Source organism: Falco biarmicus, chromosome 6 (assembly GCF_023638135.1).
Source record: "Falco biarmicus isolate bFalBia1 chromosome 6, bFalBia1.pri, whole genome shotgun sequence".
Lineage (NCBI taxonomy): Eukaryota > Metazoa > Chordata > Aves > Falconiformes > Falconidae > Falco > Falco biarmicus.
Window position 1 is genome coordinate 63,319,407 of NC_079293.1, and position 72,089 is coordinate 63,391,495.

General features: G+C 40.7%; 1 protein-coding gene across 1 annotated transcript; it reads left to right on the forward strand.

Moving 5' to 3' along the window:
* The first annotated feature begins 1,006 nt into the window (after positions 1-1,006).
* On the forward strand, positions 1,007-24,871 carry HDAC2 (histone deacetylase 2). The gene is made up of 14 exons (XM_056343770.1): positions 1,007-1,201; positions 8,455-8,567; positions 9,036-9,153; positions 10,101-10,175; positions 10,470-10,608; positions 12,610-12,751; positions 16,393-16,485; positions 16,591-16,699; positions 18,153-18,293; positions 20,182-20,290; positions 22,353-22,483; positions 23,337-23,492; positions 24,227-24,284; positions 24,491-24,871. Exons 1-14 carry the CDS (start codon positions 1,150-1,152, stop codon positions 24,519-24,521), a joined length of 1,467 nt encoding a protein of 488 aa, XP_056199745.1. The 5' UTR covers positions 1,007-1,149; the 3' UTR covers positions 24,522-24,871.
* Positions 24,872-72,089: the final 47,218 nt, after the last annotated feature.

Here is a 72,089-nt window from a genome sequence, read left to right on the forward strand (position 1 = left end):
TGTTGAGCCCTTGATATAAAACCACAACTACCTTCACCTTCTGTAGCATGCCTTAATTTTGGAAGAAGTAATTCCTATGCACACTGTTAAGGATGCTTTGAACCCCTTCTATGATACAGATACTGAGCAGGAACTGCCAGCCCTGCATCTGCCTAAAGCCTGCTTCCAGCCACCTGTTGCCTCTGGTACCTGGTGGATGGGTGAGCAGCCGAGCTCCCCTCAGACAAGGGCAAAATGGCACCTCTACTGTAACTTTTCAAGATACTCGTTAATAAACAAACAAAAAAGTGTATGTACACCCAATACTCGGGGAAAAAAAACCCAACCAAACATCAAATGCGAAACACCCGCCAACAGAAACCGGTTTCGTGCTGGAAAACAGCTGATGCGTGACCTGTCGCTCAACGGCGGGGGCACACGCTACCGAGGCCGCGACACCGCGGCGTGCTCAGCCCCCGCGCCCCTCCCGGGAGGCGGCCCGAGGGGAAGTGCCGGCCCAGCCGCGGCGGGAAGCGGCCCCGGCCGGTCGCGGGGGGCGGCTGAGGGGAGTCGCCGCGACCCTCAGCGCGGAGCAGGGGAAGGGCCCGCTGGGTCCGGGCACGGCGGCCGGCCGGTGCTGAAGGGTTTCCCGCCCCCTGCCTGGGCCGCCATGCGGTGCCCTGCCGGCACGGCGCCGGACGGGGCGGGCGGCCCCTCCGCGCATGCGCCACCACGGCTCCGCTTGAGGGGCGGGGAGAAAGCCGGACGCCCGCTGCCGGGCCGTACCACTGCCCGGCGAGCGGGTTGGCGATGGAGGCGCTTCCTCCCAGAATTCGCTTATGGGGACTCGTCGCTGGCTCCTTCCCTGACTTTATATGTGCTTAAGCGACAAGGGCGGGGACAATCAGGCGAGACCCCGCGCTCGCCCGCGCACGTCCTCTCCGGCACATTCTCTGCCTTGCCTCCCCCGGCGGCAGCGGATTGGGCGCGCCCCGGTTGCTCCCCCCTCCCACTGCCGATGGTTGGGCCCGCTCGCGCTGCCCGCGGCCCGGCGTCGCGAGTTCCCGCTCTCCCGCGTCCGCCTTCTCCCGCCCCCTCCCTCCCTCCGTGCCGGCTCGGCGCTCGCCTCGGCCTCCCGCTCCCTCCCCTCGGCCCCGGCGCGGCGGCCCTATGGCGTACAGTCAGGGCGGCGGCAAGAAGAAAGTCTGCTACTATTATGACGGTGAGCGCGGCCGGCGCGGGAGCGCGCGTGTGTGTGTGTGTGAGTGGGGGGAGCCCCTGGAACGGGCGCCTGGGGCGGCCTGACCCCGTCCCCCGCCATTGTGGGCGCCCCCTCCCCCGCGGAACGAGCCCCGCTCCCGGCTCCGTGATGGCCCCGACCGGGCGTCCCCGCCGCCTCCACCTGCGCCGCCGCGCCCCGCTCCCGCCATCGGCCCTGCGCAGTCGCCCCCCGCCGTGGGGCTGAGCCCCGCGGGCCGCCGGGCGAGCGGGAAGGGGCGGCGGGAGTTCGGGAGCCGGGGGCTGGAGCCGGGCGAGGTGCGTGAACTGCCTGGCCTGCCGCGGAGCGGCTGCCGGGCCTGGCGGTGAACGCTGGTCTATTGTTTCCCCCCTCTCAAAAAAAAAAAAAAAAAAAAAAAAAAAGAAAAAAGTTGAGACACTCCCCTTTATCCGCTAAGCGTAGAGGCGTTGGAGTCGCTGCCGTGTCTAGCTCCTCCCCTGCAAAAAAAGTCTAGGCCATGTGTAGCTTCGGCACCTGGTGATTCTTGCTCTGAGGCCTTCCCCTGCCTTTCCTGCGGAGACTGGGTGTGCGAAGGGGGCAGGGGACTCTGCCCCCCCCAAGGGAACATGCATCAGGGCGGGGGTTTGGCTTCCGCGAGCCTCTCTTCTAGCAAAACACGAAAGTTGCCTGCGTGGGTGTTTAATAATAGTGAAATTCGAGTTGCTTGCAGGCCTTCTAAGTTTGCAGACTTCTCTGATGAGGACACGGTGACTTGTGATCTACATTGTCAGTCATGTCGAAAAAGTACATGAAGCTTGTGCTGGTTTCTGCTATTTGCAGTAACTTGTTTGTGGTTCTCTCTGGCCACAGCAGTGAGAACTTTTAATTTTCTTCTTGAGTTTGCATTTGTTTTTCCTTTCTTGTACTGAGAGGGTAAACTCGTTGGTCAGGTTAGTTAAGAGATTTTAATTTTTTTTATTTATTCCTTTTTAAAAATTGTCTCCTGTTACAACAATCCTTTAATTTGGTATCTGAGACTGGTATTGGTAGTAGCCAGGAGATGGAGGTTGAGGCTGTTCGGCCGTAGCGCTATGGTGTTTTCACCATTTTGAAAATGAAGACGAATGGCTAAACCCACTAAGATATCAAAGCTGTCTCTTGCTGTAACAAATCTACCATTCTTTGGAAATGGCAGATCTTGTGGGGCCTGTCTTGGTTTCTTTACCACACTAGAGGAGGCAGAGTGGTGGTTGCCGCCCCCTTCTCTTTGTTGCTAGCTCTGGTTCTTTGTTCAGCCTAAAGGGGAAAGGAGGCCCCTGTTAGGGATAATTTTGGTGAGGCTGGGATTTTACTCCTCCTAGGGAAGAGGAATCATTTTTCACCTTGTTGAAAGGAAGACTGCAGTGATAGTTTAGAAGCTTTTTCTCTGCAAACGTTTTCATGGTTTTGTTTCTTTTAATCAGTATGTTGGGTTTTTTGTTTTTTTTTTTTAATAAAATCAAGTGGCTGTAGTTTACTAAACATAGATATCTTCAGTTTTTCTGTTATCCCTGCATTTTGGTACTTTTTGGTGCTAGTATCAGACTCCCTTGACAGCCAAAAAACTGCTAGTGAAGAGAGGGGAGAAGCTGGAGAAGGAGGAAGTTTGGAGGTGTCAGGATAATGGCGACTTAAAGCAGTTGTAGCTCATATCTTGCTTGAATATGTAGACTAGGATAAATGCAGTTAACAATAATGTAGAGAAAAAGAGTATCTGTGGTAAAAGTGTGTTTAGAAGAGTGCTTTCCATGTAACAAATTATTGGAATGTTTTTGATGTCTTATTTATTCTTTATTGCCAAAGCCAACAGTTGTTTTACACTTCTTTTGTAAATAGAGGAGTTAGAAGAAATTTTAGAGTTAATACCCCCAGTGAATATTTCTAATGCTAATGTGTGGTTCATCTGATAATTCTGAGTATTTTGTAACTATGTTGTACCAGCAAAGTCTTGAATCAAAGCAAAGGGAGTGTTCAAAGCCTTAAACAATCCAAAAACAACAAGTAGAGATACCTCAGGCACACAGCTGAGATAGCAGTATATCTCCAAGGATGTCATAACTGAAATAAATGACCATCTTTTAAAAAAGTATACATTAAAAATTGTGGAAAAGTACTAGAAGCATATATACACATCTTCTGAGACACAATAAATTCCCACATGCCTTTTGTGAAACTTGGTGTGATTGTGATCTAAAGTTGCCTTTTTAAATTAGCTTGTCACCCAGATTTCTCAGTGTATGTTGTTGTTGTTTTCTGACAATTAACAGTTTTAATAGCCTTCACACTGTACCTGGAACCAATAAACATTGGGTAGATTTCTTTTTTTGTTTGTAATAGGCTGTCAGCTACATACAGTTTGCAGAATTTGCATTGCTTTTGAGCGTGCTCAGGTCAGGAATTTTGTTTAAATTTGAGCCAGTGTGACAAGGGAAAAATATAAAATGTACAAATTAAAATACTTTAGTTGTCCTATCTGAAATATATAAAGACTAGAAGCATTTATAAAAAATATGTATGGCCACAGCTTAGCGAAGTCTGTTCCTCACTGCTTAGAACCATGTATGGAAGGATATTGTAGCTTTTACTTTTAGCCTCTTGCCATGCATCTTCAGGTTGTTGCTACAGTCTTGCAGCATGTGGCTCAGGTAGTTCAGTGGCCTCTTTGATGTGTTGTAGTTACCCATAGTATGGAGGACAGCACCCATATAGTCTTTCCAGTTCTGTGTTCCTGTACAGCAAAGTACAGTTCTGGAGAATTACACGGCTAGCATGGTTACAATTCATAAGTATATTTATTCCATGCCAGTGCACTAGCAGTATTGTTTAGATTGCTGCTTGTGCATAATTTAATGTGGGTGTTCAAAAGGCTCTACCTTCATCAAAAATTTGAGAGATCTGCATCAGAATGTGGTTGGTTACACCCGTAAAGATGAGACTAAACTTGTTTTGACGGACCAGTATGCTACTATATTCAAACATGGTTTAAGTACATGAGCACTTCTAGTTAAGGCTTACATCTGCAGGTAGAATGGACTTAAACTGTTTCACGGAAACGCCTCTATGCTTTGTGCAGTGGCTTCCAAACACAGTAGTGGTGTCCAACCTATGCTCAGGGCTCAAAAGTCAGACCTTTGCTAGTCTTCTGCTGCCTAATTTTAAAAACTAGACCAAAACCCCCAAGCCTTGAGATGCTAGTGCAGTAATTTTTGGCCTGTTTGAATAACTATTGGACTGTTCAGGCATTGTTCTTTTTTACGTTCACCTTTTACGTGAGTTGACTTGTTAGTATTGCAGAAGTCAATCCAAATGTAACTACTGCCCTTAAGATTTATTTATTTTAAAAAATGTGGTTTCCATTGTAGCGGTTAAGTTTCTGCACTTAGTGCAGTTCTGAAACACCTCATGATTTCATGATAACTGTACTTAAAGTAAGCGGAGATATTTAGTCAATTAACATAATTTATCTGTATCAAAATTACAAAGTAATGTAACTTACAAATTACGAAGTATCAAAAAAGGTAAGTGTCATATCTTGCTTCTTTGTTCAGGCTTTTAAGACTGTTTTGTAATGGGTTAATTTAAAGGTGTTATTTTTCTATGTATCTTAGTAACTAAAGAGATGCACTTTTTTGGAGACATAGCAGCTTTTGTTAGTTGGGTATGTTTGTTAGATGTAATTGAAGTTCCTTTAGGTCCTGTAGCCTCTTGTAATTTTCTGTATATTAGAATATTTAACATCTGTAGACCTTGCTGAAGTCTCAGATAGAGAAGTGTCTAAAACTTATATTCATCAAAGGAATCCTGTGGATTTATTTTTATTTGGTAGCTCTCTTCAGAATGTAGGTGAGTAACTTGTATGAATTAAGAAGTAATATTGTTCTTGTGTGAACCCAGAACATGACAGTGTAACAGCTTAATTTTCATGTAGGTCTTCTGGTCGTTTGTTGGTATTACCACATTTTGCATCACATGCTGAACAGTGCAGGACAGTAAACTAATGCTAGTATTAAATTGGCACTTGGTTCATCCCTTTTTATGTAAGGACTCAATTTTTTGGAGATTATGTTGTTACCTCTCAATGTGAGCTATAAAACACTAAATTTCAGTCTTTGAAGCCTTGCTGTGAACAATTCATAGATTTGCCAACTTTCTGCATATGCTACTTTGCATTTTTTTCCCTCTGCTTCATCTTTCAGTTATGTTTTTTTCTTTTGCACTTTCCATGTGCACCCACACTGGTAAGGGATACCAGATATGCTTGTAACACTTCTGTATGATTTTTGCATTTGTATTTAAAAGTTTAGCATGAAGTATTCATACTATCTGCAATACTAGTCTTGTACACTTGGCCTCGCTGTACCCACTCTGTATATACATGTGCTCTAGTCAGAGTTAGCCTGGCATTACATGCAGAGCTTTTTAGCTCCATCAGTGAGGGAGGTGTCCCATCCCTGCACACACTAGCTCTTGGTACACCTTGCTTTTCTCCCCAAAGTACTCCAGTAAGGCTGTGATATATGAAGGAGTGACACAGGTTTCAGGATCAGTGGTTGAAGTGTTTGTACCAAGAAGGGCACGTTTTCCTTCAATGAATAAAGGAGGAGAGACAGAATTCTGACACTTTTGCCTTCACCACAGGATGATGTCTCCAAGGTGAGTCCCTTTTGTGATGTGATGTTGGCGGCAAATCAAGGTACTAATGAAGAAAGAGGAACCTCTTGTATACCGTTTCCTTCCCTACCTCTGCCAACATACATATCACGACAGTCTCTTGAAACTTAATGGGCTTTTTGTCCCTTCATTTGAATTTTTTTTTTTGAGGCTAATGCCAAAACCCTTTTTTGTTGGTGATGCTAAGACCTGAAAGATGTAAATGGTATTGCCTGTTACTAAAGTATATTATATTGCTATCTATTGTTAGTCATTACTACTGACCTGTAATATGAAAGAATCAATATTCTTCTGCCAGATAGTCACCCACAGATCTTTTGTTGGATTAAATAAGCTTCCATCAAATTTACCAACTTGCCAATTCTTTTAAAAGTTCTCCTTTTTGGTAAAAACTAAAACGAAAGTTAAAAGATATGTTTAATTTATTGATTGATTTATATTTTTAGTTTAAGTGTACACTGCAGTCTATGATATGTAGAATATGCTTCATTTTGAATGTTTAATTGATTAATTGCAGTATATCAAAGGATATGTTGCAAATATATTTTGAAAGCTTGTTAATGGTTGGTTTTTTTACATAAGGGAAAATAACAAATCTTACATTATACGTGCGATAGAAAATCATTCTTAATTGTCTGTTTCCTTGTTCATCAGTATTCTGAGTAAAGTGTCAGTGATGACTATACAAGCTGAGTAGTTTAACATTGAAATGACCTGTTTAAAAAGAAAGCATGAAATACATATTCTTTAAGCCACAAATGCATTTGAAATGAAGTTTCCTTAAAAGCATCACATTACTGAAAGTCACTGTTGTCTTAAAAATTGTAAAATGTTAAACTCTTACTAGCTTGAAGCTTTGTAAATCTGGGACTTAACAGTAACTTCATAAAGCAAATTAGGGCTAATAGATGGTTGGTTTCCATCTTCTGGTCATTATTTGTAAGGCACCATTCTGTAAAACACTTGGAAATGTTTTTGCTGGCAGAAAGGAGTGTGGTCATACTCTTAATAACTTTTGCTCTTGACCTGCATGTGACCAAAACTGCGGGCTTGCAGTAAGTATCTGTAAGTACTCCATAATGACTCCAAGTCTTAGTAACTGAAGGAAATGCTAATCTTCCACTTCAGTACCTAGGGTAGGAGTAGGTCCAAGTTCTTAACACTAAAACTTGGTATTTCAGTTGTTGTGGGATGGCTAAGAGCTAGGTGTTAAGCAATTTTTTTTTTCTTTTCCTAGATAACTCCCATCTTAAATTACATTGTATCTGTTTTCCTAAGTGTCCTTACTCTCCTTGTCACTTTGAAAGCTGGATTTTAGAATGCTTTGAGACTTAGAATCTTAATGTAATGCTTGCTTTTCTTGGTGGTTTGCAATGCTACTGCAAGCTGACGTTTTCCCTTTCTCCTGAGCTGAAGCTCATATTAAAGAGATGAAACTAAAGCTGTTTTGTAGTGGTGCTCCTTGCCTCTGACTAACAACATTTGTAAAATAGTATGACATTGTGAAAATAGCATTTCTTTCATTCCCAGTGAACAAGGCAAAGCATGTTGGAGGATGTGAAAGAAAAGTAAAAAATTCAATAAGGTAAAGTTCACTAATCCTACCAGGAAATTTGGTCAAAAAGAAAAGAGGTGCTACTGCAGATAGTTGTTGTGGAGTTCTCCAGCTGAAAGCCATTGACAACTGGACATACATTATAGGCTTGTCTGTGTTTCCAGAAACACATGGACTGCTAGTTCCGTTTAAAATGGTTTGTGTCTCGGGAATGTCAGTGTTCAAAGTGGAGGCATGTATGTTCTAACAATACCTGAGCTGGGGACAAAGCTTATTAGCCCATGATAGCAGCCATTCTTTTTATGGAAATGACTGTCAAATTTGTTATCTTAGTTGTGTATCTAGTTGCTCTCCAATTTGACAGAGATGGGCTAGTCTGGATTACAGGGTTCTGTTAAGGTACTGTGGACCTCTAGCAGCAAGTGTCTGGGGAATTTTTATGACTGTTTGCAGCAATGGATTTGAAGCTAACTTCTGGAATGTTAACTGCTAGGGTTAGTAGTTAAGGGCAGGCTGAGGGCAGTATCTTAAAATCAGTTTCTGCAAAGCGTTAGGCTTTACTACAGTCTCTGTTGTGGTATAATGTGGCTGTGTCATCAGTAGTTTCTACTCCCTTCTTAATTCTGGTTCTGTTTCCCATTACTTTATTCTTCAGTTCTGGCCCACTGTTTTCTTCACTCTTGATTTGAAACCATGTCTTGTAGGCATCTTTGCTCCCCCACTACTGTCTGCTTGTAGTAAAGTTGTTAGATTCGGCCTCGGTTTTGTCCTTTGCTTTGACATACGTTTTATGGACAATTTGTTTTCCTCATGGCCTTTTTGAAATAAGACAGTAGTCCCTTTATCTGTTGGGGGTTTTTTGTTTTTTTGTTGTTTTGGTTTTTTTTTCTGGAATCATACCTGCTTGCTTACCTTCTCAGAATGATTCTTTTTAAGTAGCAATGAAAAGTTTTGCAATATGAATAGCTATTCATTTGTGCAACATTGACAGGTGATATCGGAAACTATTACTATGGACAAGGGCATCCAATGAAACCTCATAGGATCCGAATGACCCACAACTTGCTGCTAAATTATGGCTTATACAGAAAAATGGAAATTTATGTGAGTATAAGCAATGGAATGTCCACTGCAGTTATTTTTAAAGGGCTTCAAGTGTTGTCGCACAAATAAATGAGTAGAAGTGGAAATAGAAAATACTTAAACAGTGTATTCAGACCTCTCTTAGAAGTGAAGTAGTATTTTATGAGTGGTAAGGACTTCAAATTGCTGTCCATCTCTGGAACAAGTGAGGTAGAGCCCCAGCAGAGAATTTTCATCAGTACTGTTATGACTGGGAGGGTGGGGGTGTTGAGGGACCATCGGGGTGACACTGGAGTAACTGCACAAAAAATTAATCAAGTTGTAGACTAACAATAGAGTAGCTCTTACATTATGTAAAACACCTCTACTATCAGTTTAACTGTTCTCCCTTCGAAGTAGATGAGATTTCTTTAGTTGTCTGTTTTAGCAAATTGTTAGCTAACTTTGCAGAGCACTCTGATTATTTCTATAACTTGTTCTTGTTATCAGAGACCCCACAAAGCTACTGCTGAGGAAATGACCAAGTACCATAGTGATGAATACATCAAATTTCTCCGATCAATAAGGCCTGACAATATGTCTGAGTACAGCAAGCAAATGCAGAGATGTAAGTGTCAACATCAGGCTAAATCTATGTGTACATGCTTTGATGGTTATTAGCATTGTTTAAAGCTAAGTAATCACTAGTACAGAGGTATGAACATGGCTTAATGGTGTGAGTGCGTTAGAGACAGACTATAAAAGAGTAACACGCACCTGCCTTTAGCTACACTAATTTTGGGACTTTTCTATTAAAAGCAGCCATTTTGGCAATACTGTTCTTTAAGCTTATGGAAGGATTTTTGCCTTCCTTATCACAGGTTGTGTTCTAGGTGTGAAATAATACTTTCCGTAGACTTAGTGTATAGAATAAACTTTAGTTGTGAGCTGTTTGCAAAAGTATCTTAAAATCTCTCCTAGTGCAAAATCTTTCTGAAAAAGAATGGCTTTTAGAAGAGTAGAGAAGTAAAAATCAATGTGTGAAAATGTGTTTAAGTCAAGAAAAGGAGTTACTCATGCCTCTTGGAGGGAGATAGTAAAAACTGTACATTATGCACTGTTTATCCTTTCTGTTAACTCATTTATTTAATTATAGGAATAGGCTCAAAGTACTGTTAGGAATGCAATTTGATAGCTATTATATCGATTGAAAAGGCAGTATTGTAACTTATTCTCAGCAAATTATTTTTTCAAGTAATTGTGCATTTCTTAACATGGCCTATGTTAATCAGCACTTCTTCAAAAATCTAAAAATGATCTAACTTCTTGTTAATGGGGAGACAAACTTCCCATGGAAACTTAAAAAAAAAATAAGTAGTTCAGAGTCATCTTAGATTATAAAGACTATTTTGTTTTTAGTATTTAAAACGTAGCCTGACAAAAATGAGGTGAGGGGTGGGGTGGGTAGTGGTTAAAATGCTGAATGAACTATGTATTGCATCTGTAAGTATTATCTGTTCATATAGCAATGCTGTTGGAATGGTGTTTTTGAAAAGTAATGCATTTCTCACACAGTTAATGTTGGAGAAGATTGTCCTGTATTTGATGGCCTGTTTGAGTTTTGTCAGCTGTCAACAGGAGGCTCTGTTGGTAAGTATAGGTTGTTTGCCAGCTATTGTGTAGTTTTATTATGTTTATGTCAGCAACTTAAAACTTAGATAGTATATGTAAAACTGAAGCAAATATAAGTTGTTTTTATTAAGAAATAAGAATCATATATCAGTTACAAGCTTGTCAAATATGAGATACATTTAGTATCTCAGTACTGGTAAGAGGTGAGATCCAGAATCAACTTATTTAAAAGTTAAGATACTATTTCACGGAACAGATTTAAAGGCTTATCTGACTGTATTTCCTTTCATTTTTGTCTGTGTCTTTTTACAGCTGGGGCAGTAAAATTGAACAGACAACAGACAGACATGGCTGTTAATTGGGCTGGAGGACTTCACCATGCTAAGAAATCGGAAGCATCTGGTTTCTGTTATGTCAATGATATTGTGCTTGCCATCCTTGAATTACTGAAGTAAGTTTATGATGGGAACAAGATAAAATTGTAGAAAGTGTCAAATTCACGTATTTAAATGTTTGGAGATATGGATTGTAATTATTATTTCAGTGAGTTTTCATAACCCTTGTTGAACTCGTACAGTTTCAATCAAGAAAGCACCAAGCTCTGCCCGGTTTGGCTTCAGCAAAAAGTTTAAACTAAAATGCAGGCAAGCTGAAAAGGTAACTAATAGCAGATCGGTTTAAAACAGTATTTAGAAGTACATCTTTGCACAGAGGATAGTGAACTTCTGGAACTTGCTACTACAGGAGGCTGAAGGAAGCAGATAGCAACAACAGATTCAGAAAAGAAATTAGACATAATCATGAACAAGAGGTCTGTAAATGGATGTTAAGGATCCAAGCAATGATGGCCCCTGTAAAAAGCCATATGCTGTAATTCTAGGTGGTGGGAAAGTGCTTGGGTAGCAAACTTCAGAAAATGTACAGGTTCACATGCTTTCTGTAAACGTTAATCTCCTCTCATGGGAATAGTGGGCTAGATGGAGCACTGCCCTGACCCTTGGGGCAGTCGTCATGCTCACAATAATAGTACACCAGTTTGGTTTCTCAGTATACCTGTTTGTTTCCTATCATTACTAAACCAAACAGGAATATTCAGGGAAGATCATGCACCAAGCTTCCTTGGATTGTTACATGAATAAATGTCACTGTTATGAATAAATAATGAAATAACAGCTGTGCTGCTGTGACTGCAAAATAAAAAATGAGAGGAGTAATGAAAAAGTGATAATATAATTAACTTCAAGCAGTAATGCTTCACTAAAATTTCAAATCCTGGCTGTTACTTGCACTGCTTCAGGGGAGTGTATCCCTTGTAATAACACATAAATCTCATTTATTACAAAAGTATTCTAGGTGTTTGACTCTTGTGAATGGAATAGCTGAGTCTGCTGGTGAGGGATGGGTGAAGCAGCTGTAATCTGGAAGTGTTTTTTAAAGATGGAAAAAGTTTCTAAAGACACTGACAAGTAGTTAATATTAACATATTGAGACATTCATTTTAATGTACACCATATATTCAGGATCTGACTCTGCAGTCTAAGAAAAGTAGTGTGGTTTACTGTGGTCTTGTCTTGAATTTTTTAGCTTAATGTGTGTGTGAAAGAAGGAAACTTTCAAATAGTTATAGAATATGTAACCATAAAAACATCCTATTCAGTGTCTTATTCAGTGAAAAATCCAAGTCCACCTGAAATTATGGCTGCTCAGACTCACATTCTGTAGCACTATGCAAAGCATGATGAAAATGTGTCTTCTGATGTTGATAAGACTTCGTTTCTTACTGAAGAACATAAGGGATACTTACTGTTGTTTCCAACACTCTTGATTCTTCAAACAACTAATTTCTTTATCCATCTCAAACTGAGCTGAAATTTGCAGTGTTTAAGGAAATGCTGAGCAGTAGTGTAATAATTTCTTGTTAATAGTGTGATACGCTTGGAGATAAGTGCCCATCTTGACAGGCTGCAGAAGTGAAGAAGAAAAGTCGATAGAAAAGAAGTGTGGGTTTTTTGCGGGCTTATGGAACGTGGGTTATTGCTGCTCCTGTGCACACTTCAAACAGCATAGTGCCTAAGAGATGTTTCAGTGCAGACTGTGTGGGGCAACTATTGAGAAGGCAGAAAGAAAAGCCCTGTTAAAGGGGCAAGTTCAACAGATGTGGAGAGCAGAAAGTGGTGTCAACAGAAACACAAGGTACAGCTTCTGTGAAGTGAGATAACTTGGAACAATTACTAAATAAATTACATACTTAAATGATGAAGATAAACATTTTCATTATTATCTAGACTGCTGAGAATTGTAAGAGCATATGATCACTTCGACCAAAATCATAAAAATTATCATAATCCTGGATTTTGGTGTTTGCTTGGGGTTTTTTCATTAGGTTTTTCCTTGTTAGGAGTCAGTATATTATGAACATAACAGATAATGGTTTCTCATATTTTTTTCCTAGGTACCACCAAAGAGTGTTGTATATTGATATTGATATCCATCATGGTGATGGTGTTGAAGAAGCATTTTATACCACAGACCGTGTCATGACAGTATCATTCCATAAGTATGGTGAATATTTTCCAGGCACAGGGGATCTTAGGGTAAGGTTGACCATGAAATTTCTTTAGGTGATAAATTGCCTCTTAATCTCTTCCTTGTAGGTAGTTAGTACTAGGTGACAATAACTATGTCCAGTAATAATATACAGCAGTAAGTTTTCAGGAAATACGTAGTCTAAAGCGATAGATTCATTGAAGAACCTTAGGAAAAAAATATAGGATGGTGAGGAAGTAGATTATTCACTTCTACATGAAATCAACGCCTTTACTTTTGGATATATTTTCCAAAATTTTAGTTTAAATGTGTAGTCATCTTAGTTCACTGAGATTTTTGGAAATGTCTCTAGGAAGACAGAGTGGTGTATCAATTATCTGTACGTTTCAGTTCTGCGAATGTACGAGAAGTAGCTGTTTGGAGATCACATGGCTTCAAAACTTACTTCAGATCTTAGAGTAACTTTGTGCCAGTGTGTTAATAGTCACAAAGCCTCGGTTGCAACTTGAATTTACAGTTCTGTTCACTAGTAATACAGTTGGATTGGTTTTGTAATATTTCTTATGTCATAAAGTGTGTTTTGAATTCTCATAATGCCTACTGCTGAAGAACTTTAGCATGCCCCACAGACAGTTGTGCACTGAGTCTTATAGCTAGCTTGAGGGAGGGAGCATTAGCCTGTGAAGAATTATCATTTAAGTTGTTGTAAGGTCTCTAGCAAAGCTGAGAATAGAAACCAATTTTCCTGGCCCTTCATATTGATTTTAAGTAAGTTAGCTGTTCCTTGTGTAATACTCTTGTCCATTAGAACAGGAGATTGTTCCATTTCACAATTTGAAAGAGTATTTCAAGTATTAAGTATTATATTCCTAGTTTCAAACTCTTGCATGAAACCTTTTTATCAGAGGCACTTCCAGGATAAGTCACTTCTCTGGTATTAGCAAGTTTGTACATTAGTACAGTTAGTAATTTTTTAAAAAATTGTAAACACTTCTAAAAAGTTGACCTACAAAAATGCTGCATTGGGGAAGAATACACACTTTTACTACTATCTTTAAATTGATTCAAGAGATGTGGATATTTGTGTTTCTACTAATGTTCCTGAAATGTGTGCTCCCCAGTGTGCTGATGATACCCAGAGGGCACAGGAGTAAATGAAAGTTGAGCTTTAAATCAGTGGAGTGCTAAGCATTCATTTCAGTTTAGTTGTTGGAGCTGAATGTTATTATGGTTATTAGATTCTGTTAGATTGCGTTCTAAATTGATTGAGGTAGAAATCGGATGAGGCAGTTTTTATCCATGTGATTTAACTTGAGTGGCCACAAGGTGGTAGTGCTGTTTCAAACAAAAAGCAGCTCAGATCAGGATGTTTATAATGACAAGCTGTTGTTACTGAATTTAGCTAGAAATTTTTTTTTGAAGGGTTAGATATCTTGGGGTTTTAGAAACGGCACGTCCCGTTGACAGGGAACTTTATGGACTCTTCACCTCACCACACCCAGGACAAAGAATTTAAAGATAACGCAGTTGAAATAAATAGAAGAATATTGTATGTTATTGCGATGTTTTTAACACAGTGTCAGTGACAAACAGTACCTCAGGCATGGTAACTTTTATTCTGTGCTGCTAGCTAGTATTTTGAAATGAGCATTGTCTGCATACAGCAGGCTTTATTGCAATTATGCCCCCATAGGAAAAAAAAATTAGCTTTTTCCTATCTCCAGAGCTTGCAAAGCTAATTGAACTAAAGGGAGAACTAATTCTCTGAAAAGTCAACATTCCTCCTGGAGACTGGTATTGTACTGCTGGCTTCTGTTCAACTTGATCTGCCTGCCATTACTGGTTACTTACATCAACTTTAACAGCCAAATCTTGTCTTTGTTTTTGTCAGTGGGCTCCATTCAAGCTTGTTTCTGTAATTCTTTAGTTAGCTGATCTAGTTTACTGATCAGGTTACCACTTATTTGATGCAGGAACAAATCATGCATCAGCTGATGATTTTGTGATTGCAGCTCCATCAGTGTAGTTGTGTCTGGAGGTTGTCTAGTTCAGCTGCAGTCATCCATTTTCTACTGAAGGTATTGTGCAGTTTGAACTTTCAGTGTCCTTGGTAAGTTGACTTTCTACGCATCTTACGTGATAGCACTAATCTTGTCTTACATATGCGTAGATAGGTCAGTTGAGAGTAGTGCTACCTAGAGGCCCAGGTTCTGTGAGGAAATTTGATCTGTTGATGAATGGGCAGCTAGCAGAATGTTATATTGTTTCTTCAGTGTTTATAACCAGTGCAATTACCCAGTTTAGTTGGAAATTGTGTGAACGTTTGGCTTTACTGTGTTCTGAGATTGATTTAATGATTTTTTTAAAAAAATCTGGAAAACAAGGCTTTATCACGTGAGAAAAATCAGCATCTAAAAGTCTAGGGAGGGGAGATTTTGGGGATTTCTGGGTAATTGTCATCCCTCCAGTCAGCCAGAGCTGAGTTCAGCAGGGGTCTTCAGTGTCACTCATCTTGCAATACTATGAAATTTTAATAATGTGCTGTAACAAAAAAAAAAAAAAAAAGTCAGCTGTTAGCATGGTGTTTATGCTGCATTGGGCCATTTGTCCCATCTCCATGCCCATCTGTGTCTTTCCCCCACCCCACAATAAAAGTTTGTTACTGGAAGTGACACATTACTGTTGCATTCACTGCTAAGGAGGTTTTGTTCAGGAAGAGGAAAAAGTCTGCTCTTTCCAATAGGTAGTGTTGAGGAGTTCAGTCTTTGTATTCCTGGGCCATCCTACTGGTGACTTGCAGTTTTTCAACTACATTGGACCTGAAGTGTGCTCTTTCTGCAGAGCTGATGTTTGATAATAGTTTATAGTCAAACCCAAACAGGTTAAATCTTACTGTCTTCCCCACTGCACTTTTATTAGTGGCAGAGAACTGCTCTGTAAACTGGATCAGTTTCTGCCTGTCTTGGTGATGAGCTAAAGGGAAGAGATGGGAATGTGTGGCAGGCAGGGATCTTTAGGTTTTAAGCTGATCATCAGAACAGAAGTGGATGGATTCAGGGTTTATTAATTTGATTTCTTTGCAGAGTTTTTTCTTTTAATACATATGTTGTCTAGGAAAGCTGGTAAGATTGACTACTGTGCTTCCTGCCTTGTCACCTGATGGAACTGAGAATAATCTGCAAGTTACAGGGCTTTTTTTGTTTAAGTGTCTTGGGTTTTTTCAAGAGTGCCTGTAAGTGGCCTGTAGTTGATTTTCTTTTCCTTTTGCTGCAGCTAGTTCATCCTATGTTTGGAGTAAAGAAAAAGTTTTTAAAAACCTTCTTAAGTTCAAGTCTTCTGTACAGCACCAAAAAAAATGCCTATCACCTTGCTGCTCTTGGTTTTCTTGCTTGTTTTTGCTTAACTGCTTTTACCAGGTTAAACTGATCAGTTAGGTTTTGTCTTTTTGTCTTAAGTCTTTTAATTAAGAAAAAATCAAGTGTATTTACTGCGAATTTAGTCTTGGTACAGCTCCTACACTCAAATGATTTTTATGGGAGAGTGGGAATCAAATAAGGTAGTTCACCTCTTTTCCCTCGCAGACATGAATACTGGTACAAAATAGCTTAGCAGACTTGTGCGGGTTTTTTCCATGATACCATCATGTCTTCTGTATTGGTAATGAAGCATTTGTCATCTTTGCTTACAGGACATTGGTGCTGGAAAAGGCAAATACTATGCCGTCAACTTTCCAATGAGGGATGGTATAGATGATGAATCATATGGACAGATATTCAAACCAGTGAGTACTTTTTTTTTATTTTTTTAAGCTCTCTGGAAAGATACTAGCTTCATTTTGTGGATTTCTTTTCATAATGTGAATTAACAATTTACTGTTTGATTATAGATTATATCCAAAGTAATGGAGATGTACCAGCCCAGTGCTGTGGTATTACAGTGTGGAGCAGATTCACTGTCTGGTGACAGGCTGGGGTGCTTTAATCTTACTGTTAAAGGTAAGCAGAAAAGTGTTTGTTTGTTGTCTAACTTTTTATTTAATAGAAACCTCTACCCTTCATACTATTTTTCAAGACACTTGCATGATGCGGACTGGAGGAACAAAGATTTTGTTCGTTACTATGATTAATCACCTCTTTGCTATGTCGGGGTGGCCAAAAGAAACCCAGAAGTTGCCTCTTTCTTTCTGTCCATCTAAAAAAGTTAAGCTTGGGTTTCCTAGCCCTAGGAAAGCCCTAGGTTCTTCCTAGCCACTCAAGTGATTCCCTTCCTTCTATGCACAGGCTTTCTGTAGCTTTAAAGCAATGTTTTGGAATGACAGGATGACAACAGTCATCCTACTGCAACACTTACTGTAATGGGCAAATAACAAAACCAGTGGTTCACGTGGTATGGTTACAGATGCTAAACATCAAACTCCTTGTTGGGTGTAAAATAGGTATTACTGAAATGAAAATACTCACTGCATTGTTAAATTTTTAGTGGTGCTTGTTACTCTGAGCCTCATGGTAACATTCATTTTTATTTAACTTTTAAATAATTAATTTATTTTAGTATTGCTTACATTTCTACCCAAAAGTGTGATTCTTAAAATTGGGCTAATTCAGCAAGCAACATAAATATTGCTGCTATTAATTTTTAATTATTATTATTTATTTTTATTAAGTGTTATTATTATTAAGTGATGAAATGTGTGTTGACATTTTGCTAAGCCTTGAATTCAGCCTGTTTGAATCATTCATGTTCTGGGTTTTGTGTTTTCTTAATGAGGCAATTAGTTTTGTAGGTGACAAAATGCAGTATAGTATATGTTGGGTCTGCAGTGTTTCAGGGTTCTTTTCTTGATTTGCACCAGGTGGCAAAGCTACTTCAGTTGCCCATACAGCTCAGATTTTTTTCCATCTTACATATCTTGGAAACCAAGAGAGCTGCTACCTCCTACAGATGCCTTTCAGTATGCTGTATCTCCCTGGAGTGTGTACTGTCTTGGCACCAGTTCACTCTGTAAGCAAGACTTAGCAACCTTAAATACAGGTTCAAATTTAGAAATAGAAAGGACCGAGTACTGACTTGCTATTTTCCCTCCTTCCCCTGTTGTATTTGACTGAGAAATTGTCCCTGGATTTGTCACTATGTATTGACATCTGTTATGAAAAGACAAAACACTAAACATACCAAGATCATTTCAGAACAGCAGCCATAGACCATCATGCAAAGCCTCTGAATACTGGGGTGGATAAGTTCAGTGTGTTTTGTACATTTCTAATCTGTAGGTCTTGACTTCTTGTGAGGTTGTGCTTAGCTCTAGGGGGAGGCAGTTCTGGTTTACGTGAAACAATTCAGTTTTACTTGATAAGTGTGACTGCGTATATCTGAATAAATAGTTCATTATATATTTTTCTGTTTTATAGATACTTTGCATATACTGTCAACTCTTTTTGTGTTTGACAGGTCATGCGAAATGTGTGGAAGTTGTAAAGACTTTTAACTTGCCATTGCTGATGTTAGGAGGAGGAGGATATACGATTCGTAATGTTGCTCGATGCTGGACATACGAAACTGCTGTTGCCTTAGACTGTGAAATTCCTAATGGTAAATGTTAATACCCAAATTAATATTCTTTTAAGAAGTAATCATGGGAGGGCTTAAGTGAACAGAGAGCAAATATTTCCATAGCTAACTGTAATGCATCGGTTTAGAATAAACTATGTAGAAAGTTACTGTTCTGATTTAACCAAGAAATTTTCAGTAGCTTATGCACTAAATAAACTTAAGCATTTGAAGTGCTTTTTTTTATGCCTTAGCAAAAGCTTTAAATGATTGGATCACTTTTTTGGAAAACTCAAAACATGTATAACTTGTGGAACCTTGCTTTTAACTATTTTTAATATGAATGTCATCAGTATGACAGTATATATACTGCATTTTGCTTGTAACAAAAGACCTGCTTTTTGTACATAGACCTGTGTAAGTTGGTCACCACGGAATGGCAGTAATAAGAAACAAATGAGCATGCAAGTGTCCAGTTTACATAGTAAAACAACTGTTTCTTCATTGTGTCTATGGCTTAAAAGTAACTGTGCAAGTATATGACTTTCACTGTTCCATTTCACTCAATTTTGGCTATACAAGCTATCTTAAAAAAACAAATTAAAAAAACCCAATGGTAGACTTCTTTTGAATAGTTGAATAGTGAAGTAATCTCTCTGAGGAACATCCCCAAAGATCCTGCACGTTACTTCTCTCCAAATATTCTTCTGGACATGTTTTTGGAATGCCTTCTTATAAAATTGGTATTTGGACTGATCTGTTGCACATCAGTCACTTTTGGTGATAACCTTTTGCTATTGGTGTATCTCTTGCTGGATTCAGTGTTTCTGTGTGACTACAGTGGAACGCTGCTGTCAGTTAGAAAAGAATAATTGCACAATACCTTTCAAGATGTATATTTTCCATCTTGCATGTCAATATATACTCTTTGTCAGCCAAAGCTTTTGAAGAGACAGTAATACTTCCTTATCTTGGGACCTTTTTTTCCATTAGCACGTCCAATTCAAGGGATATATATGAAGTTTGGGGGATTATTAATTTTTTAACATTCCTCTCAACTTTGTGGGTCATTGTCATCTTTAATCTGTTTCAAAAAATAACAGTGCATTTCTAAATGTTGAAATAGCAACTTAATCTTCCTGTCTCCTTTCTATCCACTGAACAATTATCCTGTAATAATCATAAGTGAAGAAACAAGACAAAGGGTTCCATTAGAAGTGGATTTCAGTGTCTTGTTTCTTAAGGGTTCTATGTGTTTTAGATTTCCGCTACTTTATCTGGGAAGATAGTGTCATATATGAGATTCAATATAAAATGGTACTGTTTTCCTGGATATGAAGTCTCCATCAACTTCATTTTGGTGATTAGATGTCCCAGTCCAGTCACAGACCATTATCTGTGAAAATAGAAATAGTGGAGGAAGGAGGGAACAGACAGATATGGGCATCAGTGAACTACTTCACAGCACTTGCCATGGGTATTGAACTAGCTGTGATCTTCAGCCTAGTAAAACGTATTATATGTTTTACTAAAGGAATATTTTGAATGGCTCACTTAAACCTTTCAAACTGGACTAACTTTGAAAACAGCTGTAAGAAATTGTCAGTTGATCTTCTCTATTCTGCAGAAGTAGCATTTTTAATTATTTTGCCAGATTTATTAACTTATATTGTACCAGTGTGTGTTCTAACATGATTAAAGTAGAACTTGTTCCTGCTTTTTGTATTTTCCCAGCAAATTGTAAGTTCATCTGTTAAATAATTTAGAGGAAAAACAGACAGTTCAGGCAGTACTTAAGTATTGCTCACCTGAATGCTTCAGTTTTGGTAGTTCTGTAACTAAAATCTTATCAAAACTACTGTTGTATTTATAAAGTTTACAGTCTTTTCTGGGTGGGTCACGAAGTTGTCTTTTGTGTTTCAATTTATAGAGTTGCCATACAATGACTACTTTGAGTATTTCGGACCAGACTTCAAGCTTCATATTAGTCCTTCAAATATGACTAATCAGAATACACCAGAATATATGGAGAAGATCAAGTAAGTAGTGATTGCCTTATCTATCAAGTAGGTCATGTGGATCACATTCCTCCAGAGGCTTAATTGTATGCCTTTTTCTGTTATACATATATATTTTTATATATATATATATAGATAAAAAATAAGTACTGAATAAATTTGACATGGTTTTCATTTCTGAAAGAAAAAGGACTTTTTAGAAGTCTGTTTCTACAAATGGTATGTATGCATATGAAGTCCTGTGACTATAAATACGAAAATTAAGACCCAGCTTGGATTTTTACTTTTTCCAGCAACCAACGAGATGACTGTTTTACTTGGCTTCCCATTCTAATTTTGAAGAAAGTTTATCCCACCAGGAAATAAGCTGGTATGCTGTAATGATTAAGATTTCTAATTCTCAGCTCCGTGTCTAAACATGAACTGAGATTGTCATTCTTTGTGGCTGTCAGCTGTAAAAATAAAAAGTCACATGTGAGCTTGGACATCCAAAATTGTGGAAAGATAGTGAATATGTGTGCAGGCAATTGAGTGACTGCAGTTTGACAAATCCACATTTGAGAAGTGTTCATTGCCAAGCTATAAGTGGGTGTGTGTTTTTAATCTGCACTTTTGATGCTTAGTTTATTCCGCCTCACATCCTGAAGTTTTGATTGTAAACAAGTACTTTACTTCAGGGATGGAGTAATGGATGCATACAATCAATTCTGTACTCGACTGATAAGAGATAATTGGTTAGCCTGAAGTACACTCTGCTTACTCTGGCTTGTCCTTCTTCTGGGTTTAAAAGGATTAAACCCCCACTCCTGCCCCAAGTTTAACAGGCTGCTAACAGTGCACAGGAATTCATTTGGTTACTAAAAATAGCTGTGAAACTAGCTGTATAAGTTTGCCAGTACTGCTGTAACCTGTAAAACTGTCAAATTGCAAAATTCACCAGAGAAGTTAAAATACTAATTTTTGAAGTGGTTGTTGTATAGACTGTGATTGGTGTTCATAATACAAATATATAAAACGCAATCAAATCAAAGTGATTTAGTTTTTAATAATGTGTGACGGGAAAAAAAACCCACCTATTTTGCATTGATTTAATTCTACAAAATTTCTCTGTAGTAACACAGTGCTCAAGCTGGTCATCTGCCAGGCTGATTGCTGTATATTTTGTATTGTTGAGCTTCTGTGGTACTATTAGTCTGCAAAACTTACTTGCTCTTTTAACACATCCCTGGGCACACAGATTGTGTGATTTCTGCTGACAGAGGTGCAGTCTCGCATCCCCATATTAGAACCCACAAGAAGACCAACGACCCATCATTTCAGAGGATCCTCCTTCAGTTAGTTGTATGCTTTCCTAGAGACCTAGCTTTAGGGGACTCCCTGGGCTGTCAAAACTGCTTTGCCAGATCATCTGGTTTGAACAGAGGCAAAGACTGTAAGGATTCCAAAAAAGCACCAGTTGCGCAGGAGGATACAAAGATAGTTGTTACAAATGCTGATGTTTGCTTGCCAAACCTTTCTCTCTGTTTGGACTTCTTTGAAACGATAGTTTTGAATCTCAAGAATAAGTGCAGTGTCCTTCCTGTTCCTGCATGTGGTGCTTTGGAGTGTGGAGTCCATTGCATCAGGTTACTTAAACAGGAGAGAACTTCTTAGTGGCTGTTTCAGGGAGAACAGAGAGGAATCTTAACCAGGTATATCGCTTTTGACGCTGACAACATTGTTGCACGCAGTTGGGAAGTCTTCATGCTTTAGGTGTCTGACTTTATTTCTAAGAACCTAGAGGATAGTTTATTATCCAACTTGATACTCCCAACTTATTATAAACAGAGTAATACTGTCACTCCATTCAGCTCAAGTGGGCCATACTTGTGCTGACTCTGTGGGGACTTGAAGATTGAAGTTGATTGAAATAAGTGTTTAAAAATAAGTTCAAAGAAAATGATGGTCAGGTACAGTGTGGATACTAATGATCTGTTAGGGATGGAAAAGTTAACTTTGAATGCAGAATTTTCAGTATTTAATACAAAATCCAAGTAAATGCTACTTCTGTGTAGTAATAACTTCCCTGGTCTGTTACTTGCAGGCAACGCTTATTTGAAAACTTGCGCATGTTACCTCATGCACCTGGTGTACAGATGCAGGCCATTCCTGAAGATGCTGTTCATGAAGACAGTGGAGATGAGGATGGAGAAGATCCAGACAAACGGATTTCTAGTGAGAAATATCTGTTTAAGATAGAGCGTGTCCAAGTAGAGTCTTTTTAGATTCAGATGTTAGAACCTTAGTCCTAGCAGTGTAGTACTGGAAGACTGGTGAATTTGTTTCCAGAGTAAAAAAAAGTTGCTACTGGTCTGCCAGTTTTGCTGTTCTTAAGATGGTACCTGTGCACAAATCTGAACCTATTAAAAGGGTCTAAAGAAGTGCTGAAAGACCACTCTAGCTATTTCAAATCTAAAACAGATACTCCAGGAGTCTCAGATGAATTCTAACTAAAGGAATACAGGACTTAACTTTTTTTTGTGAATAGCAGAAGACAGAAGCTATGTTCCCCCTTGACGTAAAGTGAGATACTGTGTTTTCAAAGACTCTTATTTGCTTTTTTATTGAGAGAGAGAGGTTTTCCATACTTGCAACACTACCCTTCACTTTATTACTGTTAGCCTTTGTATGGTCAATGAGTTGTTATAGCTAAGAGTTTCCTGCCACATTTAACCTTTTTTGATGGTGATTGGAATAATTCTATAATCTTTTATTGGTGCACTATTCATTTTTGAACTGTTGAAACCGTAATGTTTTCTCCTGTGATTTAGTTTCCGGTATTTGAAATTCATGTGACACATGTTAAAATAATCCCACCCTTCCCCTGTCTCTCTGTAAAGCTGTTTCCAGAAGTCATGGTGAGAGTCACAGAGTATCTTGGAAGATAGTATTTTTACCCATAATTTAGTTCATCAGCATTAAATAATTATAGTACATTACTACTCATGCTTAACTTAATAGTTCTTTTTTATTAGGCCTCTTTTAGTTGGACTTTATGCTCAGTTAATTTTATAACTCTGAATCCTAGTTCGAGCATCTGATAAGCGCATAGCCTGCGATGAAGAATTTTCAGATTCTGAAGATGAAGGGGAAGGTGGACGACGAAATGTTGCAGATCATAAGAAAGGAGCAAAGAAGGCTAGGATAGAGGAAGACAAAAAAGAGACTGAGGACAAAAAAGCAGGTAGGACTCTGGTGTGATTTCATCCTATATTTTAGAATGCAAATGTCAATTCTGCCAGGAGAAAAATGCATTTTCTGTTAACAGTTAATCAGTTGTTGAGATGATGGATTCCCCCCCCCCCCCGCCCCTTCATATTTAAAGCATCTATTTTAAATTAATCTGTTTCAAGATACAGCTGTTCACACTAGAATAGTATTTTCAGCCAAGGGTTATTGTTGCTTCCCCACAAGCTTGAAATCTTAGAGCCAGGGATTTGCATAGCTTAATGAAAACGGGGATGAAAAGGGGTTCTGGCTTTAAATATGTTAGACATTTGTTCTGTTTGCTTTTGTGGGGTGAGCCAACTAGTTTTCTCTGAAACAGAGCCTGGATAGAGTTCTGGGGTCCAAGCAGTCTTGACTTTTCCAAGACCAGGCTACGTCTTAGGGCTACAAGACTACTACAAGGAGCTCAGGGGAAATCCAGGTCTCATAACTTCATACCGTCATTATGGCCGGTCAGGAGAGACCTTGCCTTGAGGTATTTTGGATCACTGTGTTGTGCCCAGATCACTCCTCTGCATGGATGCATTCAACACTGTATGTTAATATGTAACCTGTCACTTATTTTAAAAGTTAGTTACCCCTGGTAAGTCTATATACAAAAAAATATAACTTGGTCATGCTTTTTTCTTCAGAGGTATTTTAAGGTTTTCATGCATCTTTTGATATATTTAAAATCTTGTTAATTTTCAGATGTTAAGGAGGAGGATAAATCCAAGGACAGCAGTGGTGAAAAGACAGACACCAAAGGGTAAACTAATTAATAATGAATGTCACCTTTTTGAAGAGTATTTCTTAAATCAGTACTTTATAATATTAAATTCTTTAGAGATCACTTTCAATTCCTCATAATACTAAATATTTTAGACTTACGACAGTTGTAATTAAAAACTGCATTTCTACAACAGTTAATTGAAAAAATGAAACACCTTAATGTTTATTTTTGCCTTTTTACAGAGCAAAATCAGAACAGCTCAGCAATCCTTGAACAAAGATAGCCTCTCATCAGTTGCAGAACATAGTACTAGAGTTGGAGAATACCTAAAAGAAGAAAAGTTTTCGTATTGAGAGAGACTGCTGATTTCATTTTGTACTATTTGGCATGGACCGTATTTATTTTCAAACGGCTTTGTTCTGGTTTTTGGCAAGTTGTATTGTGAGTTTTCTAATTATGAGGCAGAAATTCCTTTCTTCACCATGCTTTATGTAATAGTATTTAAAAATGGATGTGAGTTATTATGTTAAATGTCTAAACTGATCTATTAAAGTAATTTGCCTTTCCTGAGCTGATTTTACCTTTTTTGTAATTTTATCTTTATTAAAAAAAAAAAAATTGTACCTGGTTGTCTTTTGTCCATCATTGATCTACAAAAAGGAAAAAACTCCATCTAAATCAAGCTGACTTACATATCTATGAATAGCTAGTGGATTTAATCAGGCAGCTGGCAAACACTCAAGTTGAACTGTGTTGCTTTCATCAACTCCACACATTTCAGTGGCTTCTGCGTGGGGTGCAAACAGGTGTATGGGAATAGGAATGTGACATTTGAACAGGCTGAATAAATGGGTGAAGAGATGTTGGGATACAGTGGTTTTATGAACTCATGTTTTAATGTAAAGGTTTAAAACTCTACAGTCACATGCCTTGTACTGTCCAAGAACCTTTTCCACCATCAGAATTACTCAAAAGACTAAGTCATTTGCTGTTCATGAAATCTGTGTATGGTCATCTTTTAAAGCTTGCAAGAGAGGAAGTGGTAGTTTGGATTTAGCTTACTACCCGTTCCAATTTTTTACAGCATTGAGCAACATAAAACTTCATCCCCCATAAAAAGAAAGGGGTTTGCTGCCTGCCAGTCTCTATGATTCATGACTTAGTTCTGGTGCCTGAGTTGAAACAGAGACCCGAGTGTACACATTCCTTTTTTTTTTTTTTTTTTTTTTTTCTTTCTCAACTGACAACAGATGTCTTACAGGTTGACATTTAATGAAATGCACAAGCTTTGGTGTCAAGATTTCAGAGCAGTGAGCACAGGATTTTGCAGAACTGCATTGCTACCCAATCTTTTTTTTTTTTTTTTTTTTTGGGTGTAAATAAAGATCAGTCTTGCTACTTCTAAAATCTGTTCTCCTTTCCATAAGATTCTGGGACTGTGGTCTATGACCTAATTGATTAATTCATGTTAAAATTTCAATGAACTATTTTGAATTATTTGTGCATGTGCTCTGTCTAAATAGTATATTCACTGAAGGCTTTGCTGAAAGCATGTTGTGTTGACAAATTTGACTACTTTTGCAATGAGAGTAACTCACTAAACCAAGGAGTACTTGGATATGTAAGAAGCAAAAAGTTTTGTTGATGCCTTTTTAGTGTATGTTTGTTGGTTTGGGTTTTTTTGTTGTGGTTTGGTGGGGGTTTTTGTTTGTTTTTTTGGGGGTTTTTTGTTTGTTTGTTTCAATCTTGCTCCAGTCTTCCTGAACGTACCATTTTTGAGTCTTCTCTTCCATTTGGGCTCAGGTAAACTTAATAAGGGTTATATTCTTAAATGTGCAGGGAGAGGTACAGTGGGGTTTTTCAACACGCAGGTACTAGTGCTGTGTTCTTCCTTCCAGGCAAGTGGCTGTAGGACTTGCTAGGGTTTGTCTGACTTGAAAAATCAGATTTGGGGTTTTTGCTGTAGTTCAGTCAAGCTGATAACTTGAGTGCTCCCCTGATATTTGCATAATAATTATTTTAATAGTAAATTTGCCCAGTAGTTTCAATACTATGCTCACTTGTTTCTGTATATGACTACAGAAAAGCCTTACAATTCAGTTTTGCAAAGAGTAGTATGAAGTCTTAATTGCCTACTTCAAGTCTTTATTAATTTTTAGATTCTCAAGTTTAGCAAGAAGATGGTGATTCTCTGTAGTTTAAGATGCTAGTAATTTAAAATAGTCTGTGGATTAATTGCTGGTTCCATTGGGAATGAAGATTTAAGTATGTGAGTAGAATCAGTGGCCGGAAATACAGTATTTAAGGGGATAAAGTAGTGGAGTTTTTTATCAATGAGACCGTTGCTGTCAGTAGACTCTGATATGTCCATGTGTTTCTGCTAGACTGAGAACCTTTTCACTCCAGTAGTACCTGTGTGGTGAAGTGTTGCTTTTTTATTTTATTTGAGTGGAGACAGGTCTATCTAGAATGCTCTATCTAGGACCATGCTCTGGCCAAATTTGTCTGTTTCTCATGAGTTGCATGTTACCGCTCCCCAAATCGGATCAGCTCACTTTTTCTTCAAAACAAACAAAAAACCCACACAAGAAGAAAGCTGTTTCGTTTAATATTTCTAACAACAGCAGACAGCCCCTCTGCAGCCTTTGTGTGCTGTAAAAAGGCCTTGGTCTGCAGCTGCCTTCTGTGAGGGTGGGGTAGACTGTTTGGGCAGGGGTGCGGGGCTTCTGCTGTGAAAATTTGCTTACTTAATCTTCCAGTGGATCATACATGTTTCCTCGGGGCCTCTTAGAGCATCTGGAACTTTAGAGAAGCTTTTCGTGACCTGAACAGGCTTGGGGATGACTTCAGTGACACTGTTAAGTGCTCTGGTATTTGTAGAGTTTGGCACTCTAGATTTTGTTTTGGGAGTTTTCACTTTATGGAACTGAGGGTAACATGTATGTTTTATCTTTGTAGTGTATATACAACTTAGTATTCTTTTTTAAAGTTGTTATATACCATGCTCATGTCTATTACAAGGTTCTTTCTGAAGTAACTTGTAATCTCTGCCATCGTTACAAGTAGATCAAGAACTATTCTTCATTAGCTGGATTTCCCAGATAAAGGTGTTGAAAAGATCCAAGCTTGTGACTTTGGCTTACTTCAGCGCAAAGCAGCAAAATCAGAATGTTGAGACCTTGATACGTGAATTAAATCCTCTCTGGACATGAATATTTTATTTGCCCCACCCCTAAAAAGCTGTTGCTCACACTTGTACAACTCTTGCAGACTTAATCCACAAGATTTGAAGATCTCCAGTACCTTGGGTAAAGTTACCTTGTGCCTAGTGTTTATACCTGGAAGAAAGAAGTTTCTTTCCCTTGCCCTTAAAGAACTGTTCCATATTTCAAGCATAACTTGCTTTTAGCTTTACTTATCCAAGAAAAGGTGTTTTGCTTATTCCAAACACTGACAGTCACCATCAACTCTTAAAAATGTGAAGGCTAAGAATAGCAACAGATTTTATTTTTTAAAAAAATGTTCATGCTGGCTATGAATGCTGAAGGGTTTTTTATTAATTTTTTTCTTATATTTAATTTGTTACTACCATCTCCATTCTTTCATGAGGGATCCTATAAAACATCTGGTATTGTTGTCACTTCATAAGGAGTTTGCGAATGATTTGTCTAAGGAAGAGCTTAGGATACTCAAGAGTATTTCCAAAGTGCAGTGTTCAGATATTTTGCAGGCTGTTTTTTGGTGTAAACAACTACTTTCTGCTTAGGCAGTAATGAGATGTTCCTTTTTCATGAGCTGCAGTACCTGTACCAAAGCATTCTTTGAAACGCTTGCTGTAGGTCTGCATACAGACGGAAACAGATTATTGCATTGTGGGTTTCTCTTTGTTCACCAGGAATATAAAAATGAATATCAATGGGGAGGGGAGGGAGAAGGATCAGGATTTCTTTCTTTTAATGTGGATTCCTTCTTTGGTCCTGTTCCCCAAGTGACTATGCAATGTTTGGCTGGTCTTTCAGGGAGGACAGAAGTAACCAGAAAGGCATAGCCCTTTCCTTTTAGCAGAAGAGCTACTTGAAAATGGACTTGAAATTGTGGCCAAAACCTTGAATTTATAACACAGTTTGCACGTATGTATTTGCAAGTCCCACTGAAAATACATTTAATGTACTCACAGCTTCTCATTCTTTGAGTAAGTAGTGTTTTGGGAACAGGGGGTTGGAGGGGGGGGGCGGGGGGAAAGAAAAAAAAATGAAAAGGAATTCAGAGTCCAGAATTTCTTTTGCCTAGAGCCTAGAATTGCCTACTTCTGTTCACATACGTGCTAGTGGTTTAAGATGGATGATGTGGCTCTTTTTAGCCACGTGGTCAGTGGGGTTTAGAAATCTGTAAATTGAGCCATATTAGAAATTACTATTATATACAGTTAATAAATGTTGCAAACATACAGTCTGTTAGATACTATTCAGAACATGGCAGCAAAAATAGTACCTATTATCAATACAGTAACCAACCAAAGGGTGTGTTGGTTTTGTAAAAATGTAATTATTTGTAATCATTACCTGTTTGTGAGGTGAGGACATCAAAAATGGAGACACATATATGACCATATTTTGTCATATTATAATTTGCTCCAAATGACTGAAAATTGACTTCAATAAATATAATTGTAAATGCAAATGTAAACACCTGTTCTTGGGTATAGTTGAAGTACTGGCAAGAGCAATGCATTTGTGGAGGGAGGGGATTAGGTAAACTACAGCCACCATCCTTGTTCCATTTGCTACTGTTTCCTAGAACCATTAAATAAGCTATTTGTTCCTCATCCCAAGGCAAGACAGTAGCTGCAATCTCTTCCCCCTACAGTTGTATCTTGATTTAATCGGCTCTCTCTTAGTCTTTTTTTTTTTTTTTTTTTTCCCCCAAGTGAGAGAGTTTTGCACCTGAAAATGGCTCTTTAGCTCATTGAAACCATGAATGGATGCAGCTATTTGACAACATTGTCTTTTAAGTGACAGGTTTGCTGCATTTTTGCTAGTAAAAGAATCCTTCAAAATCTTTACCTTTTTTCTGGCTCACTTGTATCATTCTGTTTAGTTATATCCTCTCTGTAAGAGGACGTGCACACGGAACAGGGAGTTATATGAGCGTATTTGAAAAGAGGTTGCATGCCACAGTTAGCAGGGAATTTAATGAAGTGTTCAGTGCTTTTCAACTGACTTTAGAGAATACAGTATCTTTTTGAAATGGCATTCGTTGTAAACAGATGACCTGACAAAACTACCTATTGAATCTGGATAGCAGCGGGCAGAAATAAAGACTAACTTCCTAGGTTAGAAACTTGTATTAATAATAGTCTAGGCCTAATGTTTTCCATGACCATGCTGCCAGTAGTGGGGGGCAGGGGGAAGAGAGAGAAAGAAAAAACCTCTGGGCAAGCTTTAAGTAGTTCCATGTTGCAGTTGCCAAACCAGCTCCATATGGATAATGCATATGCTGAATTGCTCTTTGTTTTTTAAATCTATTTTAAAAACTTTCATCATGTGATGCTGCTTTTAACAATATTTGATTCTATAAAATGCCCCAGAGACTTAGCTGGTGGAGGAAAAAATTCTCTATCATTGCAGATTTGCAGATTATATCATGCTGCTGTATTAAGCCTGGAATAAAATTGACTCGGTATTTTAAAAGCAGTTACTTTTTTTCTTTTCTTTTTCCTGCTAGCAAGCAATTGAAGACAGACAAATCGGCGTTTGGGCTTGAAGTGAAGGGAAGATCAGAGTGAGCAAGAAGGGTTATGAGTCAGAAAACCACACTGTTGTGTGGCTGACTGAGACCTCATTTGGTCGGGAAGGTTTTTAAACACAATAGCAACATTCTTTTAAAGTTTCTACTTAGTACCTTTCTGTGGAGACCAAAATTATGAGGGAGATTTCTGGCAGCTGAGATTGGAAGAAAAGGACTTGAACACCACAGATTTTTAAATGGAATCTTTTTCTGTGCTGACAGTCTTCATGTTAACCTTTTCATTATGCGAATGAAAGGGGCATGCTTCCCTACTTGCATCACTGTGCAGGGTTTTTTGGTTGTTTCCCTTCCTTCCCTTTTTTTTCTTATTTTTTGGCAGTGTTTTTTCATTCCATGGTCAGTGAGTGGTAACACACTAAAGGAATCTGTGAATAGACAGCGCTGCTGGAACTGCAGATACATACGTTTCCAATCTACAAAATTGTGCTGTGCACCTGAACATCAAAAACCTAGATACTCTCCTTTTTTTCTTTTCTTTCTTTTTTTTTTTTTTTTTTTTTTTTAAGAAAAGAAAAAAGCTGGCCACTGCTAGAACTGCCCTGCAGAATCTTACATGCTTCTTCCATCTAAAGGCAGACATTAAAACCAGTAATGGTGGCACATTCTCATCAGACCAGTTGCTAGTCCAAACCATTGGCAACATGGAACAGTAGGTAAATGCCTGTTCCCTCTACCCACAACCAGCAGGAGCCTGTGACTCCACATGCACACGGAGCATGGGAAAAACAGTGCCATGGTCACTGGTGCTGAGATCAAAACTTTGTGTTTTGCAGGAGTAAGAACCTGTGCCGTACGTGTGTGACTTACGGGGTGAAGAAGAAGCACCATTACAAGGCTGTGCTGCTCTGCAAACTCTAGTGAAGGTCTCTTGTATGTGGTACTTTTTAAAGAGCTTGCTCGGCTTTCAGCAGCAGTCTAAGGGGGACAATATGGGTCTCTGTTTAGCCTGATTTAAACTTCCTTTGTTTACCCCTCCCAGGCTGCTGTTTCTTAGCCTGTACTGTGTGCAGGGGATGGACCCCTCTAAAACTCCGATAAGCTCCTAAACTGATTCTGTTTGGAAACCCACTTCATTCTTCATGCCTCTGCCTAAAGCTACGTTTGCTATATCAGAGGGAAGCAGCAGGTTTGGAGGAAGGAAAAAATATCCAACCCCTGGTATCACATTTGACAGAAGCATTTTCTGTTCTGTTTACCTTACTAGATGTTACCTGTTCCCAGAGGGATGGTGCCTTAAGTCTTAAAACGATGGGTTAAATATAAGATATAAACTACTTTGAGTACTTAATCTGAAAGAACCATTTGGGATTTGATGTTGAGGCAGATGAGCAGCAGTTCTGCAAATCAGTGCCTCCAAACAAAAGTTGCTATGGGGAGCCTGAACATCTTGTAGTTCCTAAATTGATGAGCTGAAATTGTGGAACGTGACAGCAGCAGTGATTAGTTACTGCACACATGGCTTTCCTGGTGTCCCTGTGCTACATGATGACATGAAAAGTTTCGTTACAAATTTCTATTTTTAATATTAAAAATATTTCCAGTACTGTTACAAATCCGCTCTGGTATGGGTTCATTGTTTGTTTTCTTTTCTCCGATTGCTATGTTGTCTTCTGAAAGCAGAATAGAAGAATTGTAATGGAAGTCTTGGCGCATCCCCGTGGCGTTCATTGCTAGCGTGTGGTGGGCATGTCTAGGCATGCCACAAAGGAGCAGCAGTGCGTGATACCGTGGCTGGTTTGGCTCTTTGAAGCCCAGAGTGATAGAAACCTTGAAAAATGGTTGGAGCAGCTCCTGCAGGGACAAGTGTTGAGACAGACCACAACTAAAGGCGTGCGTGTCTCTTACAACATGCTGGCTTGAAATGACCTTGCTCAGCTTTGAGTAGCAGTCTTGCCAGGACAGAGTTCAGCCCAGGTGCATTTAAAATGAGGTGTCCGGTAGGCTGAGCTTGTGTATAGATGAAACAATGCTTCTGAGGTGCTGCCTGAATGCATCCCAGCAGCGGGGAATTAAGCTTTAATGTTAAGGCTTGAAACTAAGGTATGTGATGGGAAGGAAACAGAAGGGAAATTTGTTGTTGCTGCTGGTCACATCGGAGGCTGTAACGACAGGCCTCTCACAGGTGCTGGAGACCTGGCTTCACCAGAGCCTCCTTCTCCGCCCCAGTGGTCTCATCTGTGCCTGTTTAAAACAAGCGGGTCCTGCCTGTGCAGTCCCAACCACGGCATTCCTACCTGAGCTCTTCTACAAGAGGATATGGGAGCTCCCAGGAGTACTGAACCCTGTGAGAAGGGCCTTTGGGTAAGGTATTACAGCCTTGCAGATGTTGCAGGGTTGGCTGGGGTGCACTGCTCTCTTCCCTTCCTTTCCGTGGATCGCTCCTGTTCATGGGGCGGCGTGCAGCTTATTACGGCGTGTGCTCCATGTCCTGCATGAACTGGTGGGACAGCCAGTTTTCTGCGCCTGACCAGAACCTGGAATAATTTCTGGGAAGCATGAATCTGTGCCTCTGAGGGGGTGGAAGCCAGCAAAAGAGGAATCGCGGGCTCCACCTCTTCCCTCCTCCCCGTGCAGGAAGTTGTGTGGGAGCGCTGGGCTGCCCCGCGGGCAGGGACACTGCCTCCCGGACAAACAGGGCCCGTATGACCTCACTCGGCTCTGCTCCTTCGCAATGAAATGCCGTAAACAAGGGCTGCCTGCACGTGATGGTTCTCATTAATCTAAACCAGCTAATACAAAAGATGTTCAAGGCCCTTAAGAAACCTTTCAGCCAAACATCAGTGCGAAAGCGTGGAAAGCGTCGTTAGCAAGCACTTAACTAACATGCTTCTGATTGCATTGAAAAGTTCACAAAATACCCTGCAGCCTTTTTCCTGAACCCCCGGAACAGTCATTAAAATCACTGTTTCCCTGTTTAAGGAATTTGAACTGTGTTTCTTAAAGCTAAAATGTGTTCGGAGTATCTGCATCCCGCCCCGGTGGAACAAGACAGTGCCAGAGACTGAGAGCTCTGGGTGAGCTTTGCTGTCCACGGTGGCAGCTCAAGCACTGCTTCCTTTACTGCTCATTGTTCTCTTGCCCCCACACCTCCCCAGCCTGTGCCAGTACCCCAGCCAAGGGTGTGATCTAACAGGCTGGGTTGGGGAATCCGTCTGGGACTTGGAACAGCCTGGCTCGAAGGTTCTGCACTCTCCCTGCTGTGCGGCTCGTGCGCTGGTGACAGGAGGTGGGAAGAGACAGAGGTCACTTAATGTTGCACCAGTACTGAGACAAAGGCTTATCAAAGAAGGGGGTTTTGTGTTTGTTCTCCTTTTTACTTACAGGGCTTATTTTTCAGGGTACAAATGACATCAATTTAAAAGCAGTATTATTGAAGTATTCCATATTGAAGGTGCTCGGTCTTTTTGGTACTAATGTTCAAGCAGTGAGTAAACGAGTCCTTGCTTAATAAGACAGCTGGAAAATATCTGATTTTTAAAAGGAGAACAGTTCCCAATTTAAAGCAGCCTTGAGCATCTGATGCTTAATTCCTGTTGAGTTCCTAGACTGCTGCTCTAGCAAGGGCATCTTGGTGATAAAAGCTTGCCTACTTTTTCAGGGTAAAACGTTACAGACTAGGTTAAAAAAAACCCCAAAGTTAAGTATCTGCAAAATACTTTGTCCTGTTTGATCTTCTCACTGTTTCAGCTCTTTTTCCTCCTATCCACATTTTCCAGCCACAGGTGGTGAGGCCAGTGAAATGCTGGGGCATGTTACCCGTGGTCACTTGGTGCACATTACCCATGAAGCACTGCAGAGCTGTTACAAGCTGTTGATGTGGTCCTGATACTGTGCGTAGTCTGCTTATAGTTTCACTTCTGCCTGAAGTTTTGTTATGGATGGAGGGTTTGTTTGTGAATTTCTTTGGAATTTCTCAGCTTAATGAGGTCAGTAGGGAGTGCGTGTTCAGTGTGTTATTTCTCTGCCAAAAATACTTGGATGCACCCTTCAAATGTTCTATTGTCCTAGGTTTCTTGCAGCTGCTCTATTATTATTATTATTATTACTACTACTACTACTTTCACTACTGAGGTGTTTTTTCTGATTCATCATGAAACCCCAATTTAATAGTCATGGAGACTGTGCAGAATTATTTACTTACTGAGGTGAAGTCCCTTCTTAAACAAGTTGTTGCTTTATAAAACTTGATGCGGTGACCTGGCACTTCATGTACTTCTGAGAGAGCGCTTGTGAGTTAGATGAGCTTTGTTGCTTCCTTCTATTGATAGGATCAGGGAGGTAACAGTTAGCAAGTCCTAACCCACTGCAAATTAGAGGTAGTCTTTTATTGATTTTTGGTTTGTGTCTTTTCTTTTTTTTTTTTTCCCCATCCCCTCCCATCTCAAGTTTTCATATCACCACTGAGTCTCCTCTTCATGGTCTGAAGCAGACAATAGGTAAAGAACCTAGTGAAAATAGCTGCAGACATGACAAATGCCAAATATTGAAAAAGCATGTGTAGCACAGGGTGAAACACCAGCAACTCATACATTCATGTTGACCTTTGTCCTTCAGTGCCAGAATGCTTGTGCTACTTGAAAGCAGCATATTGAGAAATAAATCACTCCTCATTAACCCCACTCATGCCAAACAACTAAGTCACCTGTAGCACACTGTCACTGTCCTGAAATGGAAGAAAAAGCCCTTGTTATACACATGGGTAGGAAAACACTTTGGAGATGATAGAAGGCCAGGTTTAGGCAATCTGAACCCCTCTCCCCAAGACCCTAAGATCACTAGTCTTTTGGAAAAGTCCTGTTGAAATACCCAGCCAAGTAATCTGAAGTGGAATGACGATTTATTTCTGTGATTTGGATCAATCATTTGGAATGCTCTAGTGAAGAAGTAACTCCCTTAAAACTGTACTGATGCTATAAAAAAGCGTTAGAAAGATTTTACTCTTTTAACTACGTAGACTTTTATCAGGTAAACTTTTCCTTTCTGCTCAGCAGCCAAGAAACTGCTCTGCACAGGGAAGCTGAGGGTTACACAGGTAAATTGTATCTAAGCCTTGTGAAATTTAGCATCACTATACCTAAATTTTGACTGCCTGGAAGAATGCAGATTCTTTAGTGTTGTTCCTAAATTTCCTGTGACATAAGTGCAGCAATTACAGTGGAAGTCTACTGAAAAGATAGCTTCTTAAAGTAGGCCTTATTAAAAGCTGATATATAGTTTTAAACTAGCCCTCAAGCACTCCTTGGCAGACACACACTGAGAAGTGCTCCATTTCCCTCCAGTTTCTCTGCTCTGGACCTCCCAAAAGTAGGTATCTGAGTCTTGAATTTTATAAAAAAGCAAAAAATATTTTTTTTTTTTTACTTCTTCCCTCTCTGCAAATCACAGTTGGTCAAAGGCTAAGGCTCCCACTTGCACAAGTCATTTTGGCTTTGGAGCCGTAAATAAACCATGCTTTCTTTGAGGCTAGCTCTTCTGCAAGTCAGAAATGGCGTGGGGTTGAATTCTCTCAGGAAGAAGATGAAGATCTAAAGTTTCTTGCAGCTTGGGTGATGAGCATTCCTAACTGCTGGTCCGTGAAAGGAGAAATACTCTGTATGTGTCCTCATGGGATGCAGAAGGCTCGAGGCTCTTGCATAAAAGCAGATGAATGCCAGGCAGGCTCCCGGGTGTTCACCTTCCCTGGACATGCTCCACAGATCCAAATCCTGAAACCCAGTGTGCTTCTGCTTCTGTGTTTTCAAGACTGAATAGCGTGTTAGCACTGGCTTGGGTGATCATAGGATTCTTAAATTCCTACACTGATATATTTTCATTCTCCAGTGTATAGGATAGCAAGAGACTATATGACAAAACACTTTATTCCATATATTTGTGTCTATGTTATTCCTCTACCTCCCTCCTGAGCCCACTACATTCTTTCTCATCATGGAGCTTCTCAGATGAAGCCCCTACAGTAGTGGTGTATTGGCAGTGCAGAGGCTGGATAGGCACTCACGGTGTTCTCCAGCATCTTCAGGCACTGCGTGTAAAGCGAACATGCTGGCTGTGCTGCATGTCAGAAAATAAATCTGTCTGGAAGTTGAGAAGGGATAAGACTGGAAACCCAGAAATTCTTCAAGGGTCTCTAGTTCAAGAAAAAAGTTTAGGGTATATCAGCATATCATCCCGGAGTGATGAGGACATTCCTGAGCTGTCTTTAGAACTAGATGCAGCATAACCACATTGGATAGTGCTCCCCTGAATTAAGGACAGGTCTTGTTCAGTACAGAACTATATGGACATGGCTGATCTGTATTTAGCTGAAAAAACACTGTATGCAGTGCTGTAGCTACACATCTCTGTTGGCACTCCATTGCACAGCTGATATGATCTTTCAGTTTGTTTTAGACCAGAAAGATAAGTCTTAAATGCTTAATGTGTTTAAACAGACACTTTTAAAAATCAGTTTCTGAAAATCATTGTAGTAATTCTGCTGATAAATTCCATAATCCCCTTTTCCCATCCCAGGAATAGCCATGCTGAAGAAAACAGGTGGTTGTGGATTTTTTTGTTGTTGTTTGTTTTTTACATTTCTAAAACTCATGTAGGATCAAGACAGAGAAACTGGTTAATTGAATCATCTATGCCAATCTTATGCTCAAGTTAAAATCACCTGAAGGGCACATGTATTATTTTAGCAAACAGGATACTCTGCATTAACTGATCACACTGGTTCCAGGTAACTATCCATTAAAAAAAAGACAAACAATTCAAAATTAAGTAGTTTGGTAATACGGAAACTACAGCAAAACATCTTTTTAAAAGGTCAACCACAGACAACGAGGAAGTACCTCGCTCAGGAGGAAGAGGTACAAGTGCATTGAACAAAAGACATTTTGGAAAATTCTAAGCTGATGTATATAACGTTGGCATCAAGCCTGTTGAATCCTTGGTATTGCTATACAGAGTTCACAAAACAAGAAAGCATAGTGACACATTTGCTCAATAAATAGTTATTTACAGCCTTCGAATATGCAGGCCTTCACCACTTGGATAGCAGATTTTGGATGCATTGTTCTCCACAGAAGTCAGCAAAGCTGCATTGTTAAGATCGTGAATAGGCAGAGAATATTCTGCCACACGCGGCCAAAGTCGGGTTGAATGGGTGTTTTGGTTGGTTTATTCCCCCCTCCTCCCCCAGATGCATTATGCACTAGTTCTGCTCCATTAGTGACCTGATGCATTTGATTCTAGGTATCAGCTCTGGTCTCTGTGTATTAGCTCAGGATTATTTTATTAAGACTTTTTCCTCCATGTGAAAAGTATGTGGGTGTCTGAGTCTGCTTGATCTTGAATTTAGTGTGAATGCTTGTGCTCACTGTTTCTTTGAACCTACTGAAGGTTAGGGTTTTAAAGGCCTGGATAAAAACATTAATTACCTTATCAATCCATCCACCAATGGTCAGGTTTAGCAGAATTCACAACAAGCTGCAGTTTTTATGGCATGTTTGACTTACATTTTTTCTTTTTTCTTTGCAAGGCCATAGCAGACCATTAATTTGGGGGAAAAAAAATGCTTTTCCTTAACACAAGTCTGCATTTGGATGCACATATCTTTTGAGATGCTCTCATGGGACTGAAGTTTTTTCCAATAAATGCTCAGTACCTGGAATGGCTTGTATGTATAGAAAAGGTTTTCCTGTTGTACCAAAATAAGGCCATGAGGCTGCATGTGTGTGTGCTGGTGACGAAGAGTACCTCATAATTCTCTTCAGTCTGTTTGACACACAAGCTTGATGTAGATAGGTCCTGAAGAAATACTGATCAGTCCAGAGAACAAGCATACTCTCTTTTTCATGGAAAAATGATCTATATATGATTTTAGGTTAGTGGTGAACATTGAAATCACTGTATCTGTGGACAGCATCATTCTTTCCATCACTGGCATTGCTGGTGAGTTACCTTCTCACTCTGGGAGTCTTTGCAAATAACTCAAGGTTTGACAATGCTAAAGTCCTACTTCTAGCCTTCCCTTCCATTTGCAAAATGTGTTTCTCCCTCTTCAAAACCAACTTACGTTAACAAATCTTAAGGCCCTGACACAATCCTGAAAAGCATCACTTTCCTTCTTAACTTTTTTTTTTCTCCTTTGGCTGGAGGTTGTAATTCTTTAAACTTTTGGCATTTGGTGCTTTGGCAATCTATCTGAGGTTCGCTGTTGTTCACTGCCAAACAAAACACAATATCTCTTTATAGCCTGGCAACTTAGCACATGCTGTATATTACCTTCTGCAGCCTTGCATGGGAAATGAGGATTTGTACATTTTTGGAAGACCCAAAGTTTTCTGTAACTTTATCTATACGCACACATACACATATGTATATCTCTGACCTGATAACCATGCTGTGGCATTACTGAAACAGCACATCCTTAATCAAGTTCATTAATTGAACTTGAAATTAAAAAGTTAGTGAAGTTACACGGTTCTCTTTCAATTAATCTGTATAAGCAGGAGGAAGTTTGTTTCTATAAAATTTTCAGGTAGGGGCCTTAAAATGATAGTTTTACTTTTGGGGCCAACTGAACGCCTTCATAATTTTGTTTCTTGCTGTTATACTGTGTGTTCTTGAAAGAAAAAGCATTAGTGCTGTGAAATTGACATATTAAAACGTGACCTGTGTGTGTTTTTTATGTCTGATATTTGATTTATTTACAGAGCACATCACATGCTGCAATTGCAGCTTTCCAATATCTGTGTTTATAATCTCCACTTAAGTAGCAGAGCCCAGAATTCTGTGTTATGAAAGGTTTTCTGTTCTCTTTTATTTTTCTTTTAAAAAATCAAAAATGTTTTGCTCTCCCTTCCTGCTTTGGAGCCAATTCTTTTCAGGCTTTCCGCAACCTCAGCAAACCTTCTGCTTGCTATTTCAAGTGGACCGGTTAACCAGGCAACAAGTTACAGATTTCAGAACTCTGTATACAGCAAAGCTGTTCCCTTTTTCTCATTGCAGATACCATGACCTGCTAGACTTATCCAGTCTCCCAGTCCTCACTTAGACTTGTGAACTGTTTCCAGATTATTTTTTTTTTTTTTTAAATCCTGGTTCTAGCTGTAAAGTAGGCCATTCAGAGTTAGAATAAGATTAGGTTTTTCAGATCTTATTCCCAAAATATGTCACTTAGAATCAACTGAAACCATTTTGACTGTTTCCAAAAGCTAAAACTATGCAGAATAGTCAAGTATTTCATTTAAAAATGTTTCCTTTTATTTTCTAAAATCTTCCTCCTAACAAGCTAACTACCTTTAAGTACATTTTGAATCTAGAAGTAAACGTGAGTTAGTGGTCTGTATTGTCTTTATAACTTCCTATTGTCAAGATAAAGCAGTCTTCTTTGGATATTTTCTAAGGTTTGCAAAAAAAAAAAAAAAAAAGGCCAAAACACCAAAATCCAAAAGAAACCCCCATGCCAGCAAATATTCACCTTCATTAGCGAATGGAAAAGCAAACCCAGCAACCCTCAGCACCGCTCTGCTGCCAGGTCTGGTGCCTGAGGCTGTAGACTTGTCTCCCCTTTCCCTGCAGTGCTGGGGTCACTCCTGATTCTGTTCTCTCAGTCAAGATTTGAATGCATTAGGTGTATGGAGATAGAAGGGCAAATATAATGCAATATCTTAGGCAAGATGTGAGTATACAGGCAGCGAGTATATGGGAATACTGACACAGCTGCACCTGGGTGCCAGGTTGCTGTGGTTTTTGACTGCGTGCAAGTACACTAGCCCTCCAGATGATGTTGAACTGGCCCGCCTCTTGTGTGGAAGGCAGAGACATGAATAAATATTACATGGTTTCTATATACTATGTAATCTGTTGATTTGACAGCTGAAAATCTCTGCCAATGTCTGTAATGGGATTTTTCCTTGAGGAGGGAAAGGAATGTTTTCATGGATAGCTACATACCTTTACGGTTACATTTATGATTAGCCACCTTGAGGGAGAAGATACGAATCCCAGGGGAAGGGCAAAACTCATTTGAAATTAGCTCTGTAGGAGAATCCTGAATAGTCTTCTGAGATCTGCTTAAAGCATGTTCATTTATCCTAACGATAATTTATTGGATGGATTTAATATTTCTAAGTGTAATGGGACTTTGGGTTTTATAGCGCTGAAATAGGTCATATTTCTCTTCTAGCAAAAGAAGGGAAGAGGCTGAATGTAAATCTCATCGTTCTCTTGAACATTAAAAAGCATGTTGGAAAACAGTCAATACAGAAGAAATATTGTATTCGTTATTAGGCTTTCCAAGGGAGAGTAGTAGTAGAGGTGTACTTCTGGAAGTATGCTAACTCTTGGGGATGGGAGGGTAAATGATGCTTAGAGTAAGGGATGCTTCAGTAATACAAGTATCCAAAATAGTACAGGCAGCAATGTGAACACCCATTCTTATTGAAAATACCAACAGAGCACCACCCTACCAAAAAGTGAAAATACTTTAACTGTTTCAAGGAAGTAGTGAGAAAGATGGATTTGACCAGATGCCAGGAAATGTGTAAATCATGACTATGATTACAGTGGCTTTCCTGCATGATTAAGGCCAAATTAAAAACATGCTCTACCAATCTGTTCTGAGGATTTAACCCCTGAATGTGTAGTGGTGTAGCCCTGTCAATTCAGGCACCCATGTTGGCCATCTTCTTCATGACATGTGCTGAAGGGTACTGGAGATGGCTTTCACCAGCAAACCAGGCATCTCTTCACTGAGTCCCAAAATGTTTCATGCTGCTGCCGCAGGTCCAGAGGCAGGTATGAGGCTTGGTGTTATCACAATATGCTTTGCGAGATCAGATGTGATGAAAGTAGTTCTGGATCTTTCAGTTTCAAGCTGACTCCTGTGGATGCCAGTAAGTGCAGTAGCTGGATCTGCAATTTCATGAAATCATCAAATCATTTAGGTTGGAAAAGGCCTTTGAGATCATCAGGTACAACTGTTAAGCCAGGACTGTGAGTTCACCACTAAACCATATCCCAAAGCACCACATCTGTGCTCTTTTTAAACACTTCCAGGGATGCTGGTTCCACCACCTCCCTGGGCAGCCTGTGCCAATGCTTGACCACCCTTTTTTGGGAAGACATTTTTACTAATATTCAATCTAAACCTTCCCTGGTGCAAGTTGAGACCATTTCCTCTTGTTCTGTCACTTGTTATTGCGGAGAAGAGACCTATCCCCACCTGCCTACAACCTCCTTTCAGGTAGGTGCAGAAAGCAATAAGGTTCTCCTTGAGGGTCCTTTTCTCCAGGCTAAAAACCCCCAGTTCCTTTAGCTGCTCCTCACAAGACTTGTGCTTCAGACCACTCACCATCTTCGTTGCCTTTCTTTGGACATGCTCCAGCACCTGAATGTCTTTCTTGTAGTGAGGGTCCCAAAACTGAACGCAGTATTCAAGGTGCAGTCTCACCAGTCCTACCTGATCAATGGTTTGTTCTCTTCTTCCTGGTGTAGAGCCATCCTAGGTATACCGATTAATATCACTGTCTTCACTTGGAGATACAGACAGATCAGTAACATTATTCTTGGAAAAGCTATACATGTGTTATGTCCCAGTTGCTGGCATACTGTTATATGAAAAAGCAACAACTTTCTGAATTTGATCTGTTTCTGTCATTTGAAATAATAACAAATTTGTACATAAGTTCTCTCTTACACACTGACATGAGAGAACACATGGGAACGTGTTTCTCATTAATTAAAAGATGCCCCAAACTCCAGAAAACAATAAACTAATAAAAATCAAGTAACAGTGTGATAGTCCTTTACAATCAAATCATATGGGTAAAATCTGAAAAGTAAAAATTGAATTTCTTAAAAAAAGTCATTATTTTCAACCTGACCTATGCCTGTGGAAAAAGACTTATACTACGTACAGAATTCTGGTAAAATGCTGAATACATTTATTTCCGCTGCTTCTTTCACTGGACCAAATCTACTGCAGAGATATCTTTGTCTAGCTGACCATCATTCGGATTAAGAATTGTGAGACAAGCACTGCTAAGCTCAAGTATGAATCTGTCCAACAAGAGTGATTTAATCAGGACTTTACTGATTACTTAGTTTCTCACCTCTGTCTGATCCTTTACATCAGGTTGTCATTCCACATTACTCTTTCTCAAGTAGCAAAAGTGTTTCCCACTGTCCTTCAGTTCTCACTTTCCTCTAAAACTTACTTCTATCCCCAAACAACGTTTTACTGTCCCTCCATCTGTGGCACATTCCAGGGCTACGCTGACAGGATGTCCTATGAAATAATCTGAGTTAATTTTTATATTTTATTTAAGCATCCACAGAGGTTGGTTTTGTTGCCGTGGTTGTTCTGTTCTGTTCCTTTGTCAATCAAACCACTTTCATTAAGAGAGTCCCACTTTCCCCTGTCCTTCAGCGAAGCAGTGGTTTGTTTGCTTCTGTATAAATGGGATCCTTTCACTAATGCGAGTTATTGCACTGCCCTATACACAGAACAGTAACAGCAATAAAGAGCAGGTTGAAAACAGGAATAAGCAGTTAGGGCTGGGGAGTTCTTATGTCTAGGAATTTCTTATATTTGCTCTGTTGCGTGACAGAATGTTTCATGGAACAACTTCCTTGCTTTCTTATATTCTTTGCAGCTGAGCTGATCATGAAAGTAAACTTCAGCCCTGGATGTGTCTGAACTTTGTGAAAAGCTGCACTCAGATCTGTATCTCCAGCAAGTTTAACCTGGATGGTTCTTCAAGTGCTAGGAGTCTTGCTCTGGCAGGAGTTTCGAGCTACTCCCTTGGCATATGTTCTGTTCAGGTCACTGGAGGCTGCAATTTCAAAAGTGAATTGCAAATAGGGCTTACAATTTGGGCTGAAGTTCCAGAAACACTCTGAAGTCAGAATAAGTGGTCACAGTCCCCAAAACTGCATGTTTACAGCCAAGTTGAGCTGATCCCACTGCTGTGGTTGAGCAGGGGTCATGGGCATATCGCTGCTCTGCTGCCCTGCTTGGAGACCTGGTCCTGCTCCTTCACGCGCACCAGCGCTGGCACACATCTGACCCTATGGTAAGCCCACACTTGAGGGACGGAAGCACAGAGTAACCTCTTTGCTCTCCCACCACGTAGGTCAGCTTTTGGTAGATTTAGGTTTCTAAACTGACTCACTGTAGAGTCACGTGAGTGATGCCAAAGCCCTTGTGAGTCTTCCAGAGAGACCTCCAGGCTTGACTGGGAGACATCACAAAGTAGCGAGCCGTCGTCTCTTTGACTATCCCTTCCGGTGGTCGATGGCCCTACCTGAAGAAGAATTCTGCCATATTTCCAGTCTCCCCTATCCAGCCTACCTCATGGCCATCAATTTGCACTGTGATATAGATTAGGGGAGGATAAGAGACAAGCAAGATTTTTTTGTGTAAAAGTCCCCAAAATACATACAAAAAAAGTAGAAAAGCGTGGCAGCATGGCCCTTTCTCGCCTCCTCCCATTACATTTTGTTTCCTTCCCTCAGGACAGAGTCTGGCACAGTGACTCTGAACGCCTGACAGTATGTTCTGCAGGAATACAGCTAATTACTCAGACGTGAGCAGCCTCCTTTTTGAGGCTGAGCAGGGAACACTTCTGGGTCCATGTGCATTAATACTGCTGCACGTATTTCTGCAAGACAGGAAGCTGAGGTGAACATTTGCAAAAAATGACCATTCTGCTCCTTTGTATATAAACGGTTGGTTTAAGTCTCTCAATTCCTGAATTCCTTCCAGAAAAAATCCTAGCTGCCCCATTTCTGCTGGAGGCAAAATTGCCCCGCATTCAGTAGTGCTCAGTAGCTTAATGATAACCATAAACCTATACTTTAAATAAGGAATTATGCTATCTGGCGTCCAGTTTCTAGGTGCTCAGAGTAAAAGATATTCCACACAAAGGACTGAGAAACGAGTAGCGTCTTGCTTCATTCTGCCAATATTTAGATTTTCAAACCTTTAAATTGGGCAGCCTGTCCCAGGGCTCTGTCATTCTCAAGCTAAAGCAGTTCTTCCTCGTGTTCAGATGGAACTTTCTGTGCTGCAGTTTGTGCCTGTTGCCCCTTGCCCTGTCACTGGGCACCACTGAAAAGAGTCTGGGTCCGTCCTCTTGACACTTGCCCTTAAGGTGTTTATAGACATTGATAAGATCCCCTCCCAGTATTCTCTTCTCCAGGCTAAACAGCTCCAGCTCTCTCAGCCTTTCCTCATAAAGGAGGAAAGTCCTCTCATCATCTTCATAGCCCTTCACTGGACCTCTCCAGTAGTTCCCTGTCTCTCATGAACTGGGGAGCCCAGAACTGGACACAGTTCTCCAGATGTGGCCTCACCAGGGTAGAGTAGTGGGCTATGATAATGTCCCTTGACCTGCTGGCCACGCTCCTCCTAATGCTCCCCAGGATCCCATTGGCCTTCTTGGCCACCAGGACACACTGCTGGCTCATGGTCAGCTTGTTGTCCACCAAAACTCCCAGGTCCTTCTCCACAGAGCTGCCTCCCAGCAGGTCAGCCCCCCATCTGTACTGGTGCAAGAGGTTATTCCTCCCCAGGTACAGGACCCTACACTTGCCTTGGTTGATCTTCATTAGGTTCCTCCCCACCCAACTCTCCAGCCTGGCCAGCTCTGGCTGAATGGCAGCGCAGCCTTCTGGGGTGTCAGCCACTCCTCCCAGTTCTGTATCATCAGTGAACTTGCTGAGGGTACACTGTCCCTTCATCCAGGTCACTGATGAGTAAGTTGAACAGGACAGGACCCAGCACTGACCCCTGGGGAACACGGTGAGCTACAGGTCTCCAGCTGGACTCTGCCACTGATCACAGCCCTCCGAGCTCTGCCATTCAGCCAGCTCTCAGCCCACCTCACTGTCCACTCATCTAACTCACACTTCCTGAGCTTACCTGTGAGGATGTAATGGGAGACAGTGTCAAAAGCCTTGCTGAGGTCAAGGTAGACAATATCCACCACTCTCCCCTCTTCTACCCGGCCAGTCATTCCATCCTAGAAGGCTGTTAGGTTGGCCAGTCATGATTTCCCTGGGGTGAATCCATGTTGGCTACTCCTGATAACCTTCTTTTCCCCCACGTGTTTCGAGATGACCTCCAGGATGAGCTGGCTGTTCCATCACCTTTCCAGGGGCAGAGGTGAGGCTGACCAGCTTGTAGTTTCCTGGGTCCTCCTTCCTGCCCTTTTTGAAGACTGGAGTGACATTGGGTTTCCTCCAGGCCTCAAGCACCTCTCCTGTCCTCCATGACCTTTCAAAGATGATGGAGAGTGGCTTAGCAATAACCTCTGCCAGCTCCCTCATCACTTCGGGGCGCATCTCATTAGGGTCCATGGATCTGTAGGGGTCAGGTTCACCTAAATGATCTCTAACATGACCCTCCTCAACCAAGGGAAAGTCTTCCTCCAGGCTTTCTCTCTTCCTCCAGGCTCTGGGATTCGTGAGAGCCAGTCTTGGCAGTAAGCACTGAAGCAAAGGTGGCATTCAGGAACTCCACCTTCTCTGTGTCCTTTGTCACCAGCTCACCCACCTCATTCAGCAGTGGGCCCACATTTTCCCTGGTCATCCCTTTTCTACTGATGTACTTGAAGATGCCCTTCTTGTTGTTCTTGACATCCCTTGCATTTAATTCAAATGGACCTTAGCCTTCATCGTCGCATCCCTGCATGTTCTGGCATTGTTCCTGTATTCCTCCCAAGTGGCCTGTGCCTTTTTCACACCCCATAAACATCCTTCCTCTGAATTTTGCCAGAAAAGGCAAAACTCAAACAGAAAACTCAGGTTAAAGAGTTTCCTCATCCAATATGCTTGAAATTGTAACTTCTTTATGATACCAGTTCTTCGCATATTAGGGACCAAAATCTCACATTCCTGCCTTTTGATATGGGGGGAGCGTCTCTGGAGTCTTGTACAGAATATGCAGATTTTTCTGTGCCAGAATGATTCCTGGGCTGTTAACATAGTCCTGAAAAGGAGGGGGTGCTCTTCCCAGCTACTTCTTCAAGTACAAGGATAGGGAGGAAGGTCACAGCAGGGTGCTGTGTGTCTGCCTCTGCTCCCCTTATGTGCAATGTCTAATTGCTCAGATTTTGCACAGGTATTGAAGTCCATGGTCTGTTTTAAAAAGATGTTTTAATAAAAGAGCAAGAATACTGCAAGCTGTTAGCAATAGAGAACTCTTCCCTTCTACAGGAAGGACAGCAAATACTGATACTCCGCCTGACGCAGGCACCAGATGTAAGTCCCTGGCATTTAGCAGAACTTCTCCTCTGTCTGCATGTTCTGACCACATCCCTATATTCCTCCCAAGGGGTCTGTCCCTTTTTCAACATTCCATAAACTATTTTCTTCTGTTTGACTTTTTCCAGAAGCTCCTTGGTCATCAATGCAGGTCTCCTGCCTCCTTTGCCTGATTACCTGCTCATAGGGATGCACCTGTCTTGAGCTTGGAGGGAGTAATGCTTTAATGTCAGCCAGCTCTCTTGGACCTGCCTACCTTCTAGAGCCCTAACCCACGGGATATCTCTAAGCAGGTCCTTGAAGAGGCCAAAGTTAGCTCTCCTGAAGTCCAGGGTTGCAATCCTACTTCTCTGCATGTGTTAAATTTAAAAGAAGGCTTTCACAGCTCTTATTTGCTAAAGCTTTATTCAAACTATCTGCAGAGAGCTTTAAGCATAAAACAAGAGTATATGTATGACACTGAATAGGGAGTTACATATAAATTGGTATTAAAAATAATAAGCCTGATTATTTTCTTATTAAAATCTAGAAAAACAACTTCAAAATCCAGTGACTATTGTTTGACATTATAATGTGCCAGGGCACATAACTGCAAGGACACTGACCCAATGGTGTGGCAAAATTGATTCATTTCCTTTCCAAAAGCATAAAACAGATTATCAGAGCTTCCCACCTCAAGGACCAGAATGTCATCCTCAGTCTTTATGAAATAATACTGAGCTTAGAGAAAAGTTTACAGCTCTAATAGGTCTTTACAATATCCAAGAAGTATACAGTATTCACACTTTAAAGAACTTGTCACAGTTCTCCTTTTACTTATGTAAACAGCAACAAGCATTTCAACTGTAGGCACAGACTGTTGTAAGCAGATCCCAACAGAGGATTTATTTTTATTGCTTCTTTCTTTCTTTCTTTTTTTTTTTTTTCATATAAAGGCTGTCTACACATTGGTGACAAGAAATGCTCCCTATTTCTACAAAGACATGAGATGAGGATTTCCAAGATTTCAGTAACTATGAAGCTTTACTTACTTTGGCCTTTCAATCTGTGTGTGCCCATGATTTATCTGATCCTCCATTAAAGAGTCCTCATTCTGGTTTTCATGTGGAAATAGAGAAAGGTCATGTTACCCTGAAATATGCCTTTCTGGATCAAAGCCCTGTTGCTTCTGAGCCCCGGGAACTGCATATTGTAGTTGACCAGCCCCCCAAGTGCCAAGGCTTTTTCCTTCAATCCCAGCCATACCCACACCGCAGACAAAGCCTGCCCTATAAATTGAAGATACTCCCTTGTTCAAGAATCACCACTAGCATAACAGACTTAGAGAGCACCTATTTGCTATGAAAAACTGCAGTTACGTACGTGGCAGCCCATTTTTACATCTTCCTGCTTTTGGTTTCATAAGGGGATGGATATTACCCATGGCAGACACATCTGCAGAAAGTTCTGGTGCCACTCTTGTCCCTGAGGTGTCCCCCAGCATGCCCCAGCCAGGCAGCAACCCCTTCTGCAAAGCCACACAGGTGTGTTGAGCTGGATTTCTCCCCAGTAGAGTGTCAGGAACTCAGGGAGAACTCAAGGCAACTAAATTGGTGTCAGCTTTCCAAAGCACTCTCCTTACTGAAACAAGAAACCTGAGTGAGTACATTTTCATTTCACTGAAGAAGCTCTGCTGTGGACAAGCCTGGCCCCATGCACAGCCAAAGCCATCCCCTGGTGCAGGTGGGACCCCACGTGCTGGGACCTTCCCACACGCTGCCAGGCACCTCCGGGTGCCCTCAGACACACCTGGGCAGCCCTGTTGGAGGCAGCTTTCAGGCTGCCAGCAAGGCATGTGGGTGGTCAGGAGACCTCAGAGCACCCTGGGCTCCATCCTGCTCGTGTTCTCGCCCTTAGCTGTGGCAATGCTATAACCTGAGTGCTAGTATAGGGAGGGTAAAAGCATGCAGCAGAGCTTTTGACTTTTATAGGAGTGTTTCAGTGTGGTTTGATCACACTGGTAGCTTCTGGTTCAGTTTAGCAGAGCAGAATGGAGAAGCTAACCATAAATGGGTTAAAAACAAAATGCCCCTTTATAACTCTTGTGTTCTTCCAGTTTCCTCTAGGGCTGTATCCCCAGGGGAAAAAACCCCAAACATTGCAACCAGCCTTGCGAGCTTGTGGCCTTCTCATGATGGGACCCAAGTGTCCTCGATGCCATTACAGGAGCCTTTGTTCAGAGGATGGTGCACTATCACCATAACCTCCATGATAGCACTCTGTGCAGTTGCCCAAAGCTGCTGCTTGTGCATTGCCTCACATATGCCCAATGGCCCCAAAAACTGCTCTGTGCTGCTTGCAACTTCAGGCTAGTTTTGATTTGAGAGAACTGACTCCACTAGGTGGGCAGCACCAGCGTATGGGTACTCTAGCAAAGAAAATCATCTACGGTCATTATGGTGGATCCTGTGGATGCAAAGTGGTTCAGTTAAAGAAATTCACTCCTGTACCCACAGCTATGAAAATAAATGACAATTCCTATACTGTGTAGTGACAAGGCCTTGAGGTAACAAATATTAACCCTACGAAATACAATTTAGCTCCATTCAGTTTTGCTGTAGGAGCATTTAGTGACCTAGAGGACTTGTAAACCCCACAAACGTTCTTATAGTCTGAGGTAATAGAGTTTCTTTGCAATGCGTAAGTTGAAAGCCCTGTAGTGGCAGAGACCTAAATTATGAGCATCAGGAAACACACAAAAAAATCACAAATTTATGTATGTACAAACAAAAAACCATAAAAGTAATGATCATTCAATCACAGGAGCTTGGGTTTCAGGGTAAAAATGTCCATGTCAGTGCTGAAGAAGGGATGGAAACACAAGCAGCTGAGGTGGACAGAAGTAGAAGAATTAATTTAGCCAAACCTAGTTATGCTGGAAGGCAAGATAGTTACCTCTGATGATATCTATCTTCCTGAGAAAAACAGCTCCAAAACTTCCACCCTGAGAGAAATTTAAATTCCGTCCACCCTGAGAGAAAGTGGTAGGTGTTTCCCTGCTGAGGACAAACCACATTTGCAGGCAAGGATGGAGAGACTGAACAAAAACACCACATTGCTACATTTACCTTATTTAATGATCTAGAGGGAAGTTGAAGGTTTCTACTATTCCCATCACACCAATAGAAAAAACACAGTATTATGGATGGCATTTTAATCATCTGTGTATGTGTGTGCGTGTGTGCACATGTTACTCTCCCAGCACAATCAAATTGGAAATTGTTATTTCAGCCAGGGCTGTATTGTTATAAGAAAGCCTTTTAAGCGGACAAGTTTACAGTTTAAATTCCTGTAAGCCTAGTAAAAAGAACTGAGAGAGAAAGTACAAATCCGAAAAAAGAAAACTGAAATGGAATAAGCTCGTCTATCTGGATCTTTTCAGCAGCACCCAGATTGACAAGAAAATCACTTATGTGATTGACAGTTTAACAGGTATGAGCCGTCCCAACATTGTCAGCACTGGAATTTTATCCAGGTATATAACAGTAATCATAATAGTGAAGCTGGAACTTGGGGAATACAATATTTCTTGCAAATGGTGTGAAACTGTATTTATACATGGTGTGAGGCTAGTAAGTCTGTGCCACTAGGACTGATATTTGTGCCTGCATTTACCCATTTCAATGAACAACTTGATTTTAATGTTTATGAAATGGCAGTTTCTGTTCTCCACCTAACCTACAGCACTAGGAGGTATTTGAAAGAAAACAATAGGTATAAATCCATATTGTACCATCAGTATACCCGTGTTCTGCTTTGAACAGACTGTGCTCAACACCAGGTATTTTGAGCTGTTTCAACTTATTTCATGAAACTTCTGCTCTCCTCCAAGAGTTTGCATGTGAGCAACCAGTCCCTAGGCAGCCCGAGAACAGGATCACCCACCCATCAAACCCCTGTACAGAGATCACAGCTGGAAGTAAAATCTTACAGCCCCCCGTCCCAGGGAGCTGCCCATCTGTGTTGAGGGAGGGAGTGAAAAGGAGCATGTGTTTCTCAGATAGATGTATTACCCCTGGGAGTTAGGCTAAGCACATCCCACATATTTCACATAAGCTACTGAAGAGCTCTCACTTCGTTAAAATCTCTGAGTGGTTTGCTGGAGGGGTCGGATCTAACAAGCCTGAGTGTAGGAATGCGTCACAGCCATGCTCCCTAATCTTCCCCAGTCGTTCAGACATTCACTTTTTCATGTGTGTAAAGCGGTAAGCAAAACTGGATTCAGGGGCTCTATCTTAAGAGGGTAACATATAAAGTTCAAAAGCCAAAAGAAGAGAAGGAGCCTCCTAAGCCTCCCATCCAACCCTAAGAACCTCCTCCAGGCTCACCAACTGCAGCCTTCACAAAAGCACAAACCCAGAACTAAGCACTGATCACAATTATGTTTTGTGCTTGAAAAAGCAGTTAGGTAAGTGATACTTCTAAGAAAGTAAACTTCTTGCTACAGACCTAAACACTCTCTGAAATACAGCAGCTTGCAGCTGAAGAAAGAGAATGCCACAACATTTATGTGTAATCATTAAGAATTATGTTAAACAGTTTAATCGGGAGAAAGTGCAGTTTTCCTGAATAAAAATTTCTAAAGAACAAACTTGCAACTTTTGGAAACAAGACCCAGTGTACCAGATGTCTCTGATAAGACTAATGTGAAATGTTCTTGCTATTGCTTGATCACAAATCCACTGAAATCAAGAGAGCCTCTCCTCATTTTCAAGCAGGTCTGAGTTGGACGGAATATTTTGTGCCAAGAATAAAGCAAAGCATTATTGATTATTTCTTAGGAACCAACTCGAGACACCATACAGGGTTGACTCCTCATCATTAAGAGTCATCATGTTTTAGAAATCCAGGATGCACTTTTTCTTAACCTGCTATAACATTAACTACTCCAAGTTCTCCCTCGGATGTTGCTACCCAGCCCAGTCCTTGGAGTGATGCTATCATGTTCCCTTTTAGCTTCATTTCCCTTGCAAGGGACAGAGGAAAGAGGTCAGAGATAGCAACAGAGAGTAAATAACATAAAAGGATACTAGCAAATATATTTGTTTCCTGTCAATCTCAATACAAACTGGAGAGAGGCGATAAGAAGAACCGCTGCTTCTGTCTCCAGCCAAGGCCCTTGCTTCCAGTTGAGGCACACAGAGGGAAAGAGCAGATGCCTCCATGGGTACAGCAGAGACAGGACAACCGACAATTGCTCCTTCTTATGATGCACTTCAGTGCAAACAGAAGTTATTTTCTTTTACAAAACATTTTGTTTTCTGACATAAGAGCGTCCTGCTTCGCCATGAAGTTGGCTGTACTTCAGTCTTCCGAGACTGGTAGCTACAGCCAAAGACCCCCGTCAACAGGTTTAAGGCAGACTGATTTCAGATCCTACAGATTCTATTAGTGAATCCTGTAAGGAACCAGAGAAAACTTCCTTTGACCAAGCCCCTGTTTGCTGACTGAGCACATTGTGTTCACTCCCTCCCTGCACGAACTGCCGCACTGCTCTCTGGAAAAAACACAGGACAGGCAGACATTTGAATAGATGCTTCTGTCCCTATGCCTTTAAGACGCCTGAGTTTAGTCCTTGGATTGCTCAGCCACAACTGTCCCTTGAAAAGAAAAAAAGAAAAATTTGAGAAAAAAGGTTCCTTGAAAAAGAAATCGTATTCAAGAAAGGATTTTATTCTGCATTTAGTACAGAGCAGAGTCTGACATGCAGAACCTCAGTTACTAAAACGGTCAAAGTGTAGGCTGGTCAAGGCAAAAATAAAGATGGGTTATGTACATATTTCAAAGACATAGTCAAATTACGTGGCATATCCTTTCAAAGGAAAAGACTGCCAGGCTGTGATGGATAGATCAGCTGCATTAGATTTTCTGTTACCAAAATTTAGCAGTGAAATAGTTAACAAGTCTGGCTTTTACATTGTCATAAGCAGACTTGGTTGCTAGCATCCCACTGAGATGAATGAAGGCAGCTTATGTCTAGTGTTATTGTTTCCATGTGTTTGGCTCCAGACTCAAGCCAGCATTCCCCTCAGTTTATACTTGAAAGGTTATCTTCACAACCAGAAGAGACAGAAACTTTCTGTAAATATATGTATGTGTAAGGAGAAGGGCAAATACAGGTTAACTCCACTTACTCAGTTCCAGCTTTCCTGAATTAATGTTTTGATAGTTATAGCGAAAAGAATTTTGTTTACAGAAGCTTCTGATTATCTGAGTGACTGAGAGGTCCTTTACAGCACATTTGCTCTGTTTTAAATATACAGGGCAATCTGATCGATACTAACATAATTTTATCTTGTGGTTGATACTTTTTAGTCTTTTAGGCATAGCAGTGAAGTACTAATGAACAAAGCACACAGTAAAGTATGCAATAAGGGACAGCAAATGGAAGAAACAAAATCTGAGTGTAGTTTTGAAAGTGAAAGGCAAACAATCTGCATTTAGGTAAATGAAAATTCCCTGCTTGTAACAATAGTGCTCCAGAAGGAAAATGTCTGTAAAGCGTGGAAGTATTTCAGCTGGCTTGAGTTTCGCCATGTGATTGTCTCTAAAGCCTGGGTTTGCTTCCCTTTCGCCGTTAGTAATCCACCACTGAATTTCTGCAGAGAAGAGTACATGTATTTATGCATTACCTGTGCTTCCCTGGAGACAGGGATTCAGAAACAGCTTATGCAGATCATTATTTTTACTCTGCCTTGGAAATCATCCTTCTCTGAATGACAGGATTCAGATAAAGGATAATTATTGAAGTATTTATCTTAGGCAACAATAAAAGTGCTAAGTACAGTGTCTCCAGCAATATCTATTTTTGTTTTTTGCTGAATCCAGAATTCTTCTGATACAGAGTCTCATACATACTCCCTAGCTATAAGACTGTGGTTCTTATTTTTTGTAATACTACCTAATAGTCTGGTTTTTTTCCTCTTTAGAACATGAGATTTTTATTTTATTTTAAAACTGATCTAAGAGTATATCATTCCACAGACTATTTGACTTGACATCTGGCAAGGAAGGGGGTAATACATTGACAAGGGTGCTGTAGGAATTGCATTGCAGTGCCTAACTTCTAGGCGCTCCTCCCTTCCCTTAAGGTAGTCGGAGCCTCACACACAGAGCCATCGGTCGTACTCCAGTGGCCTCAATTCCAGCCTCGTCCTGGGCCCACAGTTTCTTGTCAGCAAGAGGCCTCTGAGAGCTCAGCACTGCTATGGGGAACACAGGGACTTAGGTGCAATTTAGGATGTCTGAATATGGTCCCTGGGAGCACAGAAAATCAGACCTGCAGAGCCAGTCTGCAGACTGGGATGCAGGCCTGTAAGCCAGCTAGAAATGGGAAAGAGGGGGTTATGCCTTAAGCTTGGTCCTGTTCAGGAACAGATTTAGAACAGGATTTTAACACTTCTATTCTTTGGGACACCTTTCCTTAGGCACCTTAGTCCAAAGCTGAGATCAAGACATCACTTGTGTGATATACGTGTGGCCAGCAGAAAAAGCATAGGCTGCCTGAGGGGCTCTATTGCAAAAAAATATGAGTTACTCAGACAAGTTAGGACCGGGTAGATAATCTGAGAATTACAGCTCTTGCTGTAGGCACCAAATGTTCAAAAAGGAAGGACTAAATATATTAAATATATAAAATACATTAAAATATAAAGCCCATACTATTAATTATGGTTGGGTTTTTTTCTGTAAGATTCTCTTTTTAATGGATTACTAGTTTCCACGACTGAATTTGCTAAACAGCCAGAGACAAGGTAAATTTTTAGATGTACAAATGTTCTAATAAGCTTTTGCTAAAGGAAGCCTCTGGCCACCTCAGAATTGAAAGCAGCAGGCCCATTTCACATCCAGCCTAACGTAACACGAGTGCTACAGTGATCTACACCGGAATGCAAGAACCTGTTGTACAAAGAGCTGTTTCTCTATTCAGCTTAATCTCATGGAATTTTACTAGCACTAACCAACATAGCTACTCAGGTCCATCAGTGTTGTCAGTCTTGTGGCACTGGTATGACAGGCTTTAGCTACAGTTGCATTTAATTGTGTTCAACACAACTCAAAGTTGTGCACGACACTCAAAACTTCACCAGCTCGTCATTACAGTTTTCTGAGAGTCATGATGCAAAGTTTGAAAGGTCTTGCAGAAAGCCCGCAAGGTCTGAGCAATGGATGCAGGTGAGGCATTCCAGAGAAGACAAGCCAAAAACGATGAGGACAGGGTGACCTGGAAAGATCCGTCCTTTCAATTGCTGCTATGGTGGCATATTGCCTAAGCAACCTTCATTGTCTGTTAATTAAGGTTTATTTTGATGGGGAAAGCAGGAGAGAACAAGACTGCTGATTTTTTTTTAAAGAGATACTAAAAGAAGAGACTACAATCAAATTCCTATCATTAGTTAATGGCAACAGAACAGAATTAATGAGGTTAAAGCAACAGCACAGAAAAAATAGCCTAAATGGAGAACTCTTCATCTGTAGAGTTACACAGAGATGGGTTTTGTCACAGCAAGTTGTGTAAACATTTTCATAAAAGATATAAAGGCTTAGATTAGATACCTTTCCAATGAAGATGGTTCCCAGGGTAATGGGTTCAAGATGCAGGGTGGACTAAATGCCCTCCTTTCAGCTAGGTCTCAGTCCATTCTTCTTTATGTACATCATCCTTCTGTCCTTGAATGACTCAAGAAAAACTACAAAAATTCTTTGGGCTGTTTTATGACCCAGCTTTTACTCTTTTGTCTCCATGATCATCCCTTCTCAATCCTCTGGGACCACAATCTCTGTCTCTCTTGGCTGCAGAAATTTAATACTAACCAAATTTTGATCTTAGTTGTATCTATTCAGCTGCAGTCTAATAAATAGCATTATGCGAGTGAAATGGTAATTAGAAAACACAGCTAAGGTTAAGTGTGAGGGGAATCTTTCAGACTCCCTCACACCCCTAGGGGTCAGGTTGTCCTTTATGGCTACATGCCAAACAATATTATGTTCCCAATGAGAAGGCAGTAATCTTCTCTGGGACACAGGCTTGGAGCTCTTTTGTCTGCTGGGTGGGGAATGCAGTGGCTTGGCAGCACAGAGCCCGCTCAGCAACAGTTTCAGCCTCATGAGTTCCATGAGTATCAGCAAATTTAGCCCTTCATCTCCCAGATTTGAACAGAACTATTTCAGCAGAAACAAATTCACAACAGAAGTGCGTGCAGGAATGAAAATAATATCTGGAGGGATGAGAAGGGATTATGAGCAGGTAACATCACCTGAATATGTGAAAGTCTCTATTATGCTTTTGCTCGTATTTGCATCTGATACTGACATTGAATGGCATAACTGTTTTCATCCTGCGCAGGCTCACCTGAGAGGTGAAGCACAGTCACTGAAATCAAGGGAATTAAGCTGCACCTTAGCACTACCTCCTGATGGACATCCACATCTGTGAAGTAAACTGTAACAAAAGGCAGAAAAACAGCCTCAGTGGAATGAGGAAAGGTGTACTGCCCATAGTGGCTTACACAGACGTGGGCTTTCCTTGTGCACAGGACAATGACCAAGGCAGGTTCTGTTCTGTTTTGCAGTGTTAGGCAGTAGAAAACAATGAAAACATCATTTCCATCCTGCTAGCATTGCACAGGGAACACAGTGGAGGGCGTTCCTAGCCTTTAGCATTGTGTTAAAGCCATCAGTGCAACAGCTGCAGGGGACACACATGAAGGACAACCTCAAGCCATTGCTGCAGGCAGACACCCCAGCCAACATGCTGCATTCACAAAGCTACCAGCAGGAAACCAGCCCAGCAAACACTCCACCTTGGGGAAAGGAGATCCCTTCCAGCTTCCAGGGAGGGGACAGGCAACAGGGACATCGTGTTGCACCCATGTATGACAGTAGGCTATGCAGAAATGTCCAAAACCCAGTTCCCCTTGAGCGTGGAAAATTGCGACAAGAAAGTTACATCTGTGTTTTCTTCTTTAGCCATACAAATTGTAGGGTGTTACAGCTGGTCTTTAAAATCTCTCACAGACGCATCTCCATGTGAGAAAGCTTGCCCAGGGACCACAGGCACTTGGTACCAGCTGTACTACGGACCTACCAGTTCTTATATTACAAATGAACACCCACATGAAACCTGATCTTTTAGGTCTTCTTATCACTTACAAAGGCTTTGAGCAGTTGTCATAAAAGTCTAGTCTTCTTCCTCCTGGAGAAATGGATTTAATTTATGGCTGTTTCCCTTCAGTTAGGAGCACAAAGGTAGGATCCTGTCAACAGCTAGGAAGAAATATTTAAAGATTCAATTACCTTCCCCATCTCTGACCAAATGGCTACTTAAAAAACAGCTGCAATGGAGACAGTCCTGTGATAGCACCTTGCTTTGAGGAGTCTTCAGGTCAAGCAAAATTGTGTAAACTAATGAAGGGAAAACTACTAACAAGCTGGGAAATCAGAAATATGGTCCTTTTTCTGCTTTTCACTGAGCTCCTGGTTTGGAATCTGTAGGGGTACTGCAGTATTTCCAGAAAAAAAAAAAAAATGGAAAGTCTGTTTAGGTAGAATTTAAGATATCTAGTTTATTATTTGGGATTTATGAATATTTGTGTCCAGTTTTCCTGGAGAAATCACAGCTATGAAGAGCAGTGCTCCGGACAAGCAGGACTGAGGCAGGCAATGTGTGTGGGGTGCCCCTGTAGACTGAAGTCCCTGTGTTTGTGCTATGCGGAAGAAGTATGTGTGGTTTTGTATGCACAACACTGGCCAAAAATACAGGGGTGCCTACCTGACAGGGAGCCTGTGCCAGGGTTACTCTAATTCTCCTTTCTGGCTGTTGGCAGGTGCTGATGGTAATGGCAATGGCATCTTTTGTTACCTTACACGCTTTGAGGAGGCAGTCAGGCAACTGGGATGACTGGTCCCTTCTCTCCATCCATCCTCCCCAGGCAAGTCTTTGATAGTTCTGGGGAGAAGCAGGGGCAGTGAAGTTAAATCTTCAGGGACCAAAGAGTAGTGTTATCCCATGGGACTTTGGAGGAGGACAAAGAGCGGTGCAGACTTTGTATGTGATGCAAATAGTGAGGCAGGAAGAACTTCCCCACAAGTATGTTTTTTCATTAGGAAAATAAAGATTACATAGCTCTTGCATGGTCATTAAGAAAAGGTCAAGCTTAAAGCCTGTCGTGTCATTAATATAGGCTAAACATTGAAAGGAGAGCGCTTTGGGAGGAAGGAAAGAACTACGTGTGCCCCTCAAGCTGCACATGTACACTACTAACAAGATACTACTTCAGACCAAAATGTTTCCAGTTCTTATACTTCATCGCTCATTTTTAAAAGCCATTTGCCCTTACAAGGAAAACAGCCTGAGAGAGGATTTTGTGATGGCTTGATGAATTTTCTACACTGTTTTGGAAAACAAAACAAAACAAAACCCAACTACAATCCCATTATTTGTACGGAGAAAAACTCTGAGCGTTGACAACTGTTGGAGTCTTGTTCAAAATTCATTGGAGATTATTTTTTTTTCCTGTAGGCTGAACTGGAAAAGACCACTAATGTGACTTGTACAAAATGAAGCAATTAAGGAAGAAAGGTAAAACAGATGTCTTTGGGCTCTCCTCATTTTGGGCCACTGGAGCCAAGTTCTGAGTGGTGCTGGCTGCTTTGAAGTGGCTAGCTACAGATCCCACCCACCTTCACCATGCTGCCTGTGTGCGGGTGTGGTGTGGAAGGAGCAAGAGGAATCCTCCCTGACCTGAGGATAAGTCTGTTGACAGCCAAGAAAGCTTGACACTGGGCAGTGACAGAAATCTTCTGTAATGCACCCTAACTTCTGGCCCATGTCCTCTTTTTCTGGTTCAGCTGATGCCTTTTATCATGTGAAAATACTAAAAACAGATCTAAAGCCTCCATGTATAATTGAGGCTGGAGCTGTTGTTTCCTTTTTATTATTATTTGAGAAAACCTTTATAGCTCCCTTTAGATTTTGCTGCTCATAGATTGTAAGTCTGGTCTTCAAAGCAGAGGAATGCAACTTTCTGGCACTGAGAGCTGTCACATCTGCTATAGGAAGGTAGACAGTTTGACTGCTCTGAGCTGTATAATTGCAGCAGCCAAAGAAAGGATTCGCTTCTTTTTCTTTTCTAGGGCACACGATATGAAGAGACGGGCAAGCTGTCTTTACACTGTCCCTCAAAAACATATTTCCACACTGTCCTTTCTAGCTAATCCCACTTCTGCTGAATAAACAAGGGTAGGAGCTGCACAGACCTTGCCTGGTTCACTCTCTTTCCCACAGAGCACTTCACATATTGCCTCCAGAAAGTACAAGCTCTTGTAGGTGTTACATGGGTCTACAACTGCTTTCTCCAGGCCACTTGGAAGGACAGGCTAAGTGGGAAGAGTGTGACCTTGGTCTCTCGTGGCCACAGGGAGCAAGGAGGAGGGTGGTAACAGGCCTATTTTGAGGGTAAAGCACTATAGCTATGCTACAAGGAGGACTCAGAGCCTCCCAGCGTGTCCCCTCTGCAGCTGGCAGGTGGCTGCTGTGGTGGGACTGCCCATAGCCCTGCAGGTGATGGTGGGAGAGGCTGCAGCTTCCTGAATCTGGCAGTGTGCGCCCTTCCCAGTGGCAGGTGAACCAGTAGCTCTAGGGAGCAAAGGAACTCCTGGGTATAGAGGTCAGAAGAAGGGTGTCATAGGACCACTGTGGGATGTAAAGTTCTCTTCTTGGTTTTGGCTGCTTTCATCTCTAGGGGCAGAGTGTCCTGTCCATGCTTCCATAGCCTATACTAAGATGCTTTCTAACAAGTGCATGGACAGATAGCCTGTTGTCTGGGTTTGTGCTTCAGAACTGCATGGTGGGAAGGGCTATTGGCACTTGCTTTTGTTTATTCTGTTTCTAAGGATATGTGGTCTTTAGAAGGATGGGGGCCTTTCTGTCTTTCAGGTATTTTTATGGACCAGGCCAGAACATAGCCCATTTGTTTTTCTTGGAACAACTCAACTCATGCCACGGCCTGAGAAGGATCTTTACATACATCTAATCTGAACAGATTCTCAGAGTATCCAAATGGCCCCAATAAACAAAGGTGAGCATATTTTTTGGTTGTGAACATTGCAATGTAGGCTGAGCCTAGTTAGAAAGCCTGGCTTATGTGTACATATTTTCTCTTCTTTTAGTGTCCCAATGGGGCAGAGAGTCCCTGGAAGGCTATCAAGCATGGACTGGCTTTCAGAGCTTACTCCTTGCCAGCAGCCTCTCTGTGTGAGACCAATAAAGTTTGTTTGCACTTGACAACAATAGAGTATTTTTGTGCTTCACAGTGTGCCTCCTTGGGACTAACTGCTGTTTGGGAAGGCCCTTAGGTCTATCCCTCCCCTTTATCCTATGCAGGATGAAGACACCACTCTTTCATGCCCTGTCTCTGGAAGGTGGTGACTGCTGTAAATGCTGGGGTGGGCTTATAGACTGGCTGGAGAGGAGCTGCTTCTAAGCACAGACCTAGGAGGGGTCAAAGGAGGGATAAAAGCTGGGTAAGTGGAACTTGGATCTGAAGTCAAACAACTCATGGGTGAAGGGTGTTCTTTCAAGAGGCATTGAGATGTGGTAGGAATGTGGGGCAGCGAGCTGTTCTTCCTGCAGGGCTAGGGGCAGATCATCCCATGTAATCCCCTCTTGTTCACCCCTTTTTCCCACCCAGCCTCTGCTGCCCATGCCCAGGGGCCAAAGGCAGAAGGCTGATCACTTACAGGGGAGAAAGGGCATTAGAGAAACTTCCAACGGGATGTGAAGGCTGACTCAGAGTACAGCTACATGTTCCATCTATTCTGCTAAATGATGCTTGAGAACCTGTATTTTTGAATGGTGGGATGGGAAGATGACATGTCCCTTTTGCAGCATGAGTCTTTCTCTTCTACTCCCCTCCTTGCTAGAGATTTTAAATAAAAAGGCAAGCAGAGGGCAAGTGGGTTTAGTTTAGCCAGTGTCTCTTTTTGAAACACACTGGTGTGGGACATAAGCAGATGACTAATTGCAGTGTGAGGATGGCCTGTGGTGATCAGGGAGGCATCTGAGCATACCATGCAGCCCTTCTGGGTCAGAAAGAGTGATCTGTTCTGCAGGGCTGGAGCTCACTTTGGCACTGGGCCGTGCAGAGGCCTCTTACTTTCCAAAATTGCCAGCCCCAGGTCGATCACTTCACATCTGGAGGGCAGTGTGATCCCAGGAGCAGTGCTAACCCTGAATGCCCAGGAGGATGGGTGGCAACGTGGTCCGAGAGCTCTGCCCCATTCTCTAGTGCAGCAAAGGGTGTTCCACCAGTCTAGTGTAACACCAAGAGGGGTCAGGCACTTAGCGTTGCAAAAGTTTTTCCTCTCCCTCTCTGTGGCCATCAGGAAGATTTTGGAGCCATCTTTCTTTCTAGCCTTATGAGATACTTGTGGATTCTAGGCTGGAAAGTAGGTCATGGGGTTGTGCATAGGCCTGATAGCGTATAGCACATGCAAAGGGGAAGAGCCTTCCTAAATGCTGCTGTAATGAGCTGTGAGACAGGTGTTTTGCCTGAGATGACCCAGATTCTGTGCAGCAGAGTCTTGCTCGTGGCAGCCTAAGGTGCCCTATGAATTTGTGAGACAAGGTCCTTCACTGAGATGTGACACCCTTGCTGGCATAGCGATCCACAGAGCAGCCGGGCAGACCCCACCATGAGGGGGTGACCAGCATTAGGCTTGTGGGATTGCTGACCTGATAGTTTGCTGACCACAGCTCTTCTCTCACTCACAGCATCTTCAAAAACCTCACACAGATGCGTTTTGTTGTGCTGCACACATTGGTTCTAAACCCCTTATAAAATAAAATACTGTTCCTGAGAAGGAAAATTACTACAGGTCTTATGATCCAGAAAAGTCTTTTAATAACTCAGATCTACGTTGCCAAAATTACTTTGTAATACTAAGAAAATGACACCATCCCTTTTTGCAAAAACGGTCAGAGAGGCTTATACTTAATACAGTTGTCTAAAATACAACACAGTATATTTTACTCATGTTCGATAAAAAAATAATAATATGTGACTAGTTGTATCTTCCTCAAGCTTAGCAGCTGGATCTTTTTTAAAAAGTCTTAAGAGCTTGATTTGCCCGGTTCCTGTAAGGGACAATTAAGCTTAATGATCTACACTTCAAAAAATGACCTGTGATTTTGAAATTTTTAATGTAATAGTTTCCCTACTTAAAACATGTCAGAAGTGCTTCTTGAAAAGGAAAATGGAAACATCTCAGGGAGACAGAGCCAGCTTTTCCCAGGTAAAGGGCTGACATACCGTATTAGGGTAAAGGTGTTCTTACAGATGCATTTGTCTTCTGGTTTGAATACATACAACTAGCTGCAAAAGGTGCTTCACTGAGGTTTTAAACAGCAAAATGTAAATTTTGGAGAAGAAATGAGTATTTCAGTTAAAAGGGAAGGAAAATCAGATTCTGATGATGCTTCCTAGTTTGTACAATAGTATGACATGACATTTCCATTGTAGCTGTTTCACTTCCATACTAGGTAATTTGTATGGTCAGTTTGTAAGAATTAGACACTTTAATGAAGTTTTCTTGATCATTTATAATGTGACGATTTTTTCAGATTTAAAATTGCTGACAACATAGAAAACCTGAAGGTGTAAAGGAGAAAAATCAGTAGAAACCATTTTATGACTCATGTTTTTCATTGCACAGACATTTATTTCAGGAAGTAGTTCATATACTTACTTAGTTTTTGAAAGGATTATTTCTTTGAAAGGGCTACAGAACAGCTTTGGCTGCCTGTTACTGATAAATCAACTTTCTGAAGGTTGACTGACTCCTTTGGAGCTTTGAAATGTGTTTGATTAGCTGAACAAGATAATGAAAAGCAACCAGTCTGGCCATTAATTATATCATTAGTCGTATTTAAATCAGCATTTACCACACCACAGTGCTGTAAATGAGAATTAGCTCTAGCTCCTGTTGCATGCAGGGGCTCCATACTGGCACTGAAGTCAGTTAGATGGTTTCCATGAAGCAAGCGTGCAGAATTCCGTTTTTGACAAGGGGCAAAACTGAAGTCTTGCTGTTTATTTCAGGCCATCATAGCAAAAGCTGAATAAAGCACAGCAAGAGAAAATCAATTAGCAGTTGAGGCCTGCACACAAAATATTTTTATGCTAGGGATTTAGGGCAATGCTCGCTGTATAAATATCATGATTCATTCCACTCTTTAATACAATTAAACAATGGGTGTTCCTTAACAAGGGGCGTCCTTATACATGCTATTTTATGCATCTTGCTAAGTACAGGCAGCATTCACTCTTGACAGCTATAGATCAAATTACAAGCAAGCCACAGAGCATTATGTTTCTGCAGAGGGAACCCTTAGTCTCCTGCTGGGCTCCTGTGAAAGAGATGGCCAAAACCCAGCTAACTTTGCTCCCCAACTGCAAGGAGCCACGCTGCGTTACACTGCTGGCAGCACTCAGCGTCTCCGAGGAGGTTTTTCTGAGCAGAGTCCAAGTGCAGCCACCACCCAGGGCTGCAGGGTCTGGTCTGCAGCTGGGGAAAGCTCATGCTGCAATTCCTGGCTGGGGTGGTGGCCAGGAGAAGACCTGGCCAGGGCAGCTGGAGCATCACCTCTTCCAACCACCAACGCTACTCCTGCAGGACATGTTGGTATCAGTGTGGGTGCCACCACATCCATGCCTGTCTGCTCATGAGTGTCCCCATGGGCTGGGGGAACAGTTAACATGGGCACTGCCTACAGCGTTGTCCTTACACTTATGCCACATGAGTGGCACTGGCCTGCTTGGGGTGCAAGACCCCGGGTGCTTGCTTCCCGGTTTGTCCCCGCCTCAGAGCATTTTGGCTGATGAAAGCATCCCCATCTCACACTCCCCATAGAGAGGAGAAAGAGAGTTACACTGCAAAAATTTGCTTCACATGGGCCTAACTGTGCTTTCACTGTGGATTGTATAACTCAGTTGGTAAAACTGGCAACCCAGCAACACAGTATACAGAGCAAATATACAAATAAAACCTTTATTGTGTACAAATGACAAAGATACTGTAGTATTACATAAGGCCATGACCTAAAGGGGGCGGGGTGTGGGTATGTGCCTTTACTAGTTTCTCTTCTGACAGTTACCATCTACAATTACCATTTCCACTGCTCACCAAAACATTCACAGCCATACTTAAAAATGTATGGTTTTCAAAATCGGGGCTGATGCTCATTGGCTCACTGCGCCAATACTTCTCTCCTGCAAGACATATGGGGGGAGAGAGAGAGAGTGAGCGAGGGAGAGTAAAAGTGGTATTGCTTTAAAGGCCTGGTGGAACATCTCAAACTCTAGTAATGAGCTTGGCGAGGCTGACCTTTAAAAGATTCATGAGTGACCAGGGAGGATTTTGTGGGTCCTTTTTTTTTCTTTTTTTTTTTTTTTCTTTCTTAACAAAGTACCCAAGACAGCTGCAGCTCTATTAAAAAAAAACATCCTAATGACTGTTTAGGTAGAGTTTAGTGCCAACTTTCATTTGAGCTTCAGCTTAGCACCTCTCATTAATTTCTTACATTCTTCTGGGACTGAGGATTTCCATATTTGGTTTTGCTCTTGGATTGTGTCAGAGAAGTTTGCACAAATTTTTTTCAGCTAAATGAATGTGAAAAAAAAATATCTTCCATATGTTGTTATCGAAATCTTCTGCATCTGTTTAAGTCAAAAAAGGCAAGCCAGAAATCTTTATGTTGGCTTACAACATAGCCTCTTCAAGAAAACACTCTCGCGTTGAAGAAAATTGGTTAAGTAGTTTTAAATCAACTTGTCATTTTTCTGCATACTATGTAGACCTCTTTCATTTTTTTCTTTCTCCCTTTTTCTTAATTTAGTTTTAAACCCTTGTTTAAAATGAGTTTGCCAGGGATTCATTTACTAAGAATATCTTTAATGACATCTCAGTTATGGATACATTTGTCAAGAACCCCAGCTGTTAAGGCCAATTGACTTGAAAAAGTCAGAGTGGATGCCACTGCTTCAGTATATGAGGGATGAAAAGGTTTAGAGTGTAGTCAGCTTTCTTTCCCAGTTCATACCAGTTTAAGCGCCAGACCTGGTGACCTTACTTTAAGTCATTGCAATGACATTTTTTATGACATAATTTTGCATGTGTACAGCTAGACTGTTTCTTGCCCTTTTTATCTGAAACAGAGAAATAACATATAAAAACTATGCTAAATAGAAAAGTTGGCAAATGCTCACTTAAAAACTAGAAAATCACAAAGGCTGAAGTTGCTACAACAGTGCTAGGACTTCACTCCTACTTTATATTCTTATAAAGCTTACAACCTGCTTTGACAAAAGGCTGTGTTTAGAAAAAGAATAAGCCTTTAAATTCAAGTACTTAAATCCAGGGAAAAGTAAGACTTAAGGTAGCTTGTCCTCTGGTCCACTAAGTATCCAATAATTTGGAGCCTGATGGGATGGCCTCAGTGAAAGAGACATTAAGATCTCCCTTTCCCACTCCACTCCTGCAAGAAAGAATACATTGCAGGGGGTGGATATTTCTGTGAGATGGGTATTTAAATCTCTTCAGCCAGGCATGTAAGCTTGCCAGCAGTTCCCAAGAGCACTCTAACTCTCGGCTATTGTAAAAATAAGTGCATAAAAACATCTGTAGAAAGTCCCCCACATCCTTCCTTTCCCCTCTTTGCTGTGTTTCCCACTGGCTAAACAGGGCAGCTGGGAGCAGGGCATTGGAAATGTCTTTCCCAGGTAGCTGACTTTCTCCAGACATAATAAAGGGAGCCTAGACATCAAATCCATGTGTGAAGTCAAGGAGTTATGTTATTCCTCCTTATACAGGGAGAACTACAGTGCAGAGCAATTAAAAACAAAATTTCTGAACATCTTCATTCCTCATTCTCATGTAGAAAAACCTTAAATACCAAAGGACAGACTGTTCCCATTTTGTTAGGCTAGACTGTTAAATATTCAGGCAATCTGCAAAAAAACCACCACAAATTACTTCTCAAACATTGGATTAATCATTTGCCCAAGGCTGTATGACAAACCAGTGGCAGAGACAGTGGCAGAGCACGTTTCCCTGGGACTCTAGTTCAGTGCTTTGAGCGTGCAACAGTCCTTTGTCATTCCTATTTTGCTACCTGAATTATAGGGAAGTAAGCGGCATCGACTTCATTCTGTTCTGTTTTGAGAAACACTGCATTACTGTTTTATTTGCTGATCTACTGCATAAATAACCACATCTCAGACGGTTGCAGGCCTATTACTGAAACCCATGTGCTGGCTGAGGTAGGCACATTACAAAAAATCCTTCATGTTCAGGAGGACATTATTACAGTTTCCATGAAAACTGTGTTTGTTAAAAGAAGCCAAGTTAAGCTTTCAAGTGTAACTTTATTTTTGACAGTTCCTCAACCTTGGCTTTCTACTCCCTACTTTGCACTTTGTTTGCATTTGATTACTGCTTGCGGAGTGGCAGAAATCCACTGCACTACCTGTTGGCACTTGGGTGACGAATTAAATGACACACACAGGAGCAGGTGGCTGAATTTCCCTTGAAATAAGACCAGTTACACTCATAGCAGAGCATTAAAATGCACACACTAGGCAAAAACATCAAATGGAGCAGTGTGTCCTGGGTAGACATAGTATGTAGTAAATGAAATTGTGATGGAGCACCTAACAATGTTTCCTGAAACCCACAAGGCGTTCAAATGTGGTGAGTACAGCGAGGTAAGCAAGGTCATCACTGCTGTTGCTTGTAGAATCCATGTGTGTAGGTATGTATATGTGAATATATGTATTTACACACAGTAAATATGCAGCATGGGTTATAGACTATGAAAATGTGGGTCTGTTTTTAGTAGCTGAAGATCAGTCCAAAAGGGAGAACTCAGTGGAGAATGATGAGTAACTCTCTCTTTGCCTAAAAATGTTATTTTCCAATTAATCTCTGCTATTGGCCAGCATGTTATAGACATGCTTGGCATGTACAGTTGTGCTCTACAACACTATTTAGATATATAACACATTTGCCGTGGGTCTATCGTAGATTATTTTATATATATATATATTTGTAGATTTGTAAATTGCTATATTTACCAGACAGTCCTTGTACCTTTGGTCACCACAGACATTTAATTCAGGTGGTTTAATGACAAATGCTGAAGGACTGGGACACTCCTACTGGAAAAACAGTTCCTTCTCATGAAAGCAGAATGGCAATAGTTCAGTGCTGTTTTGCTTGCAACTCTTTTTCCATACAGGCTATAGATTTTAGTGGGGATCTAATTTTTGCTGTGAGTGTATAACACTTAATAGAGTACACCTCTTAGACTGAATAGTTAACTTGTAATGGCATATTATGTTATTATTTTATCAAATAAATGTTAAAAACAATTTATTTATTTCAAGAATCTGTTTCTGCTTAGAGACCTTACTGATAACTGCATTGAGAATAATATGTGGCTCTGTCAGTGCATGTGTATTTTTATTTAGTTGGATGTTTATACATATGTATTTCATGAGGTAAATTCTGGACCACTGTTATTGTACCCTCCCTTTCCTGTACAGCGGCTTATCTTTTACTGAAACACAAGACAAAGCTTTCCCTGTCTCTCAAGACCTTTTGGAAATGATGATACTGAATTACAATTCTAAAGCAAAGACATATAGGTAGGGAAGGGATCTTGAGCTATAGTTTTGACCACCACTGGCATTAAGGTAGGATAAAGACACACTGTCCCTTTCAGATTATCTGTTCTAACCTCAAACCTCCACAGGAAAGAAGGTTTTCCACAACTTTCCTGTTGTGTAATCTGTTAAACCATTGAATTATGCTTGCAGTTAGAAATCCTTTCCTAAAACTTAAGCAATATCCTCTTTCTTACAAACTATACTAATTATTTTGGTCCTGCCTCCAGCTGACACCGAGACCAACTGATTTCTCTTTATTATAACCTTTCATGTGTTGAAAAATCAAACAAAACTCCTAGCCCTCCAAACCTCTCCTTACCTGGAGTACAAAATCCCGACTTTTCTTTGTAAAGCATGCATGTTGCCTTCCTGTGCAATTTCCATATTGCCTAAGATTGCTCTTGAAGTGCATCTTTCTTAAAAGATGTTCAAAATGACCCTGTTGAGCCCTAGCTGCTGCACTTGGAAGAGGACTAATGTTTGACTGGTACTGTCTGTGAGCCACCGCCATCCCAGCCTCCTTTCCCATTGCCCGGGTAGTCCCCATTTGCTGTTTCTGAATTGGATTTCTTCTCTTTCCTGAAGCACAGTCCTTTGCTAAACTACTGCTTGAATTCTGGATCATGTCTCCAGTTTATTACCATGTGAAGTGCAATAGTGTTTTGAGTTCCCTTTTATGTGCACTTCGAGTCCTCCCAGTATGGCAGCAAACCACCTACTGTTATACACTGAGGTTATTTTTTTCAGTTGACTTTGCTCAGCACCTATTTTTCCTAGTTCTTTTTTCCCTGGTGGTGCTTATAAAAATGTTGCACAGGACAGCATTTAAAATATTAGTGAAGTCAAGATCCATCACAGCCTCTGACTCCCACTGAACTACTAGGCTGGATATAATGTCAGAAGAGAAAATTATACTGACTTGACATGTTTTGTTCATGCAAATCTGATCTTGACCATTTCTTACTATTTTATTCCCCTATAAAAGCATCTGCTGCAGTGTATTTTCAGTTATTTTAGTTGGCTGCTTTGTCTGTAATTTCCCTAGTCCTTGCTTCATAGTGTTGTGGTTCCACATAAGGCCCATGTCTCTTTGTCCTTCGTCCAGTCTCTTCTTTTTTTTTTTTTTTTTTACTCCCTAATCGCTTCTCACTCCTCTTTTTTCCCAGTTCTTTTGTGAAACCATATCTAAAATAGGTATTGCATTTGTCTTTCTCCAGTTCTCCAGATAATCCCATTCCTTTCTCTTGTCAAAAGCTCTCGCTAATGGCTCAGAAATTGTTTGGCTAATTTCATAATGCTGTGTGAAATCCTTTGACTACAACTTTTTAAAATTATTCTTTTAACTTATTCTTTCCCCCTCTTGGCATGTTGTGGATAGAGTTTTCCAAGTTTAACACTCTTGGTAGCAACAAGTGCTAGATGTCTCAGTGGTTACGCTGGCTATAACAGTTTTAGGGAAATTCCCTCCCATAGCTCTCCCATGCTGCTAGCAATACAGAGACTATAAATATAGCCAAACCACAAACATTTTTACCACTTTAGCTGATTTATACAACATGATGGTGAAAATGTCATCAGACAACCCCTGCACTACCATTCCTGTCTATGTTAGAGGAAAAGTTGGAGAAGTTTTTAAACTTGTAATTTGTGGGTAAGTGCCCCTGATAAATTTGGTGTGATGTGCTAGAAATAATAGTGAATACAGTCAATTTTACAAACCAGTGAAGCCACTTTCTTTCAATGCCATCTGAAAATAAGTATGAAAAATATCTAATAAACATGCTTTTCCTTCTATTTAATGCACAATATACACATGCATTTCAGCTCATCAGCCTGCTGGTTCATGAGGACACATGGCATTTCAGATGGGTCTGACCCAATTTCCCAGTAGTTCCATTCTCTTGTTTTTCTACATGTCAGCTGGAATTTATGCATTTTCTTTTGATATCTGTAGTTTTAAATGCAATTTGGACTGGGCAAACTTCTTATTAATACTCCTAGGAATCACGAGTAATAACTGGAAAATTCAGGGTGTTAAGGTGAAGATGACTTTTGATAAAGAATCAGCAGCCCCCAAAGAAAACCCATATATCTACATGCAAATATTCTCCCTAAACTAGGCACCTTCCTTCCCTCCTTCCCAAAACCCACACTTCTCCCAGGACCGGAACTGCTGCCAGTGCGGAGTGAAACGTATTTTAGTTTCAGTACACAAAAGTGGCCTCGAGGTGTCACTAGAGAGCTACCGAGGACGTGTTCCTACCTACATATCAAGGTTTTTGGGCTTCGTGATCTTTTCACTCGAGCCACTTCTAACTTAATCCTTCTTACTACTTAAAATGCCCATCACTATGTATGGCGATGGAAATGTCCTAGCCACTTGTACACGGATGGCAAGTCTTTCAGTATCAGTTTTACTTTTATGAAGGCAAAGAGCATGATGTGAGAAAAGAATCTTGGGAATAACACACATCTTTAAAAAAAAAAAAAAAAGGAAAAAAAAAGGAAGTTGGTAATTCATTCCCTCCCCCTTCATAATCTTGACCAAGACAAATAGAAATGTGATTTTAACAATGGTAGGAAGTGAAACAGCCTAACCTTTCTGCATTTAGCCTGGAAGCTTTTTCAGAGTAGAGACTGTCTCTCATATATGTTTACACCGTGTGGGGCACAAGCAAGGCTCATATTTAATCCAGACCTTTTGAGCCCATATCACAATATAAATATTTCCAAATAGTAATTCTTACAGGAACAAACCTTTGTTTGTGCTGCTGTTCAGAAGCGGTCCCCAGACGTGCTCCTCCTTTGGGATTCCTTCCCAGCTGGCCACTTCACTGTCATCTGCTACTTGATTGCCTTTAATGCAACAGATTTACATGGAAGGAACCCTGCAGTAAGATCATGGAAAATTTTAAAATGCCCAGTTTCACTCGCAAATGGTGCACTACTTATGTATAAGTTGCTTCACTCAAGTGCTACTGGGAACAACTTGTGTTCAGCTAGCTCCCTTTTACAGTGTCATTTGAACTTGTGTGGCTTTCCTTAAATTATGCTACACATGATCCTCATTTTATAATTTTCACAAAAGATTAAGAGTGTATTATTTCTCCTAAAATCCTCAGGAACAACTTAGCACTTCCATCTTCTGCATCTCTCCATGACAGAGCCATGCAGAATGTTTCCAGTGATTGCTTCTTGCAGTTACACCTGGTATGTCTACGATGAAGCATTTAGGAGAGAAACTTCAGAAGTACTATTTTGTTTCTATCTCTATATATCTGCAGATTATTAAACTAATGAATATCATAACATGTATGCAATAACAACAACAAGTCAAAGCCCTAAAGCCTCTTTAGATTAGATTAGATTAGATTTGCACTGGGATTTAAGCAGAGAACAGTTGGCTTTGAATCTTGATGGTCCTGTTCTAACATCCCTGGAAAGATGTTTTCCCTCTCTTTCTCCCCTTTGGCCAAATTTATAATAACATCAGAAGCTTCATGATCTTGAAATGACAACTTTTCATGCAAAGGCAAAAAATTCACCAGGTAATACAGCATTCAGTGGATATCAATGATCACCAAAAATTACAGTTTTTACATTGTGAATAGTGAACTTTTCTGGTGATTTATCCACATGAGCTTTTAAATACATTTCTGCATCATTATTTCAATGTATATGCTTGTCAAGTATTAGACAGACTCCATGTGGTGGAGGCAGGGGAAAAGCTAGACCTGATGAACCTCCAAGGTGTAAACTCTCGCATTTATAATAATGAGGGTAAGTTTCCAGCAGCATTTCATTTTTGTCATTCGTGAAATGTCACAACATGTGAGAGTGCTCCTGTCTGTTTTGCCAGTGTGGTCCTGTGTGTCTTCGGTCTCTTAATTCATGCAAATGCAGTCACTTTCTTGTCCTTTTTTTGCACACACTCCATTTCAGGTGGGTTGCAGGTAGATGCTGCAAGAAGAATCAAGTGTATTTCTCTTATTACTAGCAATATTTATAAGGGAATTTTAGAAGTGCTCTGTATTGCTTAACTTCCCTCTCATGGATCTCATGTGATGGAAGAATGAGGCCAAAATGAGTCCTTTCCAAAATTAATCATCTAATTTAGTATACATATGACATTGTTTCTTCATGTGAGCACTAACTCGTAAAGTTAGACATTAAACAGCAGAATAAAATATGAACCCAGAATTCAAATATACTTGTATAAAAACATACAGGGAAATGGATTCAGAGAAATTTTGGAATTATTCTCTCTTCACTGTTTTTTAAGTTTTCTTCCTGGATATTTCTTAGAAACCAAATACTTATGTAGGATATGCAAAAATAGGACCAGGGGAAAAATATCAAGTTCCTTCATGTATTCAGAATATCAGTCCATGATCTCTGCCATTTTGTCTGATTACTGAGATGGAAAACATTTGCTGCTCGGTCTCCTCAGAGGTGCTGCGTCGGATAAGCTTGCTTTAACAGGCTCCTGAACTGTGATGTAGGGCTTATCCCTGGCCTAATGATTCATTCCTGAAAAATGTTACCTTCATCAACTTTGGACCTGGTTTCCCCAGTGGTTTCTGAAAGGGGCATGGCTTTGCACTCTGGTGAAAACAGTTTTTATCTTGTGATTTAATTATATTTTTTTTAAAGACAGAAGTACTTTACACCTATGACAGCCTTGCTCCAAAGGGCTAGGAAAAAAAGCAGTTTCTTCCTTTAGTTTCTGAAGTTCAGTGGGTTATTTTTTCTTCTTGCTCTCCTTTTGTAAAGGCCCGGCCTACGCAGATCTTCACTTACTGGTCCAGAATGGTTCTTTTCCAACAAGGAGCCTATTAGCAACAGCTCCGCAATGGGGTTTGTTTCCTTTGAATGGCAGGTCACCCTTGTAAACACGGCTTTTTTGTTATCAATTTAATTTGAAATATTCAGGTGGGTCTACATACCAAGTTTCAGAGAGATAACTACTCCAGTATGGGCTAGCAAGTCACTTCTTGCAGCTATCAGAGCTACT

Excerpts from the sequence above, each read along its gene's own strand:
- HDAC2 (XM_056343770.1), top strand. The coding sequence starts at position 1,150 with ATGGCGTACAGTCAGGGCGGCGGCAAGAAGAAAGTCTGCTACTATTAT. Across the intron at positions 9,154-10,100 it reads CAGCAAGCAAATGCAGAGAT|TTAATGTTGGAGAAGATTGT; the intron begins GTAAGTGTCAAC and ends TTTCTCACACAG. Across the intron at positions 12,752-16,392 it reads CAGGCACAGGGGATCTTAGG|GACATTGGTGCTGGAAAAGG; the intron begins GTAAGGTTGACC and ends CTTTGCTTACAG.